Here is a 69,441-nt window from a genome sequence, read left to right as displayed (position 1 = left end):
ACAAGCCAGTGCTGCAAACACCCAGTGTTCTTGTATTTACCTCCATTGATGGGGCCACCCCGCATCTCCAACTTCCGCGCAAGTTCTTCTTTGAAGGCCTGATTCCTAAAGCGCCGCCCTGGTGTTAAGCCACACAGAGGTCTATCAACAGGCCTTGCCACTTCCACTTCCTGGGTCATTTCGGCAAAACGCATGACTTGCTGCAAAAGAACAGAAGCAAACTCAGCAATTAAACTACAGCAGTCCAAATTAAATTTGAAAGTGACATTTTAGATCAATAAAAGTTCTAGCAAAGACATTAACAAGCTATAATCTCAACTATTTGGCAAGATACCTGGCTGGGAATCTAAAGCTGAATGTCTAAAAATCTTACCAGTAAGATCTTCCCTACTTCAGCCTCCAAGGAATCACAAACCTGACTGTGCACGTATCTTAACTTCCAGAAAGTACTGTCATAGTGGGGATAAAACACCTAGATATGACTATTTAGACAGCTATAAATAAGAGAAGCTTCCTACCTATATTACACACAAGTCGTAGTTGTACTTTAAGTGGACAAGTAAGATTTAGAGGACACATTTGCCCTAGAGTATTATACCTGATTACCTGAAGTGTCTAAGCAACAAAAAGTTACCACTCCTGCCACCTACTAAACAAGTGCAGTAATTCAGTCATGAACATGAGACATGAGTAGGTGAGGATGAGATAAGAACTGCAAGAAAGTTACCAAGCTTTCTTCGTAGTCCTCAGCTTTAGGATTAACGCATACAATCATACGCACTTTTCCTTCACCATCAAAATAGTTCTTGAAGAGGTGAGTCAGCTTGGAATCTCTGTACGGAACCATCTGAAAGTAAAGTAGAAGAAAGCTCTGGTAAGGTTATGTTACACCAGCTTTTTGACAGATCAAAAGATAATTAGATGATGGGTTGCATACCTTATTTGTTCCATACATCTGGTTTTCCCGTAGAACTTCAATGCATGTTCTTAATGTCATTAGTGACTGATTAATATTACCTTAAAATAACAAAGAAAAAAAAGCTCTGTAAGCAGCTATTTGGATCACATTCTTAAATTATTTGGCAGTCTACTTAAAGATAAACCACCTGGACCCTTAAGTCATATTTGTTTAATAATCATTCCAAATAATCTGAAGCATTCATGAATTTAATAACTTCTATGAAGAAGCTTCTAGTTTCCAAACTGGAGGATTAAGACTGTCAAGCCAAATCACTGATCATAACAGAATACTCATTGTTCCTAATGTTTCTTTACATTAGTGTTGTCTCCTAGTAAACCTATTCTAGCATATAAACTATCAGGTTTTCTAAACATGGCACATACCTGCTTCTCGCAACCTGTTCCCTTCAGCTTTTGTTCTATTAGTCCTTTCACTTCCAGCAAGATCAACTAAGGACAGCTGGCTTAAAGTGATCTGTTCTTTCTCCTGTTACAGACAAAACATAAGGCAAATTGTTAGCGTTCTACTCCCTGCACTTTAAAGTGCACTGGAAGAAAACATACACACCTCACAATCCAACTATGCACCACTTTGTGTGAATAAGTTTTATCGAATCCTTTCTGTCTTAGGCCACCAGATAGATTGTAACAAGTGCATTCACTCAAAGCCTCTAAGTCTTTGATTCTTACATTCTTTGTTAAAGAATGAGACTAACTTTGTTAAAGACTTCAGAGATGTCATAGTTTTGATTTACTTCAAAATGAAACTTCTAACGATCAAGATGCATATTTCTGAGACAAGGTAAACTGTTTCAGAAGGCCATATTACAAGATTCTCTTTTTCTAACTTACATACACATACATTCACACACACAGCTCTTCTTTAATAGCCTGCCCCAGAATTCACCTGCAGCACATTATCTCCATCTGCATCCAGGGGTGCCTGAGCCAACTTTATAATAAACACACTGTGAGATCGGCTAGATTCTCGATTCAGCTGAGTGTTTGCAATACGCCTCTTCTTTTGACCTGTTAAAAAGAAAAAAACATACCCTCCAGAAGTCTGCTTCATTTAACAGACTTGCCACATAGCAAAGCCAGTTCTGTTTTCAGTGTGGCAGCGTAGAAGACTACATGTCTGTACTAAATATGATCAGTTACTTTTCAAGATCATTTACCTCTCCAAAACACTTCAAAAGCTTCTTCTGTAGATTTCACCTCTACTTCTGTGCATCCTGTGACATACATATTGTGATTCTGGTCCTCACGAAGTATTTTGGATTGTGGAGGTCTTAAGGGCGAAGGAGAGAGAACAATAAAACTGAGTGCAGGTGTATACACAGCAGCACTACATGTCAAGCAAGTTTTCTTTTAAGTACAAAATTCAGACTGAACACGTCAGTTATCCACACAGCAGATGTGAGAGGAAGTACAAGTACAGGGACACACATTCAGCAAGGATTAGTTACACTTCAGCTACTGCTTTAATTTAGAAGCCACGTTTAATTGCAATTCTTACTAGAAATCATTGGTTTGAACGGCAGCTATTGCTTTTCTACATGCACACGCTCATACAGAAGCAAGATGGCCTCAAGAGCAGTCTAAATTTGCTAGTTAAGCAAGAAGAGAGGGAGTCAGTCTATTTTCTGCTTCTACTGAAAGTAAATTTCACTTTTCAATAGTGGAAATATGCTTATGCACATACATAAAGTCACCATTTCGCACAGGAGTGTTGCAACTGTTCCACCTACCAAAAAAACAGGGTTAAAAATATTAAGTCATTCAGCTTGCCTGAAATCATTTCATATTTAATGCACTGCAGCTTCCATAAGTGGAAATAATGCAAGATTTTTCCTAGGCTGATTTCTGGACAAAAGCAAGACACTAAACCCAATTTCAATTCTTCTTTAAAAAGCATTCAGACATTCAAACTCATTTCAAAGCAGTACCCCAGAGACTGCTCTCGGTGTTTTGGTGCAATAGCTTGTTTTGCTCTAGTTGGTCCTTATAGATCAGCCAACTCTTTAATTAACACATGTACTGTAGATATGCATGTTTTCTTTAATGGATTTAGAATTAAAAAATACGTTCAACTAAGTTTGACTTGCAAACTCTTTTCCCAAAAGTCACAAGACTCACTGATTTTAGGCAGCAGCTAAGTACACACCTTCCCCCCCAAAAAAACAGAAATTTGCTTATGAGACTATTCATTTCTGTTTCTACAGAAATGACTGGCATTGAGCGAAGAGATACACAAGCTTACATCAACTGTAAAGCAACAATAGCAACTTCTGCCCAATAGAGTTATCCAGAGAAAAATGTCAGCTATGGAATGGCTTACTCTTCAAGCTGCACTCACCAGCTAGGAATAGTACGAACAGACTTAGAACCTCAGCAGGATACAACGCTGCCTAACAAATATTTACTTGCCTTCCATTATACTAAGAAAGGGAGCACTAAGTCTTAGCATCAACAGAACAACCACCAGTACTTGGCATGCTTAAATGCTGTTGTCTGAACTCCTTACTCATCACCTTTTTCCATGTGATTTTTTTTTGAAGCAATTCACATGAATGAATTGAGCCAACTTGACAAGACAACAGCCACAAAGACAACATAGCTCTCACAAAAGTATCACAAAGCTTACAAATATCATTATTCCTACTGACTTTGGTTTTATCTCTCAAAGGGAGCTTCCTCCAGGAGGTCATATATGTATTGTTGTGGTATGAATGAAAAAAATGTAGAAATTATCTTATAATTAGGATTCTATTTGGCGCCTGCTGATAACATACAAGTGATTACAAGGAGCATCCACAGACAGATGTCATGTCAAACAGTGACTACAGTCAAAAAGCAAGTCTACTGACAGGTGGCACGAGCCAAGTACAGAAAAGCTCACACTAGAAACACTAAATACAACACATTACTTTGGAGTCCCATCAGATTAAAAAATTTAAAAGATAAATTTCCATCCAGCAGTGCTGTTCTTGGTTGCAGTAAGAATTTTGCCTTGCAAAATTCCTGGATAGTTAGCATTTGGATCACCCACCATTCAGCAATATCACTTTTTTTTTGCAAAACACCCTTAAGGTTAAGCTCATGGTATCACTACTTTGTCAAATCACAGCATTTTACTTACAAGAAAATGTGTACAAAAAATAGCCTTATGCTGCCTGATTTTAAGTCTGAGAATTTAAATACTTAATTATGCAATTGCTCAAACCACATGAAAAGAGTTTTCATTAATATACTTCCCTTTTTTCAAGGGAAGGATAAGGACACCAAGGTAATTTAAAATCACAACTCCAAAATAACATTTACATGAAGTAATTTGTTCTGCACATTACAATAGTTACTCACTTGCCAGATGGAGTCTTTGGAACAGGCATGGCATCTCTTTTCTGTCGCTCTAATAGAGCATCTACTTCGCACTGAACATCCACACCATTCTTGTCATCAAGCTTAAAAACCTGAAGAGGGAACATGTTCAGACAATGCAATGATAAACACTAGAGAACATGAGGTGTTGGCCAGCAGAAGACAAGCTATTTGATCAGGCTGTCTGGCAACCAGCAAATACCACACCTTGGCCAGCAGAAGACAAGCTATTTGATCAGGCTGTCTGGCAACCAGCAAATACCACACCCCCTCACTAACACCTGAAGTGCTGGCTAATTCCACGTACACCTAACAGTCGTTTCCAAAATACAAAGTTTTCATAGAAGCTTCCAAGCTTGATTACTACAAAAGGAAAACACTTTCAAGTATTGTTTCAAATATATTTAGGTAGCAAAAAAAAAAAATAATAATCAGAGATGCTTTACCACAAGAAAAACTTAACAGCACCTCCTCAATTATTTTAGACGAGGAATGAAATCTAGTCACAAGATACAAAAGCCACAGGAAACCAAGTAATTAAAGAATATGTGACAATGACAAGGACAACCAGACCACAGACCTTCTTGGAATGTCTGTTCTAGATACCAGGCCTGCCTCTTCAAATCTCATGGTTTGTTTTTTTAAGTCAGGAGTTCAACACTTTAATCTTTTTCAAATGCAAAACTACTCACAAATCTCTTGGCCTGGAACGGTCCTATGCTGTTGAAGATCATATCCAAACACCGGGGGAGAAGTCCTCCGTCCCCAGGAGACCCTGTCATGGTGTGTGTTTTCCCACTGCCTGTCACCCCATAGGTAAAGAGGAGACCTAGGAGAGGCAGAAGAGTCCTGCAGTCACGCTCAGTCTCAGAAAAGCTGGATTATATTCACACTCCATCTGTCTTGGGTAAAATACACTTGGGAAAAAACAATGACTCCTTTGGAGCAGCTAACAGTAGATATCCCAGCCCACCAGCAGCCATTCCTAGTCAATACCAACTCATCGAGACACACTTCAACTACAAGTCACAGTACTTCTCCTGTATTTGGAAGTGAGAATAGAAGGAAGCCACTAAGCCCCACGTGCAGAGACCTGATTTATTTTGGATATTACTGAGGAGATTGATGTTAGCCAGATACCTCAAGGACCAACACTGAGACATCAAACTGTAACCGGGACAGATTGATTTGTTTCTGCAGTCAGTCTTTAAGTGAATAAATCATCCCTTTCTGCAGAAAAAATGCTTCTTCTGTTAACAGTGTACAAGATTACTCCTTGACGCACATAACACACACTCCATAACACAGGTAAATAAGTTTATAGGTACTGAAAAACAAGAGCAGCTCCCAGGGCAGTTGTACAGGGGAGCTGAACCACAACTGTTCCATTGCAAACAAGGCATATAGATTTTTACCTAGACAAGCTAAGAAACCTGAAAACATGCAAAATGACAGCAATAACAAAAAAGGGAAAGGCAGACACACCAAAGTGGTAGAGAACAAGTAATTCCTTACCATTTTTCCCACGAATGAGATCTTCCACCAGAGGTTTAGCCACCACATCAAAAACATCCTTCTGAACAACGAGGGTGCCAAACACTTCTTTAAACGAATACTGCGTCTGAAGCAAAGAAAATACAGTGCCCTAAACCTCCCATTTCCCTGTCCAGAAGCCATTGCTTCAAAATGCTTCACTCTTTAGAGCAGCTTTCCATCAGCTTAACAGAATGACAAAATCTACTTCAGGATCACACCAGTGTTTGAACACGCAGCTGCTCCACTACGACTAGTCTAGGAATAAGATTTGCAAAACAAAGAACAGCAACCGTCGAGTTTTTATAGAACTTTAGTCCCCAATAACTGGAATGATCACACAGCCTGACCTCCCATGCCCACAGTTTTCAGTTTCAAGTTCCTGTTTGAGCTGAAATCATCATCTATGCAGGCACTGGGCAAAGCAACACCCACAATGCCCAAATCCAGATTGTTCCAGGTTTTAATCATCTTCTTTTAAGTTCATGTCTTTTTCCAGCCTAGCCTCAGTTTCCAGGCAGGTCCAGGATGGGTTTTCAATACATTTTGATCAATCTGGCCACTTTTCATCAAAACACTAATTCAAATAAATAGTTGAGCTAAGAGTTTTTGAGTAAAGGTTTGTTTACAAAACTTTAAAATCTTTGCCGATTTTATTTAGGACTTTGAAGAAAACTTTATAAACTTCAAGGTTCTTCCATACTGAAATCAGAAACAAAGTATTCAGCATCCCAGCTAGCATTCACTGCATTTTATCCACAGAAAGCCAAAGACAGCCTCATTGCGAGCTACATCCCCATGCTAGGAACCTGTAATTAACTGTTTCACAACCAAATGGCATTCATCACTACAGCACTTCAGCTCCTCATTCTATGCATGCAGCCTAAGCCCTTCTTTCCTAGGAAACATGATATTGGTCAAGTACCAGCACAAACTTGGAATAAGTGACCCGCTTCCTACTTCCCACTTCGCGCCATTTCACTACTTTAGAGTTGAATAGTTCAGCTGAAAGGGACCTGCAAAGATTAGATCCAACTGCCTGACCCATGACCACTTCAGGACTAACCAGAAGTTAGAGCACATTACTGAGGGCATTGTCCAAACATCTCTTGAGCACTGGCAGGTACGGGGGCATCAACCACCTCTTCGGGAAGCCTGTTGCACAGTTCAATCACCCTCATAGTAAAGAATTTTTTCCTAATGTCCAGTTTAAGTCTCTCCTGGTGTGACTTTTGTTCCTGGTGTCCCCTCATCATTCTGAATTTGGAAACTGGCTCCCAGAGCACACCAACCATACAGGCACTGCCCCACAGGCTGTGGTGGACCCCACGAGCCCGAGGGGAACCCCGGCAGGGGGGAAGGGGCTGCTGCCCACCCCCGGCAGCCCTAGGCCCTTACCTCTCGGTACTCCCCATTGCGGAATACCCTGTACCCATCGGGCGGGTGGATCTGCACCGTGGTCTCGCTGATCACCTCGATGCAGCACTCCTGGTCCTGGCGGCTGAGCGGCCTCACCCTGCAGTACACCTGGGGGGAGACGGGTCAGAAAAAAAGGGGGTGGGGGGGGGACAGGGACCGGTGGGGAGCTCAGAAAGGGATTGGGAACAGGGAGGGGATGGAGATCGGGGGATGGATGGACCAGGAACCGGGAGAAGGGGCACGGGAGGGTGTGAGGGGGGGGAACTGGGGCCAAGGGGGGGATGTGGGGGGGAACCGGGGGATGCCTGGGGGGGTTTCAGGGCACCCAGCCCCGCTCCGAGAAGCCTCCCCCCGCCCTCCCCTCTCACCCACGCCCCCCCCTCAACTCACCCCCACGGGATCCTTGGGCCCGGGGGCTGGCGGCTTCTTCAGCGCCGGCCTCCGCGGCGTCTTGGCCCTACTGGGAGAAGGAGCGAGGCGTCAGGGGAGGCCCGGGGGGGGGCCGAACCACACCGAACCGGGCCGGGACGAGGGGCTGAGGGGTCAGGGGCCGACTTACGCCGCCTTCATGGCGCCGGGGGGGGGGGGGGGACGGGGACGGGGCCGGGACAAGGCCGAGGCCGGGCCGGGGGTCGCGGTGTGAGGGGGGGGGGGGCGGGGGGCGGGGGTCAAAGCCGGGGCCTCCCCGGAGCCGCTCTGGGCGCTGCCTCCGGCCGCGCGCCCGTTCGGATTCAAATGCAGCCAATCAGCGCGCGCGGCGCCGCGTAGCGTCGTTGCGTCACGGGGTGGGAGGGGCCGGGCGTTGCCATGGTAACGCGCCCCCCCCCTAGGCCGCGGCCTACAGCGCGGGCGCCCCCCGCTGGGCCTTCGAGGCCTGCGCGGATGCGGCTGTGAGGGGCGAAGGGTTGGAAAGTCGCACAAACACAACATGGCTCCAGCCTGCAGCCCCCTGTCCAAGCCCTGAGTGCACCCCAAAGTCAGCCCCGGTGTCTGAGAGCGTTGCCCAAGCACGTCCCGAGCCGCCAGCCCTCCCCGCAGCCTCCCCCTGGTGCCTCAAAGATGGGGGCACCCGGCACGGGGTGGGAGGTGGTCCCTACGCACCTCGCCTTACGCCCCAAGGGGCTCTTCAGCAGCCAACAAACATTTCCTTGAGCACAGGTTAAAAAAAAAAAACATCGCTGCAGCTCAGGGCCTGGGCTCCCACGTGCACGGGAACCTGTCCCGTGGGTTGTTCTTACCTTGTGTTTGTTCATGTGCTTAGTTCAAATAAAGGTTTGGGATCAGGAACACGGGGCTAATCCAGCTAAAAGGTTTGGGATCAGGAACACGGGGCTAATCCAGCAAAGTTCTCCATGCCAAGGTCTCTCCATACCCGGTGGCTGAGCAGCTACCTGCCTGCAGGTAGCTCAGTTAATTCCTAGCCCTTAGGAAATGCTTAATGGTGGAAAAGGAGAAAAGGGTAAAGAACCCGGCCAAATGAACCCATTGAAAGACTAATTTCCTGAGAAGGAAATGCACTTCCAAGTCAACTGGGGAACTGGGGCAAAGGATGAAGTAGCTTGGATTTTAACCCTGGTTTGCAGCTCAGAAAGCCTCCAGTGGACTGAATTCAGTCTCACTTAAACCCCTGACTCCAGCCAAGTTCTTCGTTTTAGTGTAAATTAACTAAATAACATCAGCTTGTCCTTTTTAAGAGAAAAAAAATATCAAAAGAAATCATAACAATAAGCTGTTTGGTGTCCTGGGTAACCTTCAGTTCTTAAACAGTGTTTTACAATATATCAAAACAGACAAATTTTTTAATGTTCCCATAAAACATATCAACAATACAAGCAGTTAAAATTAAGCTGTGTACAGAGTGCTGCAATGTCAGATGCCAGGGCGATAAAGACGTGCAAGACAGAAGGTCTGCAACCGAGTGTGTGTTTGTTTTCAGATGTGCACAAGTTCCTCTGTCTCTGTAGGTGGAAAAAAAAGGCTAAAATAGCTCTGTGCTGGTTACCCGATCAAGTGGCAGGAGCCAGAAGTCTAATCAGCCTTAGAGATCACAAACCTCAGCGAGCGGAGGTAGCGATGCAGCCTCAGTCACTAGGGAGGGAATAACTTCCCTGCTTCCAGCCAGGCACCAGCACGCAGTCTCCTGCTCACTGACCTTCATCCAGCCTCCATCCTCACCTCACTGATGGCTGCTTCACCCAGGGAGGACTTCCAGAAGATAGCCCCACACCTCCTGCTGCAGACACTTTCACCTTTATTCCAACTTACTTAAATCCATGTTGTGTGTTGTACTGTTACAGGAGAAAATGTGTGCCTGTTGGATTAAGCATTTTTCAGAAATAGTCAGAATCACATTTTACATTAACCCAAAGGAATTTGATAGACCTAAAATCCAGCCAACTGCCCTGCTGAATAGGCAAGTTGCAGTTTTCTGTGACTTCTACCTAAAGTGTAAAAGATCAGCAGACTGTGAATGTGGTGAAGCACATTTTGAATACCATTGAATTATCGTGGTTGGTATTGTTGTATAGAGTTCAACATAAATTGAGACTAAATTGAAGAGGTCACACAGCAAACAGGCTCAAGTTGGGCATGGAGTTCAGAGGTGAGAACCAAAGAGGGATTCCAGCCAAAAATCGCCCTGAAAACCTTTTCCAGGGAAAGTCATATCATGTACATCGTGTACCTATTGAGTCTGACCCTCCTTCATATCTGCAACATCTGCACTGTTCATCAGAGCAGTAAAACCTCAGCTGAAGAGCAGGGTAGTGATGCTCTCTTAGCTTTGTTCCTAGTGGTAACAGTGGTGTTTGTGGCTTCAGGCCGGCGTGCAGCTGGTGCAAGGCCCCGGTAGAGCGGGGTTTGCACAATGTTCAGGGAGTGCAGCCGCAACAGAACAGCATGTTCCAACAGATAAATGTCCTGTATTGTTTACAACTTGACACAAAGCTTTTATTTCTTGATGTGAATAAAATGAAGTACATTGAACAGCTTTTTGAAGGCCTGTCGCCAACTGAATAAGAAATCTGGCTTGGCTACGCTGCTCCAAGATCAAACCACACTCGCTCATTTGTTGTTTAAGGTGTGCACTGGGCAGAGGGTCCGTGCAAAGGGCTGCAGGATCCGGAGGGATTATGGCAGTATAAAATGTAGTGCTATATTTTCAGTGTAGTTTTCCTGCAAGTAAGTTCACCTCAAGAGCACCAGAGAGCTTCCCAAATTCAGAAGTTAAACAAACAACTAAGAAAAAAATTAGAATAATTCATGTAAAGTTTACAGAGCTTAAATCACGTCTTGCAGATAGAGCCAGATTCCTTTCCAGTTACACATATACACAAGGTAAATAAGCTTTGCAATTATTAGCAATTATCTCTGAAGTGATTATTTTCACAGACAGAAACGGAACTACCCAAATCAGGTCAGAATACATCAGTGCCATAGTTATATTAGTTTCCTCTTTTAATGAAATAAAACTGTTGAATAAACAATTACGTTCCAGTGCTTATAAATATTAATATAAATCTTGGTCAGCTTTCAAAAGAAAGTTTGCTTTCAAAAGACTTAGTTGTCCCATAATATCTTTAACGAGCCATTGTGTTGTCACTCAAAAGTGCATCTAGTATACCTTGAGAGAGGTAATTATAGGCGAAACACGTTACACACCCGTATGATTATCAAGGAGCTCGATAACATTCCGTAGCAGTCATCTGCATCACATGCACCTCCTGTAAGGTACCAGGTAAAACCAACGTGACAGCCTCCTCGGAAGCGTCCCCAAAGCCCTCAGGACCTCTCTTGGAGGAGAAGTGATCCCCTTCGGTGGGCTGCTTGTACCATGGAGCCCAGCCCTGGTGAGAGCTGAGCTCTTGCATGGAGATTCACTCCCCCAGGACTCATCTATATGAGCTGGACAAAAAGAGCAATTCTCTGGAGAGATCCCTTGGAGCAACACTTTCCGGATAATTATCAAAAATAGCTATTTCAGTAAAATACAAAGTGTAGGCACGCCCTGGTCTCCCTCAGTCCCACATGGGGTAGGCACTTGGGTTTAGTGCAAGGACTCGGATGGCTGAGTTTTAGCCTCCTGGATGACAGCACCTGCAGGGCAAGGGCCCTGGGCTCAGCACTCGGGACGCGGCGCACAGCGCGCTCCCTCCCCTGCCATCGGGGTCTGCTTCAGGACCGAGCCAGCGGCAGGGACACTCGTACCCCCCTGGCCGTGCCTCCCCGCGTCCTCCATAAGGCAGAACCGATGAATGCCTATTGCTTTGGAAAGTATTAGCACTTATCTCCCTTCTGCAGGAAACGTTAAGATTATTTTAAATATTTCTGGTGGTGAAAGACCAACTTGATTAAAAGCGCTGCGTAATCTGTTCCCAGCTTTAAAGCTATATGTACAAAAAAACAGTGCAATATGTTTCGCTCGCGAGAAACCGTAAATAAATATTTTCTCGTGGAGCGAATGCAGATAAACCCCTCGTTCATCCCATCCACCTGCTGTTTAGGCTCTGGCCTGCGGAGCAGCACAGAGGCCACCTAGACCCAAAGCCTAGTGGCCGTGTGGCTTGTCTTTGTGCCCAGGCTCGGGCATGAAGCGGAGGGACGCGGAGCAGAGCCCGATGACGGCCAGGCCGATGGCCATGCAGGTGCCCATGGGCGCCAGGGTCTGCAGGGCGGAGGGCAGCAGCGAGGTGGCCAGCAGCCGCTCGTGGCGCTCGCTCATGTCCAGCATGATGGCTTCCATCTGGAAGTGCGTGCCCAAGATCCCGCACACGTGGAAAACCTGGTGGCTGTGCCCTGCAAGGAAGCCAGAAAACCCTCGAGAAACTCCCCCAGGTTTCACTCAAACACAGCCAGGGGCTCGGCGGCCCTCCTGCATGGGAGGCGCTGCCTCCTGGCGTCACGTTTCTAAATATTTATTCTGTTTAACGAGCAAGCAGCGCCCGCTCGGCCTGGCGGCACTCACCTATGTAGTCAAAGTGTCCTGGCGCGAGCCTCTCCGGCAGGTGAGTGGCGAAGATGAAGCAGGTGAGGAAGGCGAAGGTGGTGTGCTTGTAGTGCAGCGCGACCGCGGGCTCGGTGCAGCCCCGCAGGGCGCACAGGTAGAACTGAGCAGGAGGGCGGCAGCGGGGGAAAAAAGGAGAGCAAAATGTTCCCAAACATCCCATCAGCCGCCCCCTGCCCCGTGCCTCCTGTCCCCCCCACCCCGTGCTGCTGACCCGGTGACTCGCAGCCTTCAAAGAATGCCGCACTTTGAGCGGCGCAGGAAAAAATAACCAAATCTCTTTTCCTGCAGGAGTTTGTTTTCCCTTTTTTTTTTTTTTTTTAATAAATAAAGGTTGAGCTATTTTCCCGAGCGTTCTCAGAGCGAGATGAAGCGGCTGATCTTTCCAACCCTGCAGCAAGGAGAGGTGCGGGTGCCGGGAACGCCGCCCGCAGGAGCGCTCTACCTACCCTGTAGAAGAGGGGAATGCTGTCGAAGAGGTAGGGGTACGCGAAGGCCAGGGTGCGGGACACCTTGCTGAGCCGCGGCCGCTCCACCTCCAGGAACCTGCAGGAGAGCAGAGCGGGCATCTCACACCACACAGCAGGGCAGAGCCGGCACTATTTGTCCCTGTTCCCCTTCCCAACCTGATTTACAGCGGGGCGCACGGTGCCCTGACCATTTTATTAAAAAATCACCAACCAGAGGGAAGCGACCGCCCTGCCTGCCTGCCTCCACCTGGAGATATGGTTTAGGATGCGCCACGAAGCAGCTTGGAAAAAACATCATTTTTGCACCATCTTTTCCTGCCTGATTTTGCTGCTTTTAGCACCGCTCGTTTCCCTGTTGCCCACCAGGAGCTGGGAACAGGGCTTGGTGTTAAACGCCTCCTGCCCCTGCACTTTCCAACTGAGTTCTTACTCTCAGTTTTTAATCCAAGCTGTCAGGGGGCAACGATCTTGCTTTGCAAGCGTCGTTTCAGAGAATGCACGGAGAAAGTTACTGAAACCAGAAAGTAAATTAATTTGCAGTCGCATTTTTATGAAATCCTGCTTATAATGGAGAAAGAAGCCTGTTGGTTATATTCATGGCATGTATGAGGAGGAATGCATACGTCTGGATGGGGAATAATATTCTGCATTGTGTGCCACAGGAAATTAATGCTGCTGAAATGTTGGAATAGCTGAAATCACAAAATAACTGAAGACCTAGATCCCCCACAAAAAAACATTATTAAAACCAGAGGAAGGGCAGCGGAGTCGCAAGCCAGGTGCCGAGTCCCCAGCCTGCTCTTGCCACCTGAGGAGCACAACTTGGATGCAACAAGGACACCAGATCCTATCAGTATGACCCCAAAAACATGTGGGAAACCCAGCAAAGACAATCAATGCTCATCAGCTGCCAGCTTTTATCCCGTTCCTCTCCCTCTTGGCCTTCTGCCACGGCTGGTGGCTCAGAGGGAGACACCCCACCGGTGCCGAGATGCCTCCTGCTCAATTTCCACCTATTTCTGCTTTACCCCCACCACATTTTCCTGCTGTGGTTTCCCTGCCTGGCACTGCTCTTCTCTTGCCCGTTTCCATGCCCTCTCCTTCGGCCAGGTCCAGGTCCGAGGGGGCTGCGGGTGCCAGCGGAGCCCCCGGGCGCAGGGCCAGGCACCGGGGGGGACACTGCCCCATTGAGCCAGCACGGGGCGGCTCAGGCGGGCTCTGTTCTCCCCATGAAAAGCCCATACAGGTTTTTCTGCTTCCCTGCACGAGTCGGCGGGGAAATGCCAAGCCCACAGGCATGAAAGGGACCTTTTGTGGGGCTGCTCATCCTGCAGGGCGGGGGACGCGGGCGGGCGTTCGTCTTGCAAAGGGCAGGCACCCTCATCTCGCTGCATCTGCGTGGGTTTCCCCGCTCGGGGACTCCGTGTTCCTAGGACAGAGCTTAGGGGCTCTATTTCGGGTCTGTTCCCTGCTGACACCCTGCTTCAGGGTACCCCAGCACTGCCCCAGCAGCCTTTTGCTGATTTTAGAGCTAATATTTTAACAGATTTTCTATAATAAAAATTACCCGGTCCCTACGAGCTGCAATTCTGTCACGTACCAATAACTGTGTGGTTTCGACAGAACCGTACTTAAAGTTTTGGAGCTGGAAGATGCTGACAATTACATTTGCGGGTGAAGAATTAAAATAAATCCTGGTTAATCTGGAGCTGATCTCAGGTTGCTGATATTTCCTGGTGGTAAGCACCAGGGTTAGCACATGGTCAGCGGGCTTCCTTTGCTAAGCCCCTCTAATGAGACCATTAAGAGAGGCGCAAAAATAAAGAGGGAGGAAAGAGAAGGAGAAAGAAACGAGGACAAAGCACCCAGCCTCAGCTGGCACGATCCACAACGCCACCCAGGAGCCTCCCTTGGTTTTGGAGTGTTGCTCAGTACTAGCCCCAAGCGTAACCCGCAGCCCAAAGGTGAGCAAATCCTCCTGCTCCCAGCACAACAGCAGCCAAAATCGCAGGACCCCCAGGGAACACCAGCAGGCACAAGGGCTTTGCACGCCCAGCCTGCAAGGAGGTGCCGACCGTGAAGGATCCGGAACCAAAGTGCAGCCGGGGACCTAGCACAGCCGGCACAGCTGGAAACCATCGGAGCACTTTAAATATTTTTTAAGAGTTATTCAAAACAAATTGTCCAAGGAGGCTCAGGAGCAAAATGCCACCCACGTAAAGCTGCCCGGGCTTCAAAATTAACTCAGCTGGCTGCGGGAGGTTGAGGTCCCTCCTCTGCAGGTCGGTGACACGTGGAGATCATCCTCAAAATTCAGCCCGTGCTCAGAGCCCACCTGCGTGCAGGTGATGGCAGAGAACAAACGATGGCAGCCCAAGCACGGCTGGAGCTGCGCCTCCTCCTGCCAGCCCGTGAAAACACCTTTGGAACTTCCCAAAATTAAAGCTGCTCCGGTTGTTTTCATTCCTGTTTGCCAACAACACGGAGCCAAACTCCTCTTCTTCCCCTTCCTGAGCGCAAGGCTTGAGTGGTTAAAATAGAGCCAGCACTTCATTAACAGCACTAATTAATGATTCTGCTGTAGCTTTGGCGGCAGGTGAAGCAGGAGGCACCGTACCTGGAGTAGCAGGACAGGCTGGTGCTCACCACGGTGTTGAACACGGCGATGGGGACGTAGCAGTGGTGGAAGGTGCTGCTGACCCACTCGTCCGGGAAAACGTACGCTGAATACGCCAGCGCAGAGCCTGGAAAGGGAAAACGTGCCCAGCGGGGTGCTGCTGCTGCTCGCCCTGCTCCCACAGGTTACCGGCTTCCCTGTCATCATTTATCTTTTATATCGTTTATTTTTTCCCTTATTCTATCTGCCTGGAGCACCACAGAGAGCCACACCATCAGGCTTCACCTGGCACCAAGCCCCAAACCCCATTTCTTTGGCTTTCGGGCCAGAAGCGCTCTCCAAAACCACCCTCTCCACGCCGAAATCCTCCCGGGCTCGCTGCCCCGGGGCGTCACCAGCCGCCCTTACCCAAGCTGTACATGCTGAGCGCCGCGTAATCGAAGAAGTAGCAGATGTGCCTGGCACGGGTGGACATGGGGCTGAAGGTGTGGGCGCAGCTGGAGGCCAGGGGGTAGATGCAGCAGGTCAGCAGGTAGGCGAGGAGAGGCCACGAGTGGGGGTCCTCGGGGCCCCCCGGCCCCCGCAGCCTTCCCACCAGGGTCCACACGAAGTACCTGGGGGTGGAGGCGGTGAGCATCGTGCCCGGCGCGTCCCCTCCCCGACCTCCCCTGTCGGCACCTACCAGGCGGGCACGAAATGGGTCCAGATGTTGAGCGTTTCGTTGGTCATTTGGAAGACGCTGAGGAGGCAGGCGGCCGCCGAGCTCCGCGGAGGGCGGTACCCGCAGAGGATGCCCTGCTCCTGGTAGCCCTGCGGGGCGAGGAGAGGTGTTGAATCCTCCCCAAGGAGCAGAACGGGCAGCCGAGGCGCCACGGCTCAGGATCCGGGACCTGCAGCCACCCTGGCAGGCTGCTGCCACTTGTCAGCTCCCCAAATCCCACCCAGCCACGGGGTTTAAGGGTGAGGGGCTCCGCTCTGACCTTAGGCACTTGGTTGATGCTGAGCAGCCGGGGTAACTTGAGGCTCAGCATTGTGTGGTGGGGACGGTGGATCCGAGGGATGACGGCGGCTCGGTGTCCTTGGGGACGAGCCCCGGCGGTGCCTCACACCCTGCCTGGACACATCGCTGCCCGGCCAGGCACCACGTGGCACTGGGGAGGAAAAAGGATGGGGATGTGGCTGCCCCGTGAGGGCCAAGGTGATGTCCCTGTGCTCTGGACGGGTGGCCTGGGGGACACAAGCGTTCATGGGGATGTGGTCCCAAAGGGGACAGGGCAGGGACAGGTCACCACGGGGATGTGGAGGGATGTGGGGCCACAGGCAGTGCCCAGGCTGATCCCCCCAGCTGCTCCCCACTGAACACCCCAGGGGCACGAAGCAACACCAGGACGTCTCCAGCACTTACCCACTGATGGCCCCGGCAGCTCCGCCGCTCCCTTCTCCGCCTCCACCCCTGGGCTGTGAAATGAAGGTGAAAAAAGGTCCATTTTGGGCAAAGAGCAGCACCGAGCCTGCAAGCAGCACCTCTGGTGTTTGCCCCGCTTGCGCCCGTGCCTCTGCTCCCTCCACATAACTTCAGCTTCACCAAACGGAGCCGGTGGCAGCTCCGGCACAGAGCCGCTGTGGGGTCCTGGCCCAAGCCCCTTGCTGCCCTTCCCCACCCCTGGCACTGCCCTTCCCCAGCCCTTCCGCTTCCCCAGCCCGCACCCTGCCTCCGTGTGTCCCATGGGCACGGGGGGAACACCGTGGGCCACGTTCAGGCGGTGCCCAGGGAGGGCAGCGGCTGGGAGGCGGTTAACAGAAGGGAAAAAATTAACGAGGCAAGAGAGCAATAAACCTGCCACAGAATAAAGTTGGAAATGCCTTTGGTTAAAGATTAGACTTCGATCAGGACCTTCTCCTCGGCTGCTGCAGTGCCAGCAGTGTCCCAAAGCAGCCCACCTGTCCCCCGGTGTCCCCAGCAGCTCCTCGCCCCGCGCAGCCCCCAGGAAACCCCCCAGGGGCTCGGTGAGTCCGGGCTCTCGCTGCTTATTTGCATTCCCCACCAGTAAAGGCCGGTCTGGCACAGAGCTCTGCCTGTTCCTGTCCCCGTGGCACGTCTGATATAAACACAAATGAGGGCGACAAAGGGACGGAACAAAAATACTTTCTCTTATCTGGGCGAAGGCGCGGGAGCCGTGCGAGCTATGCGGCGAGGTCGGCGCCCAGGCACGCCGCAGCTCTGAGGACCAGCGGGGTGCAAACTGGGGGACAAGGACAGGGAAAGGGACAGGAAAAGGGACAGGGACAGGGGTACCCAAAGCGTCTGCACCCCAAATGGAAGGAGAAGCCCAGTGGCGGCACACCAGAGGTCGGGAGATGAGCGCAAGGTGCCCGAGAGCCTTCCCCTCAGCGCACGGGGCAGCAGCCACCACACTCACAAGTTCTCCAAGCTGGGAGCAGCACGGGGTGCTGCAGACAGGCCTGCGGGGTGACGGTGACCTTGGCAAACCGAGGAAGTGATGGAGGAACACAGGACCCCGGGATGGGGACTTGGCCTCTGGCAGCCGGGCTGCTCCCCGCTGTCCCCACGGGGGCCCTCGCCCTCCGCCCGCGGCTCCCGTGCCAGCCCCAGCCACGAGCCTGTGTTTTTAAGAGCAAAATGAGTCACCCGAACGCAGGCTGCATGAGCAGCCCGGGCACACCCTGCAGTCCCATTTCTTCCTGCTGCCTGGGCTGGCGGTTTTCGACGTGGGCAGCATCGCCCCTGCGCTGTGGGCAGGGGCACGGCAGCGGCTGGCGGGACGGCCGCGACCTCTGCGAGTGGCGGCTTTCCAAGCAGCGGGTTACAAACCCTGGAGGCTCACCCAGCTCGCTGCAAACACACCCTCCTCCTCCTCCTCCTCCTCCTCCTCCTCCTCCTCCTCCTCCTCCTCCTTCTCCTCCTCCTCCTTCTCCTCCTTCTTGTCTTCCTCCTGCTCCTCCTCCTCGTCCCGAAGGCCACGCACGAGCCCCGTACCCGTCCCTGTCACCGCATCCGCTCCGCACGCGCGTGAGCCCAGAGCCCCGCAGGATGCAGCCGTGTATTTCAGTGGAGGGAAAAATATTTTAGCTGTTAATTATTAACTTTTACAGCTTTCTTATGGCCGCACAGGAGAGGGACCGGTTGAGCTGTAAAACAAGTGCCAGGGCTCCTTGGGGTGCTGCTCCCCGAGGTGAGCATCGCAGGACTTGCTGCTGCTGGTGTTGGCTGCTCCGGCACGGAGACAAGTGAACAAGTTCAAGTACACACACAAGCTCAGGGCTGCCCCAAATTGCCAAGACTCAGGCACGTGCGTGAGCTCCTTGCAGCCCTGGCACTCCCATCCCTCCTCGTCCTGCTCGTAAAACATTTTGGGATGCAACTTGCAGGAACAGCAGCCACGAGCAGCAGCAACCAGGCGCCTCCCCGGCGGCACCACCGCTCGCCGCTCCTTCCCACCTCCAGCCGCCTGCGGCACGCGTGGGACACTCCCGGCCGCCCCACGCACCCCACATCGCACCAACCCCGGCTTCCCCAGGCTGGAAACCCCCCACGGCCTGAGCGCAGGAGCACAGAGGACAGCGAGGAGCTGCCAAAAGCTGCTGGAGGCAGGGAAAGAGGAGCGAGCGTGCCCGTACTTACGGCGCTGCTGCCGGCAGCGGGCTGGGCGCTGTGCGAGCGCCGGAGCTGTTACTCATCTGTGTACAAACACAGCCCGCATGGCTGGGCCGGGGCCGGGCAGGCTCGCAGCGAGGGAGGCGAGGCAGGAAGGGCCGGGGAGCTCTGCCAAGAGCCGGGCTCGCAGCAGGCACCGGCGGGACGGGGATGGGGCCGGGAGGGTCCCACCCGGGGATGGTCCCCGCTGGGCGCAGGGAAGGACGTGCGGAGGTCAGCCCGGCCGGCTGCGCGCCGCGATTAGGAGCAAATTAATTCTGGCTCGTGTCTTGGTGGAACAGGAAAAAAGAAAAAAAAAAAAAAAAAAAGAAACAACAAAACAAAACCGGAAATTGCTGCGGCCAAACTCTGTCGGATTGCGCCCTGGATCGGCTTCAGTGAGGCAGTGAGGAAGCAGAATAAGGGCAGGAAAAAATATTAACTCACAGGCTCCTCCGTGCATCTTCGGCTCCCAGGGCCTTTTAGCACCGGAAAACACCAGAAACTTGCTTAACTGTCTCCAGGGAGACTGCAAAAGTTGAAACCGTCACGGGGATGGGGAGGGAGGTGCTACCAAGGAGAGGATCCTCGGCCCACGCCACAGCGTCGCTGCCCTGACGGCTCCGTCCCCGCGCTGCACGGGGCTGCTCCCACAGCCACACACAAAACCTGGCGCATTTCCCCTTCCCCTCCACAAAACCTTTTTTTTCTTTTTTTTGCTGCGTCCCGGGCAGCCATGAGCGATGTTTTAGTGGCTGAGGTGGGTTGAGGGCTGTGAATCGGTGCCGAGCGCTGCGTGGCCATTACTGGAAGCAGCCGGCAGAGCCGCATCCAGGCGGAGCGCATCCGTCTGAGAGCCCGGGGAGAAGGGCTAATGGGGGGTCAAATCGGGTCGTCGGGCACCAGCCCTGCCCAACCTGGGCAAGGAATTCCTCCCATGGAGGTGAGGCTGTGCCGGCAGAAACCGGCGCTGGGGAGCTGGACCCACACGGCTCTGGGTTTCGGAGCCCCCTTTCACTCGGATTAGCAACATGACGCCGTCCCCAAACAGCGCAGGGAAGGTTTCATCCCAGCGCAGCGCTTAGGAGAGGCTGGAGTGGGGACAGCAAAGCCCACGCGATGTTTTTCCACCCTTGCTGGCGAAGCAGCACAACGTTTGGATTTGCTTTGGGAGCACGGGGAGGATGTGGCCGTGGCCGGGCTGGGCGCAGGCACGTCTGCCTCCAGCTGTGGAGCCCACGAGGGACACCGGGGCCACTGTCCCCAAGGGGCCCAGCACAGCCCCGTGTCCTCCTCCCACTTTTGGCATTTAGCGTGCGTTTTAAACCATTTCCTGTGCTTCTGCCTCTTTTCTCCTCCAAACCATTTCCTGGATGTTTCTCCGAGGCATCCCCAGCCCCCTGGGACCCCGTGCCCACGCCACCTTCAGAGGCAGCCCGTGGGGCACGCAGGGGTCGGGACACCTCAGGGCTAGATGCCCTCACCTCGCAGTGCCCCCATACTCCCCAGGTGCCCCAAAACAGCTTCTCCTGGGTGGCACCGTGCTGCCCAGCAAGGACCGAGGTGAAGATTTCCTCTACTCACCCCCTGCCTGCCCGGGGCTGAGCCGCAGCCGCTCAAATCAGCCGGAAAGGATGAAGTCCGCTGCTGCGCTGTGAGAAACCCGGGGAAAAACCTGAAAACGACTCCTGGCTGTTCTCATACAGTCGCCGACACGAACCTATTAAGCCGTCCAGTCCGGTGCTCTGCTCATTAATGCTGGCAGCAAGGAGCTGCTCGCTGCCAGCCCCTCCACCTCGCTCTGCCAGGGAAGGTTTCGGTCGGGAACTTTGACCCCGCGCCGGGCAGCGCGCACCCGCACGGCGATGGCACCGGCCCTGCCAGCTCCCTGCTTCCCAGCCCCACAGGATTTCGGTCCCAGCCCAGCCTCGTGGTCCCAAATCCGGTGGGTTTAGCCCCGCCGTGCTCAGCAGGGCTGTGGCAACACGGCGAAGCCTTGCGGCAACTGGTGCGGCCAGTTGGAAACCAGTGGAAACTTCCCAGCTGTAAAAGGTGTTTTACGAGTTTCGGGCAGAACCAGGCTGTAATTTTTTTTTTTTTTTTTTGCAGCTAGATAGGAACGGAGCTGGAACACAACTGAGCTAGCAGGGCAACAGGAAAAGGCATTTGCAGGGGGAAAGTTGCAGGATTCACATCGTGGAGGCCACAGAGATGGGATGGGGATGGGATGGGATGGGGATGGATGCGGTGTGGGTGTCCCACCGGGGTTGCAGCAGGCACGTGGGGTGCGTCCAAGCTGAGCAGGGCAGTGCTCAGGTTCCCATCAGCTCCCAGCTGTGAGGTGGAGGCAGGCGGCAGCAGTGCAGAGGTGACTTTTAGCAGCCCGTGGGACCGCGGGGACACGCCGTGTGTTCGCAGAGCTGCGGTCACACATCCGCTGCCCAGCCGTGACTCAGCCAGGAGCTGGGGGTCACATTCGGCCCCGTGTCACATTTTTTTTTCCCCCTATTATTTTATTTAAATTAATTGGAGGGATTGGACGCGGCCTTTTTCCAAATTTCAGTTGATGGGGCAAAGACCGAGCGTGGGAAGGGGTCTCCCCAGTGCTCACAGCTCCCCAAAACCTCCAAGAGAGAGAAAAATGGTCTCAGGGGAGGGCCGAGCATCACTCGCCTGCTCCAAATCACTGCGGCACGGCCGCCGAGCCACTCAGGGAGTGCAAAGGGAGAGCTGGTTAATATTTAATGTAGCCCCGAGCCTGCATGTTTAATTACGCACGTTTAATTCTTCTCCACATCACTCGTGGCCTGCCTCAAGCTCCACGTCGGGGCTGGATCCTGCCACAGAGGGGTCTGATCCCAAAGGGCATCCCATCGCAGGCAGCCGAGCAGGATCCTGCCTCACCTCGCTCTGTGCTGGGTGGGGAAAGCTGGGGATAAGAAAAAGGAGAGGACAGCAGGATAAAAAGTGGAGGATTTGGTGGGAAAGCGCTTTGAGAAATCATCCCAAACCTGCCCAGGGCCAGGGTGGACAGGGATCGTGGGGGTCCTTGTGCCCCGGAGCCTGGCCCATGCCTTAAATAAGAAATAGGGGACATCGTGGGGACCTGGTGGCCCTGTGGGGCTGAAGGGACCCATATGGAAAGCCCCGACCCCCCCCAGGCACATCCCTCGACCCAGCACGCAGCTGGACCCGGCTGCTGGCACCACGCAGCGCCTGCGATGGATTTCTGGCTCCGGCCTGTCTTAATTAATATTTTTAATTACAGAATGGATGCGCTGACAGGTTCTGCTCGCAGGGCATGGCAGGGGGAGGACGGTGCCAGCGCGGGCGCTGCGGGATGAGGCTGGGGTGGGGGGGGGGCTGGCAGCCAGCCGGGAACAGGCGCTGCCCGCGGGGAGCGGGTGCCGAGGAGGAGCCAAACCCTTGCGGAAACCCAGAGCAAAAACCCTGCGGAGCCAAGGGATGCAAGGCTGCGATGGAAAAGGCCTCTTTACACCTTCCTCATCCTCGTTTTCTTGTAAATGCTGTGTGCCTGTGGCACCAAAAGGGGCACAGGTGGTTCTGCCCCGCCACCCCGCGCGCATTGGCACCACGTCAGTGCCCTCGGCTGAGCGCACAGCAGGCACCCTGAGGTCCCCGGACAGAGGGAAATGGCAGCTCCCTTCCCACCAGCTGCTTCTGCTGACATTCGGTTGTTCAAACAAGGGGAAAACAAAAAGAGAGCGGCACAGCATCCATGAAAGCACGCCAAGCCCTGCCAGCACTTGGGATAGAGAAGGGATTTCGGTAAGAAGAGCTCTTTATGATCAAGTTAATGGGGTAGAATTCCCCACCCAGGCAATGCCATTTGGATTTGGTGGTTTTTTTTTCCCTGGTAATGGGCTTTGCACCAGCAAATCCATTTCGATGCTTCCTGCACACAAGGGGCCACGCGTGCCTGCTCGGTGCCGGAGTTCCCTAAACCCCCAGCGACTTGGAGGTGATCCTGGCCGGGAGGGGAGCTGAGCAGCCCTGCGGGACAGCACGGCTGGAGAAGCCCCAGCTCGGGTACCTGCAGCCCCTGAGCTCATCCCCTTGGGGCTGCCTTGCCCCCGTGGCACAGCCAAATCCCCTCCAGCCAAACGCGTGCTCCTTGCTGGCGAAGGAAACCTCGCCGTGCCTCCCCGGGGGCGCAGGAGGAGGTGAAGGAAGAGCTGCCTCCTCCTGCCTCCCTCACCAGAGGTTAAGTGCACGTGCAGCCCGTTATTGCCCAGCACCAGGTGCCGCAGGCAGTTCGAGGAAGAGCTGTTCATCCTCACGTCAAGCAGCCCAGAGCTATTCAGCAAGTTGCTCGGAGATACAAATCCAACAAGCTGAGCTATTAAAATGTTCGCCGTCCTGAAGACAGCGAGTGCCAGGACGTCTTTCAACGTTTGCACTTCACCATAGCAAGACTCAGCCCTGTTGAATACGCTAAATGCTGAGTGCTCGACACTTAAATAGCTCCTTCCATTTTGGGAAGAGATTAGTAAAGTATAGCAGCAGCTATTTAACATGCAGGAAGTGCAATGCATACAGGGGAGTTATCAATCACCCCCGGCAGATGGTAAATGTATCTCCTTTCACCACAAACTGAGCAGCAAACATTCAAATTCATCACCAAGACAACATATTTAAACCCCCTTCTATTTTCAATTCATACGTTTTTCAACTGCTAAGTAATGAAAATCAATATTTTCGCCCACGCCGCTGGGAGAGAGCCTGGGAAGCTCTGCCCGGCCGGGGAGGCTGCGCTCGGCGTGTTTCAGCCACCCAAAATTATCCACGAGCAAGTCAGATGTCCCGCGGGCAGGTCGGGTCTGCGGCTACGGCAGCGCCAACTGGCCACAGCCCAGCGAGCTCCGGTGGAACAGCAATTTAACAGCAATTTAGCAGCACTTTTAGGAGCACTTTTAGCAGCACTTACACATCCAGGGAGGAGGCAGCGTGTCCGGCACAGGGTGGTGGAGATGGGCTCAGCTGACCTCAGCTCCCCTTTGTGGGGGAATTTTGATAAAAGTAGGACTTGCACGCTTTTAGCTGAAAATAGGAGACTGGTGCTCCTCTTGCACAGGTCATTACTCAATCTCAGCTTCGTGTGGGCGTTTCTTCAGTGATCAGTTATTTAAAACTCACCTCACAAAAATGAGATGAACTCCAAATGAGACGCATTTAGCATAAGTAACTCACATCTGTGTGCGCTTTACTTGAGCAGACAGAATACGCACCTCTGGTCCTTATCCCAAATCAGAAACTCCTACCTGCTGAAGTAAAAACATTTTTCATCCTATTTCGAGTCAAAAACCTGCCAGAATTCCCTAAAAGAAGACATCTCAAAAGACACCAAGACGATTGCTAACCAGCACTCACCTGTGATCACACGAAGGGAGAAGGTAAACACCGAAATAACGAAAGGGCCCCGTGTTTGTCTTAAGATAAAAAATTTATTTTACAATCTTATAAAGCAGCTTTACATTAAGCACAAACGTTGATCCATTTACTTTGTATATAAACATAGTAGAACCTTTCCTTCTGCAAAAAGTCATGTCTTGCCGTATATAAAACTAACATGTGCACATTGTGCTTAAACTGCAAAGTCTGTACAGCTTTACAAAGGACTACCCTTTACAAGAGCATCCTGTAAACAATTTATTGCATATTTAACACATGGTGTATATCCCACATGTAAAAATGTAGAAAAAATAAAGTACAATTACAAGGTGAATGAAAATAGCAGCTTTCAGTGAATGTCTTGCACAATGGCTGAGAAAAACAGCACTGCCACACTTGTACAGTTGTGCTTGTGTCACTGGTTTGCATATACCCATGCGTACGATGTTTCCAATGAAGTCTATGTACAGTAAGCCTCATGGAAAGGTTAAACAGATCTTAGTCTCTAAGACCTTTGTCAGTTTGTAGACTGAAAAAGCACAGGAATAAAAATTTAAGTGAATTCAATGACATTATGGGCACCGATGTCCAAAAATCCTCTCCCACTGCATAACTCTATTCAAAAAAAACCAAAACCAAAACCAAAAACAACCAAGCAAACATAAAGGAGAAGCCCCCACACTAATTCTCTTCACTTCTACAACCTCTGGTGGTGGTGGTTCAGTTTGTACATGTGCAAAGGCCAACAGAAATGCAGTGGAGATGTTCAGGATAAGGTGGTCTGACACGACCGACCGCGCTGGCATTGCCAGCTATCGCTTCTGAGCTCCTCTACCTGCTGGGCTGATTCCAATGAAGCATCACTGCACTTTTAAACTGGCATTAAAAAGGGGAAAGAAAAACAAAAAAAAAATAATAAAAGAGGAAACTGTGGCCTCAGTAAGGCACCGGTACTCTCTCTTGAGCAGTACCCAAATAGTCTCTCTAAATTCCCCAAATCCAAAATGGGCAAAAGATGGAGGAAACACGCAGGAGAAAGATGTTTCTGTTTGTAGTGAGGACCAGTCATTTGGAAAGGAAGCACATTTTTCTGGGTTGTTTTCTGTGTGTGTGCACACATGTAAGTAAAAACAACAACAACAAAAAAAACAAACACAAAAATTCACCTCTGCTAACTTTGGTATTGAAATTTCTCCTGTGACATCCACTTTTCACATTAATTGATATGATCATATAGCATGCGTTTGCAGAGATCAAGTAATTATAAAGTTGCTTCAAATATCTGCAAGAAATAGAAAAAAAAAGCATTATAAAAGAAAGAAAACAAACCAAAAATCAAGATGCACATTGTCCTTGTGCCCAGCGCTTCTGTGATTTGAATCAGCTTTGTTCTCCATACCAACACCGCAAGCTCAGCCCCCGCCTACACATACAACATGTAATAGGATCAGTGGAAAAACCCCAAAGCTAGTACATGTCCTTACCACGCTGGTGCATGTCGGGAGCTTTCGAGCCCGGGACTCGGAAAGCAAACACCAGCATGCCTTAACAGAGCTGATGACCTGATATTTGCTACGCTACCAAACTAAACAATACCGATCTAGTGATGCAATCGGTTGGTTTTACTCTTCTGCATCAACCAGGAACCTCCACGCTGAGAAGGCAGACCCGCGGTGGGCGTAAAGGAGTTATAAATACGAGAAAGAAACCGCCTGGTTTCTCCTGCATTACGACAGGAAAGTAAAAGCGTTTGGGTTCTGACGCGTTTGGTTATTGCACAGGTCCCCTTGCTCGCTCGGCAGAGCCACGACGACAAAGCACAGCGAGTAAACCAGGGCCGGGGACGGAACGACCCCTGACGATACGAGCGAGACGGCCGGCAGAGGCAAAACTTGATGTTAAAGCACAGAGGGAGCTGGAAAGCCCTTTGGGTAATTTACATTTTTAAAGTGCTGGATATATACTTAAGCAGGTTAAAAATGAAAATCGCCATAGGACATTACCTAGCTCAAACTAAATTTCCTGTGCGCTACTCAAGGCGAGCTCCACGTCACACTCAGGAATTTACTACAGGTCTCCCAGTGAATGAAGTTGCCAATGTTGACGGAAACCTCTCGGATGGAATTAAAAAATACAGTACAAAACATTGGGCTCCACGACACGAGATTCCAGCTACCAGGGAGGACGTGACACCAGCAAACCTCGTAAATTTGGCTTCGTAAAAAAGGGGTGCCATGGTCGCAGGCTTTCCGCAGCCCACGTGCCCCACCGAATTGTGCTTAACGTGACGTGACTTTGAAGCCTGAACGCCGTCTGTGGGTTTTCTGCCCACTCATCTTTAGAGAAACCATACAGATAAAGGATCTCCGTACAGAGAATTAAAAAAAACTGGGTGTTTTTCACCCCCAAGAAAAGAATCCATATAAAAAGAAACACCTTGGAAAAGCTACACTGTCCACTACCCAGGCTACAAGGAAATACACACCGACTGCATTACACCACGATCCGTTACGCGGTTCCCACATATACACACAGAACTCCATTTTTAAGGAGGCCACATACTAACTTCTCAGGCAAGTGCTGGACTTTAGAGACCTGTATGGCTTCTGTAAATATTTTCCTGCAAAACGGAAAAAAAACCAAGACGTCCCCCAGCTCAGGAGCACGAAGGGGTTTTGCGTCGCGCGGCTAACTTCACGGTGGAGCACTAAGGACAGGCGAGCGAGCTGAAGTTCCCGAATCCTACCCATCAGACCCAAATATTTTCACACTGGAATGCAATAATTAGAGGAGATCAGTTCTAAGGATCACTTCTTTGAAACGGTCTGTAAAAATTGAGTATGCAACCTTTTTGAAATGCACCTCCGCCGGGCTCCGAGGAGCCAACCCTTCCCGCCGACAGCAGGCACGGGGGCTTTGGTTGTCAGCTCTAGTTGTGCTTTGCCCTGCCGCCCCGTAGGTAGCTCTTCCACCGCTTGACGAACTCTTTGAAAATCGGGGCCTCGTCGATGGTGCTGAGCAGCTGGAGCTGGTTGATGTGGGTGGTGTGATAGTCCCAGCGGGCCAGGTTGGGAGCGGTGCCGAGCATGAAGTGCCGGAGGTCGTAGATGGTCCCTGAGCCAGTGTCGTAGAGGGGCAGCATGGCCTTCAGGGACTCCATGCCCCGCTCGTAGAGCACCCGTGCCTCCTTCCCCAGCTTCTCCCCGGCCGTTTCCTTCAAGTCATAGAGCCCGATCAGCGAGTACATGAAGCCATTGAGCACGAAGGAGCTGGGCGAGGTGGGGTACTCCTCGTACCAGTCGTGCCTGTTCATGAACACGGCTTTCACCCCGTGCTGCTCCGACGGCAGCTTGTAAGGCGCCGTGGCCCTCAGGGCCGAGCTGAGGAACGTGTGGTCCTTCGTCAGCAGGTAGGCCCTGACCAGCGTGGAGATGGCCTGGCCCTGGGCCATGGCCGAGTACCAGCCTGGGTCCAAGGATTTGAAGCCTTCCCCCAGCTTCCTCGTCACCATGATGGGCCAGCCGCCCCGCTCGTCCTGGTTCCTCACCAGCCAGCTGCTGGCAGCGAAAAAAGCCGCCATGTGAGCCGTGGCCGATATGGTGACGTTGTCGAGGAAGCCCCTTCCCTTTGCTACCAGCCTGACCACCTTCTTAGGCATGATTTTGGTCTGCTTCACGGCCTTCGTGTTGGAGAGGCCCACGCCTTTCCGCAGGTCGGTCACCAGGTCCCTGGTGACGGTGCTCCAGCTGGTGCGGGGCCCGATGCCGTAGTAGATGTCCCGGTCCTTGAAAGCGATGAGCTGGGTGTTGGAGACGTAGTGCACGGTGAAGAGCTGGTTCTTCTCCGTTGTCTCCAGGACCACGGAAATGCTCCCGTTCGTTACGAATTTGAGATCAAAAGAGATAATGAAATCTCGGCTGTTCCCAAGCTGCAGAGACACCCCCTCGGTATTTTCTGCAAAACAAACAAACAAAAACCTGTCAGCCGTAAAGCCCTCGTTTTTTCAAAACTCTTTAAGATAGCAAGTGAGAGTGCAACTTCCAGAGGCAACCAGTTAGCAGACAAAATCCAAAAGCTTTTAGGGTAGCTGATCAATAATTCACGCGGCCTCTTCTTTCCGTACATGTATTATTTAATTAAGCATAAATGTCAATCCGTGCGCGGCAGCAGGGAGCATCCCACGGTAACGCGCTGCCGCACCGAGCAGGAGCACCGGGGGCTCCACAAATTGCTTGGTCCAACACTTTGAGAAGTGGAAGATGTAGGGGTGCAGCAGGGACTGGCACAATTTGGGGCGTAGGAAAGCTAAGGAAAGGCGAGTAACGGGGGGATCTTACTCAGTTGGTGCCAGGAGGACACAGAGCTGGACTCCTGCAGCACACAGGGACAGGATGAGGTGCAGCAGCCACGTTGCAAGAATAAAAACCCCAAGCAGGCATTAGGGTGACAAGAGAAAGACCAGGGGAGAATAAATTCCCCTCTCTGAGCGTGCAGGACACCTGAAGTTGGTGTCTCGCTGCCTCCTCTTCAGTAGCTCAAAACACAAGCCAACAAGCACCCTTTTGTTCCAAACTGGAAATTTAACTTGGCAGAAAGCAAAACAAAACCGGGGCGTCGCTGGTAGAGCCGCATTTCTGAATAAAGCTCTGCTTTCAGCAAACAAGCTGGGAGTGCTGAGAAGCAAGTATTTAGGATCCCGCTGGGACTAACATTTACATCTGTGATTTTTTTCTTTCCCAACATGTTCCAAAGCCCAGCGCTCTGCTTATTTTAACAGAAGGAAAAAGAAAATAATATAGAAAGGCTAACGTGTTAAAATTATTTATTAACCTCTCCATTGGCAAAACTCAGTTTAATTAAAATATATCTATGTATATTAAATAAAGCTCCTAGGCAATACCACATAATGAAACCCGGTGTTCTCTCTCAGGCTAGATTTTAAAATGTAAAATCAACTCCTCCCCAAAAAACCTCCACCAGAAGATCAAAGGGCTAATTAGTTTGTAAGGCTGTGCGCAAATCCTATAGCTTTGAAGGCACAGAGGGATGATAAACACTTACAGACAGTCATTTTGAATTAACGGCTTTTCACGGAATAAAACTCTCCTGTGTGAGGCAATTGTTTTCTTTTTTTTTTGCTACTTCTTGATGTGTGAAATATCCCATAAATATTTCCGTGCGCAGAAAGTGGGTTATGGTCAGCCTTCCCTGAATAACAGAGGCTTCTCCCTATCTCCCCAGCTAATCTATTGCATTTTGCATCGCGACCGTTTCCACATCTCGCACTGTAGGCTGCTATTGTGGCGTACCTATTATTTTGACTGAATGTCATGTTTTCAAGTCTTTGAAAGTAAAAGCTTCCCTCCTTTGAGGTTGGGAGATCAGCATCTGCCTTTGGAAAAAAAAAAAAAAAAAAAAAAAAAAGGCAGAGCGCTTTGCCACGCAACATTTTGCTCCGATGAAGAACCTAATTAAAAAAATCGCGCTCGCAATTCCTGTCAGCCACGTTTTATGGCTCCTTGTAAATAAACGCTCGTGTGATAACAAAGTGAATTATAATAGAGGAAAAGTTTTCAGAAGCGAAGGAAAACCAAAGGCTGCCTGTTCTCTGCACAGCCTTAAGCACCCATAAATCCATTACTTAAGGCCATCCAAGATGAGTGGATGCATACTGTGGCCTTCAAGCCCCGCAGATTACTCTGCCATCAATAAAGGATGAGGAGAGAATACATAACAGATCTCTTAGCCTTTCCTCTCCCTGTATTTATCTACTACAAAGACACGAGAGTGTTCGACATTTTTTCCCTAGAGACCCAGGCCTAAGGTGCCAACTGAAAATTACTTCATTGTCTTTTTAAGTAATGGACTCATTAATTCTAATGGGTATTGATTGAAGAAAAATACATTACGTCCTTATTAATGAGCCTGTCCTAGCACAAAGGAAACCCTTGCATGAAATAATGAATTTCTCAAAATAAACCTCTGCTAAGTACAAAACAGAATATTTTAAAAGTCAAGAGGCAGCAACAAAATGCACCTCGTGCCCCTATGGGTGACGAGAGCCTGTGTGCAGCCCCAGACCTCCAGGATCAGCCGGGACGTGGTGGGGGCAGCTTTGAGCAGCACCTCGAGTCGCAGGAGCTGCTACAGGGGAGTGGGGCCTCACGCCGGTGAGCAAAGTCCCTCCAACATCACGTCTGTGTTGGCCAGGAGTCACTGGAGGAGCTTTTGGTGCCCGTCTATCCATAGGGTTTGCTCTCCTCCCTTAAAGAGCGGTGTAAAAACCCTCAGAAAAACATTTGTTGCCTACGCACAATCGCTCCAACATAGAAGCTGATCTAATTAGCGAGACAGATCCTTCCTGAAGCAGCAGCTCAGGGCAGAAAGCACAAAAAAAAACCATCCCCTGCCCTCTGAAAATACCAACACTGCACGTGTGCACTTGTGCCCTGTTTAAGGCAACCTGGGTTAACCAGAACTGAGGGCTGCACGGTGCTCCAATTTTGCAAAAATAATTGCATCCCAAAGAAGAGAGGCACAGGGTCCAGCCGGCCCGTCACACATGCTCCATTTGCTCAAGGCTGAAAATAGCCTTTATCTGTCATCTCTCAGCAGAGGCTTACCACACGTCAGCACCACTTCCCAGCCTTCACAACTGGTTAAATATTTTTGCTTCTATTTTGGAACAGAAGCTAAAAGGCTCAGGAAATGCGAGCCGAGCTTCTCTGTCAAGCTGCATTGCCCTCCATGTGTACATCCACACGTTTTTTCATTAAAATAACGGTACTGCAAAAAGCAGCGCTGGAGAGACAACAGAAGAAAAAGAAAAACTCCAGAGGTAGAGGAACAAAACGGCATTTTCAGGAGAGGTTATTAAGGATGGAAAGTCACTTAGGATGTCCAAAACCACATTAAATCGTGGAAAGTTAAAGCTCCCTCGGTACCATCTGAGCAAATGAACAAACGTGGCTGAGCTGCTAGATATTTACGATAACCCACCTGGAGCAACAAACTGTTTAACACTTGTGAACTTGGCTTTGTCGGGCACTGTGGAAAGCGAACAGCCCTTGGGGACCGTCCACTCCGCGGACCTGCCGGCTTTGTCCTTGTCTTCGGCCGTTTCGTACACCTCGATGTGAGGTGGCTTCTCCGTCAGGTTCTTGCTGTAGTGACTTAACCCATACTGTGCAATCTGGATGGGATAGAAATAGCCTTGAGGTCCCCACTGCGTGGATAACGGTACACCTGCGAGAGAGGGAGAAAATGAGTGTTTTAACAGCACATCCTCAAAAAAAAAACAGCGTTTGCAGCCCCTCACACTCCTCCTCCTCCATTCCCCATCACTGCTTTACTTCTGGCGGATGATATTTGTAGGCGTCACTGTGATTTAGGCTCACGGAAAGTCCATCTCCAGGAACGAATTACTCCCATTTACACTGGCATCCGTGACCAGCCAGAACTGAGCAGAGGGGAAGGGCAGAGAAGTCCTTATCGTGGCCTTCCATGCATTCTCATTTAATTGTTTACTGAAGCATCATACTTATTTTAAAATACATTTTAAAAGCCCTAATAGATTTTTTCCCCCTACCCTGGGGACCACTAAATCTCCAGATGACGGTACGTACAGCACAATCCCTTTAACGCCGCATCAATCTTCTCAAATTAAGTGTGTGAGCTCTGCCTACATTTCGGATAGAGCTGCTTGATGCTCAGAGAGCAGCGTAGCAGCACCCACAAACTGCTCCAATTACCTGTTCCCTAGGTCTCTCCCGAAGTCTTGAGTTTTTTTGGGAACAAATACCCAACCTCAGCATATCAACCCAAAGTGGGAATCCATCACCGTGACCCTCTTGCAGGAAACCCAGCACATTTAGCACTGTAAGCCTTTGCAGGCACAAAAGGAAGATGAAAACAAGCAAGTTGGCATTTGCACCATTTTCCCCTTTGGCAATGTCAAGCTCAGAAACTAATTTTGCCTGAAACCTGGTGCAACGAAAATACTTCTTAAACTCAATGGAAAAAGATAGGTTTTTCATACATATTTCTGTGCTTCGCGTTCCTAATAAATATTACTGATGGAGATGTGATGGCTGAGTGCTGCCTGAAGAGAAAACCATCACGGGAAACATTTAAATATCGTGTATTATCTCAACTCCTGAAAGCCAGCTCGCTCATTAACGTTAAGCATTTTCAGTTAAAGAGTGCATTCATTGAGACTGAAAGATGCAAAAAAAGAAATCTGCCGTAAGAGCTTTACTTGAAATTTATACAAGATGACAAGATTAAATTCTCCAGGTCATAGGACATAACAACACATTAACCTTGCAAAAAGAGAGAAGGTGAAAACATAACACGAGGCTTTTATCACGCCACAATATGAGGATTTCTGGGGCTGGAACGATGCAAGGCAAGAGCCTAAAACTACCTGCGAAAATGTTTTAATATTAAATCTCCTTCTCTACAACACACAACTATTTCTCCAACCTATTTGCTGGATGCCAATAACTCTCCTGCCTTCACAAAAGCCAGGCTCTGGCACCACATTTCACGGGGACAGCTCTTAAATCACATGCTACAAAAATGCGAGGTTTACAAATGACTAAGCAAATTGGCCAGCGTTAGCCCCGCTTGTTTCTCGAGGCTTAAGCAAAGAGAGCAGCAAAGCGCTGAGCCTCGCGGTCCCCGGCGTGCACATTTGGCCAGGCAAGAGGCTGCAGGATCCGCTGCCTCGGAATTAGTTCTTACCGGATTTAGGTTTTTCACTGAAGCACTGCATTTCGTACAAAAACCGGTGGTGCTTCCAGACCTACGTCCTACCCTCCAACAACAAAACAAACACCCGTAGCTACTATTTATATCCCCAAGGTGTATTTAGCCAGCAATTACCCCCACAATAAGCAAGGCAAACCCCTCTCAGCCTCTCGCAGGCCAAACCTGAGCAGAACAACACTCACACCAGGGATTTGTAGCTACCAGGGTGAGTTTGCACCTTTGGTAACAAAGTATGGGGAAGTCCCTGCTCAGAGCAGGCTCGTCCTGCTCTCACAGTGCCCTCATCACCTTCCTTTCCCTCTTTTGTATGACCACTTTCAGAGCAATTCCTTCAAACCCTGCCTTTATTACAGGAACATGAGAAAAGAGCCGTGATGGTGTTCTCCCTCTCTGCTGACACTGAAGTAGTAACAACAGAAATGCTGAAAAACACTGTGGTGAGGCTCTTTAAAACAAGTGTAGGTAAGATTCAGAGTTCAGACTAAGAAATCATCCCTTTTAATAGCCTAATTTAATTGTCACATTACATAACATCTACCGAAAAGTTTGCGAGCTTCCTTTCTCCAAAATGGATTTGAAATTCAGATAAAGAATGCTGAATGAGAAACACGCGTTTGGGTGATGCCCAAGCTAAGAAAACAAAGAAACCTTAAAAAAGACTGGCATGCCCCATGCGTTTGTTTGCGTGAACTCCTCACAGACAAATTAATTGCTCGACATAGCAGCTCTCTGCAGTGACCATACCAGGGGAAGAGCTCACATCAACACAGCAGAGCAACACCAATCACTGCGATGTGTGAAAATTAATGTGTTTTAGTCCTTAAGCGAAACCTGGTCTTCAATTTACAAGGGGTCACAGTATCACATTCTATAATAGTTTTTTTTTAAGTCATTAATTTTTTAATTTGAAACCCAACAAGCATTTCCTGCGATTAAATCTTTGCCAAGACACGGGGAGACCTTGCCTACTAATTACCGATGGCGCAGTTTAGCAAAAGCACGAACTGGAGAGGTGCTTTAATTTGATGTGAGGACTTAGAAGAGGAGGCTCTAAGAGCCTTTCAAGCCCACGGGCAGTTCTTCGAAACCTCCTGGCATCGCTTAGGGTAGCTCAGCCTTTCCCAGCGCCCATACCCTGATTACTCAGAGCTTGCACAAGGCCAGGCTTTGACAGAGCTAATCCCACGCTGAGCAAAACATCGGTGGCTTTTCTGGAGCAGCCCACAGCGGGCGGATGGTCTGACCGGTATAATTGGAGCACCGCCCTGGCCACACAGGGAGTGTGGATGTTGTTAAAGCACCGTGAGCACAAAGACAAAAGCTGAATGTGGCACAGCCGGGCGGTGTCACAGCTGCCGCTGGTGCCGTTTGGCTCAGTGAGCATCAGCCCTGCTGCTGCACCCGTGTCCGCAGGGAAGGGGGAGTCTCCGCAGAAAGCAGGGCCAGGCCTGTGGGTTTTTTTGGTTTTGTTTGCTTGTCTGAAAAATACTTTTGGCTCCCTGACAGATGCTGCAAGTGTCGATGACCATGCCAACACCTGACAGCAGCGCTGCAAGAGAAGTGTCCTGGCCCTCAGGAGATGGCTGCGGTAACACCTGTGAGGCAGGAAGGAAGCTGGTGAAATCCCAAAACTCGGTACGATGAGTTCCACAAGACTTCTCTGAGTAAAGGGATTTTTATCTGGACCACCATGACAAAATTACGATCCCTGTGCATCTCAAATAACAACAGTAAATTTAAGAAGCATTTCAACTATAAAAAAAAATGCTGAACACAAACCTTCAACACCACTTATGCACTTCACTCTGTCTCGAACCTCTACGTTGTAGCCCTCGAAGGACATAAAGACCCCGTCCGGGTGGTAAGGTGCTCTTTGTGTGTATACTTTGGAGTAGCTATGAGAGAATTCAAACCTGTCATAACCATCGTACTGAGCAATTTTCCCATAAACCTCAAAGTATTTCTCTACCCAGCTGAACGGCAGGAAGACCTCGCTGCCTTCCCTCCTCCCTTTGATGGTGTGCTCGTCGTTGATCAGACAGTCAATCTCCTCATACTTCGGCCCCGGGGCTTTGTTGAAGCCTCCCACGACGGGGGGAGCCTTCTGCTGCTCCTGGGGCGAAGCCTCCTCGCTCTGCCGGCCCCCGTCGCGTGCGGGCCCCTTGCTGCTGGCGGCGGCCCCGCGGCGCTCGAGGCTGCCGGGGCTGCGGGGGAAAGGGCCAGCCCGGTCCGAGGAGCATCGGTTCCACAGCAGCACCGTCACCAGCGTGAAGAGGGCGCAGATGATGATCAGAGTCTTGTAGTTGACCCGAGCTGCCAGGCAACGCATATTCACACCATACCTGAAAAATAAATGGAAAACGGGGTTAGGAAACGGTGCTCAGCAGGCCTGACAGCAGAACCGTTCACAGAATCACTGAGGATGGCAAAGAGCTGCAAGGTCATCATGGCCAACTATCAACATGACCTACAGAAGAACCCCATCATTAAACCATTTCCCTTTGTAGCTACCTCTATGAAGAGGTATGTGGTTGTGGAGCCATCTTATGTGGCTCCACAACCACATATCTCTTCAATACCTCCAGGGACGGGGACGCCACCACCTCCACACCATCCCCTCGGGTCCTGGCGCTGTCCCCAGAGAGCAGAGCTCAGTGCCTGCCCCTCTGCTCCCCCTGAGGGAGCTGCAGGCCGCCATGAGGCCTCCCCTCGGCCTGCTCTGAGCAGAGCAAACCACAACATGGAGCCACCTCTGGCTTGGTCCTCAGACGCTCCTCATACACCTCACCCTCTGACTTTTCACCATCTGTTGCCCTCCTCTGGACCTACTCTTTCTACATCCCCTGGCACTGTGATCCAGCCTTTGTTCCTGCTAAGTTTCACACAGCTGGTGATTGCCCCGTGGTCTGAGCCATCGCCATCTCCCTGTAGGGCCTCTCTACCCTCAAGGGAATCAACAGCTCCTCCTAATTTAGCATCGAATAAAGCACCAGCAGAGCCTTGCTTCGGTGTAAGGTGCTGCCAGGTGCACCCCGTGACAGTATTTTGTGAGAAGGGGACAGGTAGGGACACCTAGGAGAGCATTCGTATTTTTTTTCCAGCTCTCCCCTTCATTCTTTCTCCAGACAATTGTACCGAGCAACGATTCACCCTGATCTGTGATAACACAGCAGCATGGCACGCTGTGAGAGGCTGAGAAATCCCCTGGGGATCAGTGAGCAGATCTTCTCCAGCACAGGAGGAGGACAGGCCCTCAGCAGAAAGCCACCACCTCCAGCACAGCGAGAGGGCTGCCAGCAGAGCAGCCCTACGAGCACAACCTAAATCAAAACCAGCCGCAATCGCTGATGTGAAAAGGGATGTGTGTTTTCCCTCTTTATTATTTCTTAAAAGCACACCAGCAAGCTATAAACAGCTTCGGAGATGAGACTCAGTGCCGGATCGATACGCACCTCAGATGCGCTTCCAAAACAGCACGGTGCGTGGTGAGGAGCACGGTGCTGGCACCCGGCATCTACGGTGCTCTCGGCTCCTGCAGTCCCTGCAGAGGCTGAGGACAGCCCGAGGCTGTCCCACGGACAGACAGACTTCCTCAGACGTGCTGGGGACTCACCATGCTTGCTCCTCGAGCAGAAGGCAGAAGCCACAAAAAGTCTCTGTGGTTTATTTTTCCCTGCGAGATGGATCTTCTGCTGCATGCAGTGTGCCCCAACACTGCTGTCACACCCCAGCAAGGAGCAAGGCCGAGCAGCACAAAGACAAAACCCAGAAGTTTGAGTGATTTTTGTATCGGAGCCCTGAGCTTTTATCAGCACCAAAGCCTATCTTAAGATGCATTTGGGCTTCCCATATCAGAGCCAGAACTGAAGAGGGGAACCAAAACCCACCGAGCTCCTGCAGCACAAGTGCCCCTGGAGCCGTCCACTTAATCGAGGAGCTCCAGAACCCGTCCCAGTCCAGCTGACAGACACCCACACAAGTTCACCACACACGAGGAAGAGCAGTTTCACCTCAAATTGCCCCCCCACCTTTTTTATTTGTAACTGGAAACAATTATCTCGCACCAGTTTTATGCTTCCACACCGTAAGCACCATCTGGTCATTTAAAACTGGACTTTAAAAGATAAGTGTCTTATTTTCTGAAAGCCCAGTTTACTGCAAGCTTTTAGAGAACGTAAATTTATATCTAATTGTATTTTTATGGAAATGCTAGCATAAGAATAAATCCAATTTTCTGCATCAGCAGATAATTTTTAGTGATGATGCTTTCAGGATGACCCCAACAAATATGCTCTGCTCTTTTTGCACACGGGGATAATTCACTTTTAAACAGGGAATAACATTTCTGACACACTTTACCCCTACCTATAAAACTCCAAATTAATTAAACCATCTGCATCACCGGGGGACAGTGAGAGGGAAGGGGGAACACCACTACCACAATTTTGATGCTCCCATTACCCCGTGTTTTTAAAGCCGTGCCTGGGTGCGCCGTTACGATCAGCTCTGATTTCATTTGGGTTGTGCTTGGAAAGCAGAGATGCAATTTCCCACCCTAAAAAGAGCAGGAGGGATGGAGGCACCCTTCCTACCCCTACTGATGGGGTGCCACAGCCTGGCCCCAGGGCAGGAGCCCAGCCACATCCGGGGCTCTGTGGTGAGGCTGCTGAAATATTTGGCTTTTATCAACTAAAAACAAACTAAAGAGGGCTCGGAAAGCAAAGTGGAGTATTTGCAGACACCCATCGCGTTAAATCTCACCAGTCACCGAAAAATCTAGAACTATCAGTGCAGGAGGGAGGTTTATTGCATGTTAAATGGGTAGATGGATTTTTTTATTCAACGGGAGAAGAAAGAATTCAGGATTTCCACAGCAGAAAGAGGTAATTTAAACCTGCAAAGGGACTCTGTTAAATTGCTTTATTCCCTCGCTACTCTCATGAAAAAGTATTTCATCACGTAATACTTAAAAGATTTAAGGAATGAGAGATGGAAAAGTATTTCAAGGTATGAAATAACAAATCCATGAGACCCAGGTTTGTTTTCTCGCCTTTTTGCTGGGCCACGTAAGGGCTGAGGCTGCGCCCCCTAACACCCCTGGCCCGAACCTCGAGGCATGGGCTGTTCACCAGTCGGTCCCTATCCCCCAGAAACGCTGGGACCACGACTTTTGAAGTGCAAATGCTTCAGTCCAGGCAAAAATTCCTCCAATTCCTCTGCTGAATTACGACTGGGGGCAACAGGAGCTGCCGGCAGGACCCCGTGGGTTGCTGTAAGGCGCAGCCGCAGGGCTCACGCTCCTCCTGGAAGAAGCACCCAAGCAATCTACAAATTACTGCTGGCTTTGTTTTCCTCTGCTTCTGCACTTGCTCTACATGCCATCATTAAACTAATTAAAATGCAGGAAAATAACATTTCTTACAGAGCGAACGGGTTTGCGGCCCCCAAAAGGGATGCATTTAGAGACGCTTATTTTTGCCAGCTCCAGTGAGGTGTCAAGGCCTCAGAAACATCATTTTTAGCATAAAGAACAACAGAGCTACATAAAAATAAAGCCTTGCCACCGCTGCTTTCTTACTCATGCCTGGAAAAAGGACAAACCTTGGTGCTCCACGCTGTGAGGCAGGAACCAGCAGTCCCTGCTGCGTATCAGAGTGACAGCTTCAGCTCCGGAACGCGTTTCTTAAAGAAAAGCAACTTATTTGCTGCAATATTTATTAAGAAGCCTCTTTGTACGACGGCTTTTTGAACTGCAGAACTGTGTTGAATATATTCAAAGTAGGAATTTCTCTGAAGCTCAAATCATTGTCAGATTTCCGTGTGTTCAAGGGGAAATGAATGTATATACACACACATTTATTTAGATATTTGTAGCCAATGTATAAATGCATACAGAATTGCCAGACTTCCCGGGAAGTGGGGACACATCTGGGGACACCTCCGTGACAGCCGTTGGCCGTGTGCACACTCATTCCTTGATGGCTAACACTAGTTTTTGCACTTACTCTTTTCCCTGAGTGCTGACGTGACCATTTCCCTTTGATCACCACCCGCAGCAGCTGAGGAGCCTCCTGCTGCACTTCTGCACTTCGCTCCCGGGTCCGGGAACCAGCTGGAGAGCTCCCGTGACACTTAGCATTTCTTTGGTTTTCCAGGAACCATTAAAAGAAAACTATTTCAATAAACCGGTCCAGTGTTGTTTTTTTTTTTTAAGCTCAGTGGGAGTTACACAGGAGTGTTAATCCGAAAACAGAGTTACAGCAGATGCCACATCACATCCTCCCCCGAAGTTTTCCATCGCAGCCCGTTCAGGGATTGATGCGATGTTTCCCAAACGCTCCCCACTTTTCCATAGTGCTATTTCTACGCACGCAGTGCCTGCACCTATCAAAAATCTTCAGCCAAAACTAATTCTAACTGAACGTCAGAGCCTCTCGTGAACTTAGCTATTCACTGGCATTTCATTCCTTCCTCGAGGGTTTGTGGTTTTTTTTTTGGAAGTCTGTACTATCAACACCAAATTGTCCTTTAAACAAAAGGCAGGATCTTTTAATGCAAACGTAACAACTATTGCATTTACTGTCAAAACCGGTAAGAGGACTCTTTCTGTTTGAAAATCCCAAGATGACAGCAAAAAAATTCCAGCCCAGGAACTCAGCTGCCTTTCCTCCCCCGTCACCGCGCTCTCTACAAAGCACCCGGTGAACAGGACAAGCCTTTGTATCGGTGTGAGCATCCCTCGAAGAAGGGAGGCAAACAGAAAAATGAATCTGGAACCAGAAAAAGAAAACTGGCACTAAAATGAGAAAATGAGTTTCTGCAAGAACTCCCAGTTTCCTTCAAGGGATCGTTCTGGTTAATCCCTCTTATGAGTTCGGAACGGCGCTGGGCACCGTGGGCTGGTGACAACTGCTCCCTGCAGCCCTGTGGAGCAAAGCCACGGCCCCCTGGAAAGTAAAAACACCAACCCCACTGCCAGGTAAGTCGTGCCCATTGAAGGACCAGCCCTTCCCAACGCCTTTAAGAGGTTCCTTCTCTTGTTCTGTGCTCCCACCCCACGCAGCTCCCTTTGCAGCGAGCCGTGCTCAGCGGGACGCAGCGCCCGTGCCAATTCCCATATCGCACTTTCGAAACAAGAGATAAAATAATTGACTTATTATTATTATTAAAGCTTGCCTTTCCACTGCCCTGATGCAAGAATAAAATGCAAAATCCCTTTTCCTGCAGGGAGGCAGGGCCAGCTGCGGGCAGGCTGGGTGCCCGGGCAGGATGGTGCCGCACATGCTCCGATGCCAACCCATGTGAGCCTGGCACCCATCTGGGTGCAATCCCAGCACCACCAGCCCTCAAAACAACAAGTACCTTCCTGAACAAGTGACCCAAAATAAAAAAAAAACACCCCCAAAAGCACCCTTCCTTACCTTCCCACCTTACCTTCGGTGCGCTTCACCAGTAACCGGCACGCAGCCGCCCGCTGAGACCCGGGAGGTCTCGGAGCAGCCGAGCGCACGGGCTCTGTGTTTGCTCGGCAGGAATGCGGACAGTATTTTTACTTAAGACCAGGGATTTCTGCTGAATAGCGATAAGCTACCTATTTACTTTGAAGCCTCTACGCCGGGCTAAGCCATTTAGCGCAGGGAGAAAAAAAACCCGAGCGGCGACTGCCAATCTGAGATAGGTTTAACCCAATATTTAAAGAAGAGACACTGGAACGTCAGTAATAGCCTGATCTTAAAGTTATCCTCGGCTACACGCAAACCTCAGGCAGAATTTTTCCCCCATTTCCCATTCATTACACGCAGCAAAACGCTATTCGGTCCAGTCATTAGACTAGCCCAATGTTTTGTAACGGAAAGGATAAAAAAAAAAGAACTCAGGGCTTGTTTTTAATAACTGCGGAAAATTAAATCTTTTGGATAATTTAATATCAAAACTTCTCATCCTTTGCCAAAGCTTACTTATGCCTTAAAATGAGACATTTACGGATTATTGAAGCTTCCTGACAGCTCCGTGCTTCCCAAATGCGTTTCGCCTGTGTCCGAAACCTGCCCGTGCTGGCTCCTCGATGCCCTGCCTAAAACCCATACCTGTTGCCCCACGCTGGGGCATTTTGCACAATGCCACACACCGGGAACAACCACTGGAAATATTCTGACAACACAAGAATTTATCAGGACCTGGCCAACTGGTCTGAACAGCCAAGCCTTGTTTCTAACCTTTTGTGTGTGCTTGATTTGTACAGAGCCCGCATTCAGCCGGTATTTTAATACAGGGTGTGCTGTCAGGGTGGCTTCTTTCTTCCTTAAGCACGAGGAAATTGCAGCAGTGTACAAACAAATGAACGGATCTGCCATAATTGAGCACAGATTACCAGCCTCTGCCGCGGCTCTTTAGTGCAGATTTACTGCCTAATCCTCGCTGCTTCCAGCTCTCCATCTGTGGGTTGCTGGACAGAAAGGATCTAAAATACAGGGAAGAAACTTCATCCAGAAATTTATTTGCAGTTTCCCCTCCTGCCATGTATAACAGCTAACTGCAGGAAAATCCCAAAGCGACAAAAATCTATTTATGTTTCTTGTCCTATAGAGCGAGCATCGGTCTTCCTTCTTACGCCCGGAATATACTGCATGCTTTCTAAAGTATTTATCAGGCTGCACTAATTAAAAAGAAAATCTACTACGGCTCGGAGCGTAATTGCAATCTCAGCTACTCATAAAATAAATAAATAAGTGCCAACGACGCTGGGCAGAAAGCCACTTGGCTCAGTGCAGGGCAGGAGCTTATCGGGGTTCCTGTGCACACCCGCTCGGTCTGTGTGCCCCGGTCCCATTGCTCAGGAAGGACCAACAAGGTGTTGGTTTTTTTCTCTGATTTCAGAAAATTTCATACTGGGTACCGCTACAGAACTTTGATGAAGTTACTTGTGCTTCCCATACTTCTCTGCCTTACCCGGACGACCAGTTCGTAGGACTGCTGCTGTAATTACGAGCCCGTTCATTGTACAGTCCAATAAATCTCCTCGCTTTGCAGATGGATTAAGCTATTAAACCCCTCACTAACGGCACAAACAATAACTCTGAAATCTAGCTGCTGCTCACAGAGGCGTTACGATGCCTCCTTCCAAGCTATCAGGTATTACAGTGTTACTACACAGATTAACGAAGCAGAAGACAAAACCATTCCATCAGTCTCCTTACATTTAGGCTCTGGAAGCAACGCAGCAATGCCCTAACGAGTCTCGAGGCAGCAGCACCAAGGGATGGGGCTCTCGGAGGAGCTGCTGGTGCCGTGGCAGGGAGCTGGGCTCCCTCCTTGCCACAAGTGAGCCCCTTACGTGGCTGTGCCTGCTGCAGACACTTGTCCTGGATGCTGCTGCTACCAAACCCAGCTCAAAGCACTTCCCAAAAAGTCCCAGCATGTGTCCGCCCCGTTAGCTGTGCCCTCCTGGAAGCCGATCGTAGCACCAAGGGAATGCTGGCGGGGAGGAAGAAGCTCTCAGCACGCTTATTTTGGGGATGGAGCCGGTGCCTGGGGAGCTCCCACCAACAGCCCCAGTGACTTTTAAGCAGTATCCGAGCTGTTTGCTCTGCAAAGAGCCTGCGACCTGCAAGGAAAGGTGCTACGACTGCTGTGCTGAATTCACAGGAGCTAACAGGGGTATGTGTGCCGACCGCACTGTGGGCACAGGGGTTTGCAGCTGCTCTTTTCTGCCCTCCCCAGCACATCCCTGGCTTCTCCCTTCCACATAAAATGCATCATTCCGCCCACAGGGGTGATGCTGCAGCCCCCGGCCACGCAGCAGCACCCCGCTCGCACCCCACGCCTGCAGCCTGCTTCAACCCACAGCTGCAAGCACCCCAAGAGTAGCACAGAGGGCTCACAGGGGTGTAATTCCACCAGTTATTTACATCGATAAGCTACATGTTTTTACCTGAGCACAAAGCCTGGCTTGATTAGCACAGGTTTCGTCCCCGAGCCCAGCCTCCGCGGTATCTCTGCCACCGGCTTCTCCAGCGCAGCCATCGCTCCCGTCCCGCCGCCTCAACACCGGTCACATTTAATCACCAGCGCTGGCAACCCTCACATTACCCTGTCAGCTCCTATTTGTTACCGCCTTCGTGTGACAGAGACACGTTGCATCCTGAAGACGTAGAGCAACAAAATTTTAAATGCCCTTAAAACCCCGTCCGGCTCCCGCAGCGCTTCTCACGTCCGTGCCATGGAAGTGCTGGTGGCTGCTGTCACCGAGCAGCAGCGCGGCGCTCACTGCAACTGTTTGCCTTTCCCAAAATAAAAGCATCTGAGCACAAAAGTGATTTTTGTCCAGAAGTTATTTTAAGCGCTGCTTGGAAGCGGCGTGGCACAGAACGTTTAACAGCTGCCATCCTCACAGCACATCACCCATGTGCAAGCTCTCTGTTAGGCAGCATTATTATGAAAAAGTGTGAATGTATAAAGAGGTTTTTTTTAGTGTTTTGTAGCCACAGTGTCTAACATCTGAGCATCACCACCGCCCCACAGCCACCCAGTGCAAGGGGAAGCTCGTGGCTGAGATCCCAGCTCTGCTGGAGGGCAGAACCCCGTAACCTCATTTCCCAACAGCGAGGATGTCAGGCCAAATTCCTTTAATGCAAGGACCGATCCAGTACCCCAGCAGTAATTTAAATTTTGATCGTGCTGCTGGAGAGGGGATAAACCGCTAAGTCAAGGTCTATTTAGCTCTAAGAAGTCAGAACACAGCTACTCCAGAAATCCTCCCTGCAGCTCAGCACTCCGCACGTACGTCTTTAAGGCTGCTAAGACAAAAGGGCCCAGGTTCCTGCTCCTGCTCCCCTTCTGATGGCACGATAGCAAACCACACGCACCTGGAGAAAGCAGGGAGGGAGGCCAGAAAGGGAATTTATTACAAAAATAAGGATCACTGAACATCAGCAGGGTCGAGACTACCGTTTTTATAGCCATTTTTATTATCTGCAGTAAGAGCTAATCTGAAACACAACGTTTAAACCAACTTCCCCTAAGGTCTACCACTGAAAAGTGACTTTAATGTGGGTTATGAACAGGCAGAAAACTTACCATTACTATCCTTGAAATTACTGGTCTTTGAGAGGAAAAAAGCTTGCATTTCAAGCCACAAATACAGGACTTCCAACATAATTCTAGGCCAGATTCGGGAACTGTACTGAAAAATCGTATTTAAGGTGTGCAGAATACAACACGGGAGAAAGCTCCCGGCCACGCATCACCAGGTTATACCTCTTAGCATGTCGAGAGCTTAGAGCAATACTCAGAAATACAGCAATGCTTAAAAAATAGCAAAACCCCTTGCTTAGTGATGCAGCTTTACCAAAACACAAAAGCCACGGCTCCCTTGGGCCTGGCATCGCCTGCTTCAGGACAAGCTCTGCACGTCACGCGTGGCTGCCCCGGTGTGGCTGGGGAAGCCATCCACATCTCTCGCTTGTTTACCTGTCTCTACTGAAAACACTCACTGAGCAAACTAAAACACGAGCCTGAAGCTTTGTTTTCCTTATTTTTGAGGAGTGAGGGCAACGCTCCTCATCAGAAATGTCGCTCTCTGACAGATCCAAAGAGCCGCCAGGCTGCTGCTGGAGAGCATCGCCGCTGCTGCTTCCATCAGCAGATGTGTTTCCCTTGTACGTTAATGGAAAAATACATAACTTCGGACCAAAATGAGATTTTTCACTACCACTTCACATTTTCCTGGCTTATCAGAGACGTTTGGGGCTGTCTCACGCAGTTCCACACGTGTTAGCAGCCACGGCGAGCCGCTCGGTTCCTTCGCCCCATTGCACGACGCAGCCCCCGGCACGGAGCCCAGCCAGGCTCCCTCCTCCTGCGCCTTCCTAGGAGCTGGGAAATCATGGCCCTAAGCTCCGAGCAACCACAGCAGCCCAGATTTCCTCCTTCTCTGCAGAAAACTGCGCTCACACGTTCTGTTCTGACAGACCTTGAACACCAACAGGCAAGGAAAGCCTGCCGCTCCTGTGCCAAGCTCCTGCCAGAGCCCTGGGGACCCTTCTTGCCACCAGGAAGCCCCAAGTTGCTTCGTGCTTTCCACTCCTTCCTACCAGGATCCCCTTATAGCTTCGGCTAGAAAACCCCGATGATTCAATACATGATAGCTTTCTCCCAGCCATTCCAAGCCCGACAGACAGCGGGGTTCAGCAGGAACTACGGCCCCGTGTTTTCCTTCCCCACGGCGCTCCACCGACAACAAGAGAGCCACAGAGCAGCGATGCCGGCGTTCCTGCTGCCAACTCATGACAATGCCTACAAGAATCCCATACAAAGCGCGCTCCAAAGTACAGCTCAGACATCTGGCATGTATTTGGCAAGCCTGCTTGCATGCAGCCTTCAAGTAAAAATAGAAGAGCCTTTCTAGCTCGAACACTGCCACCATTTAAAAAGGAGCGAGCGCGATGCTTCAGAGGATGCACAGCTGACCCTAAAAATCACACAAGGTTCATATCAAGCTGATGAACCTTGAAGGCTCCGTCCAACACCCACAGCAGAGCACAGTTTTGCTTGGTAATCACCAGCAAGCCTCGTGCAGCTTCTGCAGGGGATCTCACCTCCCAGCGAGCACAGCCATGCCGGGTCTGCAAAGCACAGCATGGCCAGAACCTGTTTCAGGGAGCAAAGGTGCTGGCAGCCCCCTTGTGCCACCCCAAAGTGCATTCCTGGAGACTTCAACACCTGCCAAGCCCAAAACTCTGCTGCTTCACTGAGTTTGTGGCTCGTTATCGGCACAAACCACTCAGTCGTGTTCTTATATATTATGCAGGCAGATTGCCTCTTCCTTCTTTCACTACGCAAAAAGCAGAGGTTAAGGAAGCAACAGAGCTTACAGCAGATAAATAAAATTCGCTCTAAGTCAGAGAAACTGCCTAGAAGTGCCTCATTTTTATTGCTCAGCAAACCCTGATGCTGTGTGCAGATGGTTCTTCAGGAAGGAGTCGCTGCCTGGTGGCAGTCACCCAATTGCTGAATTAAAGGTTTCGGCAAAATTTTGCTGCTTCACCAAGTACTTCCAGAGCAAACGAACTGCACAACAACAAGCAATGCCACAGACAAACTTCATTAAAGAGATTTTCCCGGGAAGCCTTAGAAGCTGGGATTACAATCACTTTCACTGCTACTTTCCCAGTTTTCACATAAAAACGAGCCAGCCACACAACCCAGCACGAGCAGGCACAGGCACCCGATAGGAGCCAAAGCAATGCAGCACAAGCAGGTCCCTGTTCCCAAAATCCCACTTTCAAAAGACAAAGCACACGTACCACACGCTGGGGACCCCAGGCAGCACTTTCGGGAAGAAGTTCTGGGCTTCTTCCAGCCCACCCCTCCCACCCAGCACTGCTCCCAAAAACAACCTGTCCCGGCAGAGTTTATGTTTAGACTCTGGCATTAACCCTGGCAAATGTGTTTGGAAACCTTCCGTTTCTACATTTTTTCATATTTGGCAAGCCAGAGATTAGGAGGAGGCAGCGGGGCTGAATACTAGGGAGACCAAGATAACGCACAAATCCTATTTTTATTGAAGCCCACAACAAAGGCAGAGCTGGTTTTTACAGCAACTTGAATTCCAGTTTTTAGAACAGAGCCCACAGCTGCATACAGGCAGGTAATAAGGCATATGACGGAGATAGCCTTTTACTTATTTATTTTTAATCCTTTCTACTCCAGCTCCTTAGAAGAGATGATGAAAAAGCAGGGCGGAATAAAATCAGAAACGATATAAAAGCACACCAAAAGCTACCCGACAGCAAACTGCTCCGGCTGCGAATCATCCTGTATAGCCACGACAGTGAACTGCTTATTTCTGTTTTTAATACAGAAGGTGATTACTGTTAAACATCCAACACACACACACATTTCTGGGATTCCTCCCATCGGTGCCTCCAGCAGGGCTGGGGCGCACACCTACAATTATTAGGGCACACTTCCACACGCAACCCAGAACATAATGCGGGCTTGGCAGGATTTATAGCTTTCAAATTCCACGTGGGTTGCTAGAATATTAAGTCTACCCATCAAGAAGGCTTTTCTTTGTGAGATAAAACCGTAAAACCTCAGGGTTTGTGTTTGGGGATCGCAGACCCGGCCTGGGGCTGCTCCCAGCTGGGGCCGGAAGGCCTCGCCTCGCTTTAAAGGGTTTTCGCCAACTGGAGCAATCAAACGGCCCCGTTTTTGTACAGACAGCAGGAAATATCAACGTTAGAATTCTTCTGCGGTTTCAAATTCCTCATTTTTGTGACCTTTGTACACTCATCCCTGCTGGAAAAATAACTACGCGTTTTGTAGGCGTTCTGCCCTGATCTTCTCAGAGCTTCCCATACCCACAGATATTTCATCCACGACCTGAAGGCCTGTAACTGGGTACAAAGGAGCCCAGGGGTCACACAGCATTGCAAAATTAAACTTCAGCAGGCTGATTTTTGGCAAAATGGGCAAGGGGCTTCAGGCACAGAGCAGGCCCGGCACTGGGGCGAGGGAAGGCAGGGCTGTGCTGGGAGCTTCCCCAGAGAACAGGGCTGCTCAGCCACCAAATACTTGCTGGGAATGGAAATTTTGGGGCAGAAGAGGGGCAAGAGTCCTTTCATGGGGCAAGTTTGAATACTAGGGCACAAGTAAGGGGGCAGAAGTGGGTCCAAGCTGTCTGCGAGAGCCCCTTCGAGGCCAGGTCTCCTCCACCCGATGTCTCTGCAAGCCCTCTCTGCTTCTCTGCGTGGAGATCAAAACCAGTTGTTACAGTGGACGGCTTTTTTTTTTTTTTTTTTAATGGAACGTTTGTCTCATTTCCTGGAGCAGTTGATTTAATTTCATCCCCATCTAATGGGACTTCAGCAAGTGTAAGTGGTTTGTCCTTAGGAGAGGCGGCATAGCAGCGTGTCCATGCCTCCCCTACAGAAACTCCCTTTTCCCAGTGTCATTCCCTAATAAAGTGGTAATAATTGGACTGAAGTAAGAAAAAAAATATTAATATTTCACCATGCCCTACAACATTTAGAAACATTTAGCTAATGGAGGGTAGATGTTACACTAATGGCTCTATTCAGTTTGTCTAACAGCTTCAAATAGGAGCTTGTAAAGTTGCTTTTTGTACTCTGGCAAAAAAAAAAAAAAAAAAAAAAAGAAAGAAAAAAAAGTAAAATCAGCAGCAGAAGCGTGCCCTAAAGCACTTCACAGATGGGATGCTCCCACCCAGAAGGAAATCGGCTCACGGAGCCAACAGGGAAGACTCACAAGCAGAAAGGTAAAAGGGCAGCCTGAGCAATCTGTTCCCAAGTGCCACCATGTCCCTAGAGCAACTCTCTGCACCTCGCCAACAGGTTTTAGCTCAATCCTGAAAACAGTGCAAGTCTTAGCCTCCCAAAAAGAGAAAATTGACTTCACCCGGATGCCCTGGCACACCAAAAATATCCACCAAAGGACCTCCATGAGGGGTCCTCCACACGCTGAAGGATTTCTCGCAGGCTGGTAAAGTCACTCCAAGCCATCACCACTGCCACCAGAGGACACAGTTGCACAATTCTCACGTGGAAGGAGAAGGCTTTTGACAGTGACCTGAAAGAGCAGCTCCCAGCCTGCACGCACGGCCCCGGCCTGCCCTTTGGGATCGGGAGCATCCCCACCGTCCCTCCCTTGCCCCACTGCTCTCCATACTGCGTGCTGGACCAGCTGAGTCATCCCAATAAAAACTGCTCTTAAACCTCAGAAATTATAAACTTACATAGGTATCCTGGCTGTACACAGCAGCTCTGTTTACAAGGCTTGTTATCCATCAGCCTCCATGACCAAGGTTCCTCCCTGCTTCCACCTCAATAATCAGGGGACCAAAGGCACCCCGACTGCAATTTCTTATATTCAGGAGAGGAGAGGGTTTACAAAGAGACTATGCTCAGCTCCAAATTTGTATTTATGGTCAATGCTAATCCAGAGGGAGCCTCCAAAGACCTTTGGCTCCACTTCTCAAAATAGATTTTAGCTGCTCTTCCTGTTGTGATACACCAAGTTAAAATCTCGTAACAAGACACTCGGTATTTAAGAGGTTGCACTCAAGTTTCTTTGAACTCTAGTGAGCAAGCACCCTGCACAACAGGGTGCAGCCCAAACCTACTGCTCTTGACAACAAAATCTTCACGATTTTCTGCTTGGGATCAGTCCCATGAAAAAACCCTGGAGGTGACCCTCGTGTCTAGCTGCATCATTAAGCAAGAGACACTGGCAACAGGGACTTCATGCGTCTCAAGGGAAATTATTGGAAAGGGAATAACCTTGACCCTAACGAGCACAGACTGATTTCTGTCTGAGGCTACACGAGATGGTTTCCATTTCCTCTCCGGGCTCGTAGTCTGATGGGATTAACTTGAGCTGCAGGCCCTCTGGTGATGCTCCCGGCCGGATTTTCACACAGAGGAGTGGGACGGGGCTGTCGGAGCCATGGTGTTGTTCCATACCTGCAGCACTGACTGTGTGGTTTTGAACTATTTTAGCACACGAGCAGCTGCTGTCAGCAAATTCTCTTAACACTCCTCCCGAAAAACTTGAGTGTCCCAGACCAGCTGAACCCACGACCTGGCTGTCAGACCCACTTGCACGTAATGCTTCTGCGTTATGATTGTGCTCATCCAAACCCTTGCAGCCACACCGCTATTAGCACCTGGCACAAAAGTCACTGCAGGCCTTGGAACCTGGCATCGATCTCCTCTGCTTTTTAGAATCCATTATTTTTAAAAGGTGGAGTAGAAGAGAAAATGACCAGCTCTGCCAGCCAAGAACACCACTTCCCTGGGAGCAGCTCGGCCCCGCGCGACGCACTCTCCTTTCTCCCAGGCAAGCAGGCAGCTAAGTTTAAGAGCTGTGTTACAGAACAAACCCTCAAGGAAATCAGCATGCATTTTTTTTTTTAAACCTCTGACTCTTCAGCTCCATTTACCATGGATTCCATGCTGGCCTGCAACTTGCTGTTCGAGTGAATCCAAATTCAGTGGGATGCCAGCGAGACGCGGAGATGGGAGCAGAGCACCCCAGGCTGCCAGCATGCACATCTTCAGCCTCGCACAGGCAGTTCCTGACTTCTCACTGCACCTCCTCCCCACCCCACTTTTCTTTTTCCCCTCCTACTCTCTTCTCGTGTCTTATTTTACACAAATTAACCCATGGGAGTTTTGCTACAGATACCAGGAGCAATGCAGTTTCACTGCTGGATTGCACATGCTTACAAGCCTGTAGCACAGTCACATTTTACGGTATTTCATTCAAGAAAAAATAATTATTAACATGACAAGCCAGAAAAAGGCACTTCTCATATTCAGCTGTTCTCCAAAAAGGCCCCAATTCCATCTGCCTCCCCAGTGCCTCGGGTGAAAGGTAAGGCTTGCAGTAGATGCGTGCTGTTTGATCATGACTCAGACTGAGCCTCGCGGACCATGCACCAGCTACGTGTCAATAAATGATGTATGAATGCGCATTTGTATAAACACACAGTGCGTTTGGACAATGAGTCACAACTGGTAGAGAAGTATTCTCTCTTCCAAAACAGGTTAAGTCATCACCACTCTGTGCGTTTGTTCCTGTTGCTAGAAGAAATTGTTTTGTGGTTTACCTGGTTTTTGTTTTTTCCAAAGCAACTTCAGCTCTGCAGACGTGGGAGGTGATTTTTTTCTATTTCAAATAAACTGCTGTGAAACATCAACAAGAGCAATTCTTCCTCTCCCCCGCAAAGGTAGGCAGCATTGCTACCGCAGCTTTAACAGCGAGGAAGGTTTCAAAGAAAGAAGGAATAAACAGGAAGGATGCAATCAGGTTTGCTATTTTGGGGAGAAGCAAAGCAAGCTTAAAGAAGCTTTAAGAAAAAGCTTAGAAATTAAGAAAGTCCAATGTAATTCAGAATTCCTTCAGTTCAAAGTGTCTCCAAAGCAATCAGCATATGCAAAAATATACACGCAAGAAACCACAAATCCTGAAGCCTTTCTCGGTCATTCTGAAAATGAACCCAGTCCCAAGGACACTCACGTGCTTAGCTACAGACTAGCACACTTGACCTTTCAAGTACAACTTGCAGCAAATTAGATACGACTACAGCAATGCTTTCTTTTTCCAAAAACCACACATTTTCCAATGGCAAGAAGTGCTGTCCAGGACCCTGGGGCAGAAACTAAAACCCACGCAGAGGATATTCTCTGCAGCCTCCCAGTGACTCTCTCATTCACTCCCACAGCAAAACCACAAGTTAAAACAAGTGCTTAAGCTGAGCAGAACATACCCGAAACAAAGGCACAAGCAATGGGTCACGCCATGAGCTCTTTCCTCACCTTTTCTCCTCTCTACCCAGTCTGCTCTACACCACGAAAAACGCAAGGTCATGAGGGAGGAAGCAGGGAGGAAGAGACAATGACAGAAATTAAAGCTTAATCTGAATTAAGCCTTCTGATCTGAAATACTTTGATTTTAGACTCCACAGAAGACCTCTTATTGTTGGAGCAGGGAGCACATTTTGCAGCAGGAATTCCTGAACTGCACATCTAAACACAAACCCCACCCTTATTACCAATTCTTATTTTAGCACAAATATGTTTTCGCTGCACGGATTTGAGGAAAGATGTCAACCCTTGAACCACACAGCAACAACTAGCACTGTTAGCTGCCTCCTGGAACACCACAAGTTACAGAAACACAGCCTGCAAGTCCTATTCTGCAGGTAGTTAGCAGACAGATTGCAAGTGTTTGGAGATTGGAACAGCTCTGCCTCTTTGGATGAAGAACGATTACCAAAATAAAAGTATCCTTAACAAAAATACAAGTATAACTGCTTACTTTAGGTAAACCTGCATTCAGGAAGCTTCAGGAAATCTCCATTTAATGGAAATTCACTCAACAGGTTCTCTCCTAGAGCTTTTATGAATGTCTTTGTGGTTCAGACGTTGAACTGAGCTCCAAAATGAGGAGAACCAGAGGAGAGTATTTGGAAACAGCCCGAGCTGGCCTCAAAGCCTTGCTCTTACCAAAAAACAGAAGACATCGGTGCTTGGGAAGATGGACACAGTGGAAGCCAGCACACCTAACACCAGTTTATCCCAGTTCCCTGCTAGCCAAGGTGCGAGGTGGTAACGCTGGACACGTGGAGCTGCAAGGAGAACGGCCACAGAGGGAGGGGAGCTTTATCCATCTGTACGCAAATACAATGATTGCTTTATAGACAAGTTATGCCTATCCCACGACGAGGCCATTAATCCAATGAAAATAAATTAAGAAAAATGTGCTGAGACTGACAACGATGCTACACCTCATCGTTAATCCTGACCATATAACATTGCTGCAGGCAAGAGAGCCGTGGAGATGAAGGCTGTTAAATCACCCCACGAACACAGCCCAGCACACCACTGTAAAAATGGTTTATTAGCAGAGCACTTCACAGCATTGTCTGAAACTTTACAACACTTACTTAGTATGTATTTGCTATTTGTCGGGGATTTATTGTCGCATGGGTTATTTTTAAAAGTTTGTACTATTAATGCTAGATTGCCATTGACAAATGTAGCACCGCCAGCACAATCTTCGCACAAGTGTTCTCTTAATGAGCAACTGGCGACGGCGTTGCCAAAAAAATCTGCAAACGTGCAACGATCCAGCTCGCAATTAGACCTGAACAATAGTTCCGCTGATTATACTTTTTATGCTGAACGCATTCAGCGATATGCACTGCGGGAACAGGCTGCATACAGACGAGCTGAAGCCATTCAGCGCGTTTGCGTGCGAGCGGCTTTACTAAAAATTTCAATAAAAGGAATTCTCAAAGTAAACATTTTAAGCAAAACAATAAGCTCTCACTAATCCGCGCATACAGACGTGCATGGGAGTGTTATAAGTATTTACTAGGAATGGAAGGAGCAGGTTTGAGTTGACCCTTTCCTAGGACCAGGGATGATTTTTGGAAAGGTCAGAGCCTGGAAGACTTTGAGCAAGGCACAAAAGCTGCCACCGCTGCTCACCCTGCGGCATCGTGGGCACGGCACGAGGCAGAGGGCACATTGGCTGTGCAAAACACGGGAATCCAGACCAAATCTGTTAATACGGAGACGTGTCGTGGGGCTGCCCACATAAAAACCAAGCAGCAGAGCCACAGACCAATGGGTTTGAGCCGAAATCACTTCAGTTTTGGCTGGAGCTAGTGCTGTGTTACAGGAAACCTGCTCAAGGCCTAATGTTGTTAGATGGAAACAAAGACAAGGTGTTTGCTCTCAAGATGTACCGAATGCCATCAGCAAAGCTGCCAGCACGCTGATGCCATGTCCCTGACTTGAGGCAGTCGGCGGTGGCCGCGTCTTCCTGCTGGAGCTGCTGCTAGCTCCAGACGGGCACTGGCAGAAAGGGGAAACCCAATTACAGACAACAGCAGTATCTTCGTCAAAAACCAGCGAGCAATTAAACGTCTCCTACACACGGAAACATGTATCGAAGCTAATTACTGTACATCGGTCAATGTAATTGCGACTCCAACCCAACGCGGCCCGTGTAATTAGCTGGCACTAATGGAAACCTCCGAACGCAACGAATTGCTGAGATACCCTCCGTCAAGAGGATTTCCTCGGAGTGCCAGGAAGCCAGGCCGCCGCTCCTGTCGACTTTAATGTGCACTTGGCCAGCAGACAGATGGAGGAGCTCCCTCCTTCCCCGTTACCAGCACCCGGGGGGACGTGCCAAGGTCCTCACAGCCAGGCGAAGGCGCCCAAAAGTCCCAGGCACAAAAGCACTGCTCGCTCACCCTTGGGTGCTGCCGGAGGGGAGCAGCAGGGAATCAGCCCCGATAGGATGGTCACTGCACACAAATGAAACTTATTTTCCCCTTTTGCTATTCCACATAGCTCCTTTTGTTCCATGACACCTAACCCTTGCCACAGAAATGCTGCTCACGGAGCTCCGAGATGCCTCAGAGGCGCCCACGGGCTGATGAACCCGGAGCACCAGGCAGCCCAAAGGTTTTATTGCAGGTTTCACAGCGGCAGCAATTAGTGGCACTGAGCTACTGAGGGGTTTTACCTCTTCTGCCAGCTGCATTTCTCCAAAAAGAAATTTAAAAAAATCAACTTTACTCTTGGCAGTGTTGATTGCAGTGGCAGAACTTTTTCTGATGGCCAGGTATAAAGAATACTCGAGGTGCAGCGTGTAACCGTGCCCACCTGGGCAGGGAAAGGCCAGCGAGTGCCTGACATCACGCCACTGTCCATCAGGTGTGTATTATCCTATGGGCCAAGCTGGCAAGATAAAAGCACAATAGAGAATTCGTAAGAGAAATACTGAGTTTACAAGAAAATCCTTCCTGGGGCAGGAATTAACACAAGGCAGAAGTAATAAACGAAAGCCAAAATCTCCTCCATAACCTAAAGGCCATCGCTGTCTCACTGAGCTGGTTTTAAGCTTCAGCAGGTGTGCTACAGACATACAGGTATTTAAAATGTGTGATAAATCAAACAAACCTGGAGGACTTCATCCTGATTTCTACAGCCAAGCAGTTGCCACCAAAGCGCAAGCAGAGCACGAGACCATCACAGAGCTACTACAGAAAAAAACAATCTAACAGCTAGCTCTGGAAACATTAACTGAGGCCATCAAGAAGAAAAGACTTCAGTGAAGGGCATCTGCCTGCAGAAGTCATCTAGGAAGTCCTTGCTGCATTTGGAAGGACACGTTTTACCTGGAGCTGCTCCGAGGCAGGAAAGGTTTGCACCCAGAGCCACAGCACCGAGCTGCTGGAGCTCAGGGAGCATTTGCACAACGCTCTCAGACACACGGTCTCATTTTTGGGTGGTCTGGTGCGGAGCCAGGAGTTGGACTCGGTGATCCTGGTGGGTCCCTTCCAGCTCTGTGCTTCTCTGATTCCTGCCCCAGGTGCCTCTGGTAGAGGAGGAGAGGAGCAAAGGTGCAGGCAGAACCTGCACTTCCACCAGCATTGTAAAAAGTTTCCTTTCCAAGTTGTGCCCACGTGCATCCACGCGCCTGACTGCCAGGAACAGAATTTCCTCCCGGTGCTGCTGTCCAACAGCTGCTCGATACTGGAACATAATTAATAGGTCTACAATACCGAGCTATTTTCTTCTGGATGCTACGGACTCTTTTTTCATCCAGAAATTCAATGCATTCACTCTTTATTCACTTACAACCCCACTGAGAGCCTATAAATTATTACTTTCTATTGCTGTGCATCCAGAGGCTCCAGCCAGGGTCACGGCACCGTGCCGGAGCGGAGCCGCCGGCTCCACGAAGCTGCTCCGGCCGGGTCGATCAAAATATCCTTTTAGTGGATGCTAAAATGCTCCTTGTTTGTATAAAATAAACTGTTCAGTCTATGTCAACAGCTTCTCTTCTGCTGTTCCCCCTGGCAGATTAATTATCAGTCCGCCCAGATCTTCTCCTCCATCGTATTAACTGATTCAATGTCATTTAAAACATATTAAATACAGCACTACAGCAGACTTGAAACACTAAATAATTCATGACAGCAAAATAAGGTCTACATGGGGCTAGGAGATCTTACAAACATCATTCCTGTATCCCCCGCCCTCCCCAGTATTTTTCTAAAAATAAAAGACGAACTTGGGGGCAATTAATATGCGATACGGTTCCAGCAGCAGCAAAATAATTTTTAGCATCTCCTTCAAAACACTGTTTCATAGCATCCATCACTTACAGGAAAACATGATCAAGACGGGAGGCTCTGAATACCTCGGTGTTTTCTCCAGGATTCAATCTAGCCTGCTTCTAAATATGTATAATGCCGAGGCTGCATTAACACATTAAAGCTTTGTAGATTGCCATCACTGCTTCTGCTGCTTAATTTCATCTATCCCTCGCAATTCAGATCCTCGACTACTTTCATCCTAAAAAAAAAAGGCACATCTCAAATATAAAGACTCATGATGCTCACATAAGCAGATTGCCAAGCAAGTTTAAGAGAACATATATTTAAAACCTGGCAGCAAAACTTCACTCCCCAACTCAATGGGAGTACTCGCTCAGCTTCTATTGCCTGGATGTTAATAAAAAGCATACTCTACGATCAGTTAAGCCTGACAAAGTCTGGGCAGGATGATGAGTTTGACAAGTCAAACAATTCAGGAGCACACTTGCAGAATTCACGAGCTGACGGAAGGGGGGGAAGGCTCTGAGCAACCGATAAAGCCTCCGCAAGGGACTCGGCGCGTTTGTTTTCCACTCCAGCTGCACAGAGACAGAAGCACAGCACAGTAACACAAAATGGATGCTTTTTTTTTTTTTTTTTTCTCCAAACACTGCCTTAATTTCCACACAAGCCTGTCTGCCCGGCTGAAATTCATTTGCTGCTTCAGACTATTTGCATTGCTAAACGCTCCTTTCCGCTCGTTTAGGAGCAAGCGGAGAATTTAAAGCACTCCGGGCTCGAGACCGTCCTGCTGCACCACGCACCCCAAAGGACAGATGATCCCATACACCAGCACGTGCTGGGTGCCCCCACCCCGGGCTCAAACCCCAGCAGGATCCCGGGGAGCACAGCCCAGGCTGAACCCAGCTGCAAGGCTCGGAAAAGCAGAACTCACCCAGCGCCGGTTAAGCTCGCGAGAGCAGCATGTATTAATTAGCAGGCAGAAGTTTAAAGTTTCCTTTAATCATCTTGAAATGCTTTGAAACCCCCTTTTCTGGTGTAGCAGCTCCGAGAGGGCTTTTATCTTTCAGCTGTGACACAGGAGGCATGCTGGAAGCCCTGGGAAGCTTTTTGAGCCTCCTCCAGTTTGGGCTCCTCTCTTTGGCAATCAGATTTCCCAAACCCGCGCGCAGCCACGGCTAGCAGAGAAACTGTCGAAGACCAAGGAGAAATAAATCACTGCATTTACCACGAGGAGGAAAACTTTTGCTTCTGGAAAATCAGAGCGTCGGGGAGAGCCACGCTCCAGTTTAACGCCGGTGTTTTATCCGGCATCCTAAATCCTCCCCACACGTGGCACAACAGGATAAACCCCTGCCTCCCCCGCGCCACAGACCCGGTGATCACGGCGCAGCTAATTGCACGGCACCCTAATTAACAATTACCAGCTTTCTCACGCAAAACCGAGCAGCCAGGCTAACGGCACGCAGACCTGCTCTCACGCACTGCCTCCTCCAGAAGAAATCTTCCCCTGGAAGGATCTCCTGGCGCTACCTGCACACGCTGGCACGTCCCCTGGCAACAAAACCACAGCTCCCCACGGTCCCCCGAGCCAGGCATCTTTCACCCCAAGCTCACTTACCGGCCACGAGGGGCTGATAAAAGCCCCCGCAGAGGAGATTTTCCAGCTGGCACCTCCTGGAAACGCAGCTGGCAGCTGGACGAGCGTTATTTGGGCAGCTCCAGCCCTTCACAGCCCCCCCAAATTCAGCCCCAGTTCGGTGATCGAGGCAGGGGATCTGCTCCGTGCTTACCTTAAGCAAAGGGAGGTCTCCGAATTCTAACGGGGCTCGGGGGTTTCAGCTTCAGAAATGCATCGGCGGGCGACCCAGCGAGATTTCCCTCTCCGATTTCCTACAGGGGAGATGTGGAGAGGAAAAAATAATAAAAAAAAATAATAATTGGAGTACTTCAGGATCCGCAGCAGCCACCGGAGTTGGCTTCCTTCCCCTCTATCTGTAGAAATCCTCTTACTCAGTCCTGTCTGCTCGTAAGACAGCACTGCTGACGAATTTCAAGGCTCAGCTCTTGACATGCAGAATCACTGAAGGATCAAGAGCATAAATGTCACTTCCTCCAGGCAGCACATCAGCGGCGAAGGAGCCTAATCTGCTCTCCCCACCACAATCCCACCAATTGACGAGCAAATCCCGGCATCTGCCTCATGCAGAGCTCGCAGCAGAGACGCTCCCGAAGAATCCCAATGCAGCGCCCGCGTTTCGAGGAGCTCCCTTTTAGCTGCCCCATTATGTAGTTCCACTTGAGGAGCTGCACGAGTGGAAGAACATAAACTGGAAAGCTAATAAAGCACCAAGGCAGAGCCTAACCTTGAAACAAATTACAGCCGGCGACGTCGGAGCGGTAGCAGAGGCTCAGGAATTATTCAGCGAGCTCCAGACGAGGTTTAACTAACCAAATTCCAGCTTTATTTATGGCACGCGTGCCGGCCCCAAAACCTTCGCCTGGCTTTTTCCACCTCCCTTATTGCTTTTGCACATTTCCTGATCAAAGCCGAGGGAGGCTGGCAGCTTTCTGAGGGCGTTTCGGACCCCGAAGTTTCTTGAGATAGGATTTAGGCGCACGGAGGCACCGTCCTCCGCACCCCCGATACCCGTGGATTAACCACAACTCGGGCCGCCAGCAGCAACTTGACCCACCGTGTAATTAACTCCTGAAATGGCATTTTAATGGTCTCTGCCCTTCCTCAACTTGGCAGCAGCACGTATAATGACGCTCTTATTAGCCCTCCTGCCTCCTTCCCTTGCATTCCCAATTTCAAATTAAACAAAACCTCTTCTGTTGGAGCTCGCCTTGAAGTAGTCTTGTCTTAAAAGGATTACCCTCCGCTAAAAGCCCACTGGATTCCACAAAAGGAGGCTTATTCCTGCATTTCAAGTCCCTTTTTTTCTTTTTCTAGGTACCTAATGCACACCTGGATTATTTTCCCTAAAATCTCTTTGAATTTTCTCACCGAATTAGCTCAACAAGGTAAATTTTATCACCCATTAAAATTTATGCCAACGCAACTCGAGCCGGCTCGGTATTTCTCCCTATAATCCCCTCGCTGGAGGCTCAATTTAATAAACAAAGGCAGCTCTAATAATTCAAATCTTACTCTCAAAGATGCGATGTGCCTGTCAGAAGCTTTCTGCAACACAGTCAGTACATTTCTCCAGCCCCTCTCCAAGGCTTTGCATACATTTCAGCCTGCATCTTGCCTTTTGAATGCTGATAACTGCTGTTTCTTTTCTCTCCTTTAAAGGATTAAAGGCAGCCACACAGACATTTTTATTAGTGCATCACGCACCATTAAATTGTCAGCTTGTCTGCCGCGATTCTCCTTAGGAAAAAAAAAATAAAAAATACATACGTGGCCTTGAAAACATCTTTCCCACCAAATCCTCATTTTCCTGGCACTTATTTACAAATTGCAGCAAACAAAGGCAAAGCACCACGTGCGTTTTCCCTGCAGCCAGGTTACAGCAGGCGAGCAGCACTCCGCGCCCAGCATCTATTTTTAAGCAGCACCCAGCACTTCCACGCCAGAAAACCTCCCCTCGGCCTCCCCAGGAGCTTTATTTTTTATTATTTCATCGCTCGCCGCAGCGCCTTCGAGAAGCGAGGCGAGACCTCCCAGGCTGTGCATCCTCCTAACACGGGAAAAACTCCCAGAGGAGGAAAAAAAATAAAGTTTTTTACCAGGAGCAAGCAGCGACAGGGCTGGCCAGGAGACTCCGCGCTGAGGCTGGGGCAGGCAGATGCCACCTCTCCAAGGGGACAGGACCCAGCACTCCCCAAAATCCTTTCCTAATGGGGCTGGTTCTTCCCTGCATCCCTCATTTTTTGCCCGTTTTTGCCCGTTTCTCGCAGTTCTCTTGCACAGATTCCTTTTCTTTGACCCAAACCACACGGGAGCTGCCCAGCTTTGCTCAAGCAGAACCATGCCACGGCACAAAGCGAGCCAGGTGGGAGCAAGGAGGGCTGCAGCATGGTGAGTTACCTTTCTACCCATATCATACCCGTTTGGAAGGTTCTGCCCCTACAAACCCATCGCCCTGTGTCCCACCACAACATTTAAGGAGCAATCGGCACAGCTGAGACGTTTAACTGAAGGCCCAAGATCTGCACCAAAGGGGCCATTTGCGCACTCCTGGCTCTCTACACATAACGGAGCTATCCCCGAGCCCACCCAGAGCCACAAACCCCTCTCTAAAACACCACTAAATACCACTAAAATCCCAGTCCCACACCAACCCAGCACTGGGTGCTGGCACAGGCACTGCCCCGCTCCTCGACCGGCTCGGGGCAGGAGGGAGAGAGGAGCACGGCCCGTCCTTCACGAATTGCTTTTCAATTTAAATCAGGTGGGTGCAGTGACAGCACCTAATTAGCTGCTTGGCCTGAGGATGGGGTTAATATTGAGGAAATATTCAGGGCAGACACAGAATTCCTGAGCACGCGACCCATCAAGGCGCTCACTGCGGGGTGCTGGTGTCCGGCCCCAGCACTTAGTCCCCATCCGATGCAGCACAAGAAGGAGATTTAGAGCAAAAACAGGGCACCCGTTTTGGGGTGCTCCTGTCCAACAGGGCAGGCACTCGACAGAGTCACAGGCACTCGATAGGGTCACAAGAAATGGGGTCAAACTAAGCGATTTTGGAGACAGGTCCCCACTAAGCCAGCGAAACGAGCTCGGTTTGGCAAGCAGAGGGCACCTTTGGGGCTCAAAGCCAGGCAGGTTTCGTGGCATCCCTCCCCCGTACCCCACAGGCTCACCACCATGCCTGGGGCTCCGTACAGCCCCTCGTCGTCCACCCAGGCAAACACCAGGCCTGCAGCATTAAATCCTGAACAGCAGGACGAGACGTTTTACAGCGAGCCCCAGGAGAAACCATCACCACCAGCAGGAGCCTGCCGGTCTCCTAACCCGCACTCGGCCCCCCAGGGCTATTTTATGACACGCACAAATTGCACCAAACCTCACCAGATCCCCTGCAGCCCGGGGACAAACCTGGCACTGCAGAGAGGGGAGCGAGCTCCAGCAGAGGGCACTCGGAGGCAGGGAGAGGACCCGGGGGGAGCCGCAGCACCCAGAACGGGAGGACAGCAGTGCCAGAAGTCCCACCAAGTGACATTTTATATCAATAAATTTATATATTTATATATACACACACACACACACTATATATACACACTATATATATAAATATATACTTTTTTTTTTTTAAAACACTGCAACATTTTGCAAAGAAAGCTCACATCTTACAGAGAAGTGGAGAGCAAGCACAGCCCCAAAACCCCAGGCTCCCCGGCAGGCAGGCAGGACTCGGTACCAGCCCCATGTATTAAAACACCACCCATCACCCCTCAGCAGGATAACCTCCTCCATCTACACTCATGGAAAACAAATAAAAATAAATAAATAAATAAAAAATAAAAAAATAAAAATAAAAAAAAAAGGACCGAAACCAGCAGGAGCAGCTTCAATCGTAGCTGCTTGGAGAAACAGAAGTTTCACTGGTCAATATTTTTTCTTTCAAAACTTTGTACCGGAGGGTGTTTACCACAGGTGCTCGTTTTAAAGCAGGAGTCCCCACGAGGATCAAGCTCAGCGTTACAGCCTCCAAACAAATTCAGCGAGCTGTGTGCCGGGGATTTCACCCCAAGTATTTTGTACTGTGTGTAAACTGCAAGCCCCGTAACCCGTGTCAGGGAAAACTCAAATATTTACATGTGTAAAAAAAAAAAAAAAAAGGGGGGGGACACTGCTGATAGGATTTCTTTCTTTGACAGAGGTTTAACAACTGTTACGTGGGATTTAAGGCAAGGTCACAGAGCTCGGCTCAGAGTCCATAAGGTCAAGATCCCGGTGTTCAAAGATCCCTGCCATCCCCAGGCCATGCCCCAGCAAACACCCGGAGCAGGGCTCGGACACCTGGGGCTTCCAGGCACTGCTCAGCCCGACGTCTGACCTTTTATAAGCACTCAGGGCAGGAGACGAAGCAATGAAGTGTCAGAGGAGTGCAGCACCACCTCGGGCCTTCTCAAAACCTGCAGCAGCCGTCGGGAAGCGCCGCTGCTGCGAGTGACCTGCGAGCTAACCCCAAACGCTGCTTTCAGCTTGCATTTTCCCAAGCCACCAATACCATAAAAAAGAAGAAAAAAAAAAAAGTATTTAGGTAAGAGATGGAGAATTCTGTTTTTTAAAAGGAGAACCAGCTAAATCTCACTCTTGCAAGAAAGCCAATTTTTGCAAACAGCTACAAACATGTCACAATCCTGCATTACTACGCAGCCCTCAGAGTCGTGGCAGCACATTTGCATATCTATTACTCTATAAATTTTACAGCCCACGTATCCCAAGCACGCTGTTGCCGAACGGTGATGCCAAGAGCTGGCTTTCGAAGAAAACTCGGGGCTCTGCAGAACCCTTTGGCTACCAGACCACGCTCGCTGCTGCTGTTTGGTTCTCGGCTCCGAGCCTCACCTGCCTCAAAAACCTCAGAGCAAACTCACCTCCTGTACCCGTAAGGCTTCCCTATGATACCAGGCACCAAATATTTACTTCTAGACACAGTTTAAAGACGAGTTTAAGAACCAGATGTGCCTTGTGGCCAACGTTCCCCAAGTTACACCAAGAGGAATCCATCCCCTCCTGCCCAGAGCCCTAAAACACCGCAGGCAGCATCCCTCCGTGGGGGCACCTGCTGGAAACAACCCACAGCTAGCGAAGGGAGCATCTGAATTCAGCACAAAATCCTGCTGCTTCTCACCTCCCAGCCAGGCTGCGATCCTGTTCCCAGCACCAAATGTTCCAGCTCTGACACTCGAGGTGGCACACGGGTGCGCGCGGGGCGCTTTGCGCACAACCCAGCGCGACGCTGGGCAAAAGGAGCCCGAGCCTCGCTTTGTTTTCCATGAATTCGTCACTTCGCATGATAAAATATTAAAAACGCCTCTTTTAAAAGCCTCATTCTCAGCAGGCTTTAATATGAACATTCTCCGAGCGCGCTGTTCATGCTTAAAAAACAGGCATTAAACAGCTGAAACGTTTGATGTTTGGAAACACAGCTACCCATCTGCCAAGGCCTTGGGAAGCATTACGTACCCAGCAAGATTTTCTGTTCTAAACCTATTTAAAGAAAAAAAAAAATATATAAAAATCTCCAGACATGCAAAGCTCGGAGCTTAAAAATAATCCTTTCTACTTACTCCCAGATCTTCCCTGCAAAAGGCTTTGTTTACTGCGAAGCTCCAGCGTGCTGCTGCTGGCATGGGGATCTCCCTCGCCTCCTCCACGTAACGGGTTTATAAATTCATTTATAAATTACCTGCAGGGCTTGGAGGTGCCTGACCTGCCCTCCTCGGCCACCCAGGGCTCGCCGCATGCCCTGCTGTGGGTTATGGTGCCCGTGGTCCAGTGGGATGTGCAGGGAGCTCCCTGCCTGCAGAGGGGTCCTGGGCACAACCTAAAAGCCAAAAACTTGCAGGAGATGATGGAGCACAGCCCCAGGAGAATTGGGGTGAGCTCCAGCCGTGGGGCAGCCCCAGCAGCATCCTCGGGGCTGGGGACATTAAGGGGTGCCCCATATACCCACACCACCCCCACGCTGTCCTCTTGGGGTCCCGGTCACGCCAGGCCACGGGGATTACCGCTCTGTAATCCTAAAAGCAGCCTGAAGTTAGCAGCAACATATGGCAGAGCACGACGGAGCTCTTCCTGCCACCCACCCAAAAGCGACGAGCTTCGCTGACAGGTTTTTTGCAGTTTCTCTTCCTCGGAAATTCAAATTTGTCTGGAAGAACAGCGACTGCAGGAAAAGCAGAGCAAGGAGCCCCTAATCCCGGGAGGAACTTGGCTGTCGGGGGGGGGAGCAGGCACGGCTCCGACACCTAAGCTCTGGGGCTGGCGAGCAACCAAGATTTTGTCTAAATTCACCTCCTGTGTGGCTCCATGGGGAAAAAAAAAAATAGAAACACTCAAAACCCATCACAGGAACAGGGTGGAAGAGAGGTGCACAGCTCGACTTCAAAATGGATTAAAAAAACCCACAACCACAGGAATGATGCTGGCCTCCCTTTTCTTCCCCAGACGCCTCGTCCCTCACCACCTTCACCTGCAGAGCCACCAGCCCTGCGGTGTGAAGCACACCACCTGGTTTGGGTCCTCAAAAACACGAAGAAACGGTATAGGAAAAGAAAAAAAAACACAGAATTAGGTCTCCCTTTCTGCAGCAGAAGATGCCCCGAGCTCACTTGTTGACGTTTCTCATTAGGAGACATCCGAGAGCCCCGCGAGGAGAGCAAAGCTTCTTAGGGTTTTTGAAGGAAGCCTTCAACAAACAGCAGGGATGGCAGGAGCCCATCCGTCCTCGAGATTCACACAACAGTTAACACTTTTCTTTTTTTTTTTTTTTTTTTTTTGCAAGAACTTAAAAAAAAAAAAATCCTTTAAGACAACATAACACGCAGCCTTCTGTACGCAGCTTCATCCTCACGCACCTTTTAACGGGACAGCTTGAGCTCTGACTTCAAGCTGGTTTATTTGTCAACTTCCCAAAAAGCAAAGCTGACGTTTTTAACAATGTATGCTAAAGATGTATTTTTTTTTTTTTCTGCCTCCCAAAACGCAGGAATGTAAATCAAATTGACGGAGGCAAAAAAAAAACAAAAAACAACTACAGACCCCTTGGACCCGATGATCTCTGGAGATCCCTTCCAGCCCCTACAATTCTCTGATTCTGTGATTTTTCCATTCAAACCACAAGCTAAAATCCGGGTTTAGCTCAATCCTGCTGTCAGAGCGTTGCTGTGAGAATTGCTCGTTCAGACGTAGACATCTCTGAGGTCGCTGAGTGCTCTGCAATTAGACACGTCCCCGGCAGCTCATTAACCGGGCTCTGCCCGTTGACGGCAACTGGCTCCAAGCGTAACGGAGAAAAAGGAATGCCAAAAGGTAAAAAATCAAATCTCACGTGAAGGTTACATCAAACAGCTCTGCTTCATCTTTAAAAAAGGGAAATCCCAAAAGAATTTGAGAACTGCAGGCAGTGGCCTCGGGGTTGGGCTGGGGAACCTGGCCGGGAGCCTTCGGGTCTGCCCCAACAGGAGCTGGGTGCCAGACCCTGACCTGGGCATTATTGCAGGCTGTGACCTCGTTAGCGTGCTGTTAACGAAGCAGGGCTGAAGGTTTGGCTTACACTTGGCTATTTCGACTGATGGAAACCATCTGATGGGGCTTCTGCTCGCAGCACCCCAGGGCAGGAGGGCTTCGGGGCTCCTCTGAGGATCCCCACCCACCCGGGGGCAGGAGAAGAAGGAAAAGACCAAAACCACGTCTTTGGGAAAAGCACGCCCAGGAAAAACCTAGGAAATGGTTTCCCTTTGAACACAGAAAACTGAGAGGAACGAAGCTGCCTGTGCAGCCTCCCCTCGCTCTTACCAAAGGTGAAGCTGCCCTTCGGTATCTCCAAGGCCATCGAGGAGTGCAAGTCACAACTCCCGGTTTTTCACCTCCAAACGGCTCCAAGAGGTTCTGCTAAATCCATCCTTTTGTTTCGAGGCCTTGTGGAATTTCCTGCGTACCTTAATGCCATTAAGGTGACAAAAAAAACACACAGCAGCCACATTTCCTGCGCTGGAAGGGTTCAGGGACTCTCCCACCAGATCTGCTGATGGGAGAGCTTAGTTGTTTCCCTTGCAGGGTGAAAAAAAAAAAAAGCCACAATCCCCTGTAACAGCCTTTATTTTTTCAAGGCATGAAGCAGGACGGCGAACACCAAGCTTGAGCAAAGCCCCTTCAGGAGCCGACCTCCAGCTCCCATGACACAAGCAACGTAAGCAAGGGAAAAAGAAAAGGTGCCATAACTGAGATAAAACGCTAATTAAAAGCTCGTTTCCTCTGGCCTCAGCAGCGAGCCTTCTTCTGCAGGCTCTCCTTACCGTGCATTTTATCTCCCATGGCTCAGGCTCAATATTTACCATCTAAAACGCAGCCAGGAAGCAATTTTGGGCCGTCCAGAGGAGCTGGTTAAACATCAGCCACCACAGGGCTGGGCTGGGAGGCGAGGAAGGACCCGGACACGTGGCAGGCACCTGGGGGATTCATCAGTCAGCAGGGCTGAGAGCCTCCCAAACGCATTTTGGGTTTTGGTGTTGGAGGAGGAAAGAAAAATAAAAAAAAATCACAAGATCCTAATGTTACAAAAAGGGGAACATCTGCCGGCATTTTGGGTCTGCAGCACAAGAAGCGATGAGTCAACTTGCTGTGGAAAGCAGCAGAAATGAGAGCTCGAAGCTCTGGCTGCTTTGGACATGAAAGGCGGTTCGTTAACACACGGCCAGGCAGCAAAGCGACCAGCCCGAGACACGCCACCAGCAGCTGCCTTTTAATCTTCCAGCTCAATTAAATGTTCAGAGAGAGAGCTACGTAGACCTAACTTCAGTGAAATCCAGCTCGTCGTTATTATTATTATTATTTTTCAGGAGGAGACATCAGAAAACCACCGACGGCCAAAACCACCCCAAAGAGCAGCTCCAGCTCCGAGCAAATCGCTTTGCCCAGCCTCTGCTGACATTACAACGGTACCACCAGCACCCACAGCTGCTCCCGTGGAATATTTACACTAAACGTGGAAAAATTGGGTTCATTTCCCCAAAGTAATCCCCCCAAACCCCTTGTTTACCTCCACACGTGCACGAGCTGGTGCCCGGCTCTCCTCCCGCCGCAGCCTCACGGCCGGGGTGGTGCTGATCAGGAGGCAGCCGGGCCACGAAGGAGCCGAGGACACTTGTCTTACAGAAAATTACTGTCAGACGCTGCCAGGCCCAGCTTTCCCTCTCTCCGGGCCGGCAGCCAGCCGCTAATCAGCTCAGGGCCCTCCTAATTTTCAGCTGGGCAACAAGGCGGCGCGACACAAAGGCGGGCGGCCTCCTCCGGGCACGCTTCCACTGAGAAGGTGGAAAAAGAAAAACCCAAATCGCTGGCAGGCACCGCCGGTATTACCTGCGGGGAGGTTCAGGAACTCCCCCGAGTGCCAAAATTTCCTTTATCCAAGTTTTTTATCTAAAATTTTTATCCAAAATTTCCTGTGCTGTCACAGCACCCCACCGGCTGGGGCGGCCAGCTCTGATGAGGGTGGCAAAATCAGCCCTGTCAATTTAGGATTCGTCCTTCTCACCTGAATATTTTAGTCCAAATGCCTGCCACAAACTCTGCTGCCACAGGATTCGGACAGCTGTGGTGCCGAGACCTCCTCCATGCACCCGAAAAGCAGGGGCACGGAGCAGCTGGGGGAGTCCCGGCTCGTTTTGGGGACAAGGGCTCCACTTCTCATTTTTTAACACCTACAAAGGCTCCGAGCAGGGGCACCATTAGCTATCCGCAAGCCCTGCACCTAAAGGAATGAGCCAAACGCCCCAATTCCTACCAACATCACCCCAAACAATGCTTTTTGGTGTCTGACACCAGCGGGCACCACGAGGATTAGCACACACAGAGGAGAGATTTCCCTCCTGCCCTGCCCGGGCAGCTCCCAGCCATTTGCAACGTTAAAATTGGGCTAAAAGGTGGAATAAATCAGCTAAAAGTTCACATCCCACATCCTCAGAGCCCACAGAAACCAAACGGACCCAGGACACTCGGGTCTGTGCCCGCACACACCCTAAGCACATTTATTGGGGTTTTTGGGACTTCGCCATACAACCAGGTGCCCCAAATCCCCTCCGTTAGGGGGGATCTCGCAGGGCCTCGTGCACGGGGCCTGCAGGAGCCCTGTGGGCACCGTGTCCGAGGGCAGCGCGGGGCAGGAGGGGCTGGCACGGGCGGTCCTGTCACCAGGGTGCTGCCCTGCACCAGGGCCACTGGGGGCACGGGGGCTCAGGACCCTTAGGACCCCAAGAGCCCCAGAAGCCCCCAAAAAGCCCCCAAAAAGCCCCCAAAATCCCCAGAAGCCCCAAAACCCCCAAAAGGCCCCTGAAGCCCCAAAAAAACTCAAAAAGCCCTGCAAAGCCCCCCAAACCCCCAGAAGCCCCCCAAAAGCCCCCCAACGCCCCAAAAAGCCCCAGAAGACCCCAAAACCTCAAAAAGCCCCCAAAAGCCCCCAAAACCCCAAAAAAGCCCCCAAACACCCCCAAAAGCCCCCCAAAGGCCACAAAAAGCCCCAGAAGCCCCCAAAAGCTCCAAAAAGCCCCAGAAGCTCCCAAAAGCCCCCCAACGCCCTAGAAAGCCCCAGAAGCCCCCAAAAATCCCCCAAATCCCCCCCAAAGTCCCCCAAACCCCCCAGATCTCCCCCTCCACCCCCACCCCACGCCCCCCTCCACCTCCCCCAGGCCCCCCACGCCCCCTCCAGCCCCTCCCCGAGCCCGAACACCCCCCGCTGCCCCCCCCCAGCCCCTCCCGGTGCCCTCCCCGTACCCGGGGTCCCCCCGCACCCCCCTTCCGGGGGCAGCCCCAGCCCCGGGCGCCCCCCCCGGTGCTCAGCGGCCACCGGCAGGCGGCCCCCGAGCCTGCGCTGACCCCGCGGGGCCGCCCCGGTTCCGGTTCCGGCCCCGGTTCCGGTCCCGGTTCCGGTTCCCGCCGCTCCCCCCCCCGGAGCCCGGTCCCGGTCCCTACCTGCGGCCGCGGGCCCTGCCGGCGGGCGGAACCCCAGCGCCGGGGCAGGCGGGGCCGCACGGAGGGAGTGGAGCAGCGCCCCGCCTCCTCTCAGCCAATCGGAGCGCAGTGGGCGGGGCGTTGGGAGCCCGCCGGCCAATAGGAGCGCGCGGCCCTTCCGGTCGCGGCGCTACCTGCGCCGGGGCGGGGGTGGGAGGGGGTGTGGGGGGGAGCGGCCCCGCCCACGCTTCCCGCGAGAGCGGTGGGAAAGGGCGGGGCTCACCGCCAGCCAATGGGGGAGCGCGGCGGGGGCCAGGGGAAGGGGGCGGGGTTTGGAGGGGGAAGGGCGCCGCGGATTGGCTGCGCGCGGCCACGCCCCCCGCCCCGCAGCGCGCACGTGGCGGCGCGGGCGCGGGAGAACGAGGGGCGCGGTGGGGTTAACCCCTGCGCTGCCGGAGCGAACCGTGAGGGGACCGGGGGGGCACGGGAGGGGTCCGGGGGGTCCCTGGGGTCCGTGCCCTGCCTCGGCCCGGGCAGGGGGGCGAGGCCCCGGGCTCAGCTCTGCGGGCTGAGCGCATGAACCCCTCCAGCATCATGCCCACAGCCCCATCAGACAGCATTTTGCTGGATTTTGGCTTTTTTTTTAATTTTTATTACACCAATTTGCACCTTTCTGGGGCATTCTGCAAAGCTCTGACCTCTTGCCAAGCCTGCGCCTTGCAAAACCCTCCTTGTGTATTGCCAACTTCCCCCGAAGCACAACCTCAAGCTCCCAATCAAGCACCGCAGGGCTGTGATGCCCCAGGGCTGGAGCCACTGGGAGCACTGGTGTCACTGGGAGCACTGGTGGCACTGGGCGTGCTGGCGGCACGGGGCCACGCACTGGGACCGACCCCACCAGCCCGGCTCATGCACGGTCCCGT

General features: G+C 50.4%; 3 protein-coding genes across 16 annotated transcripts in view; all 3 read right to left on the bottom strand.

Annotated features, from left to right (window-relative positions):
- The window catches only part of KIF23 (kinesin family member 23), a 17,269-nt gene extending 9,386 nt beyond the window's left edge, over window positions 1-7,883 (bottom strand). Inside the window, exons 1-14 of the mRNA XM_082769173.1 lie at window positions 7,853-7,883; window positions 7,684-7,753; window positions 7,273-7,401; window positions 5,857-5,962; window positions 5,034-5,170; window positions 4,324-4,433; window positions 3,726-3,743; window positions 2,666-2,707; window positions 2,139-2,251; window positions 1,868-1,989; window positions 1,345-1,447; window positions 938-1,017; window positions 728-847; window positions 41-200 (exon numbers count right to left, since the gene is read on the bottom strand). Coding sequence (XP_082625299.1) covers window positions 41-200; window positions 728-847; window positions 938-1,017; window positions 1,345-1,447; window positions 1,868-1,989; window positions 2,139-2,251; window positions 2,666-2,707; window positions 3,726-3,743; window positions 4,324-4,433; window positions 5,034-5,170; window positions 5,857-5,962; window positions 7,273-7,401; window positions 7,684-7,753; window positions 7,853-7,863 — 1,321 coding nt within the window. The 5' untranslated portion in view covers window positions 7,864-7,883. The remainder of the gene's footprint in view (window positions 1-40; window positions 201-727; window positions 848-937; window positions 1,018-1,344; window positions 1,448-1,867; window positions 1,990-2,138; window positions 2,252-2,665; window positions 2,708-3,725; window positions 3,744-4,323; window positions 4,434-5,033; window positions 5,171-5,856; window positions 5,963-7,272; window positions 7,402-7,683; window positions 7,754-7,852) is intronic.
- Window positions 7,884-9,156: 1,273 nt separating this feature from the next.
- Window positions 9,157-21,017, bottom strand: PAQR5 (progestin and adipoQ receptor family member 5). 5 transcript variants are annotated; one of them, XM_082769610.1, is made up of 11 exons: window positions 20,622-21,017; window positions 19,485-19,566; window positions 19,026-19,326; window positions 16,788-16,840; window positions 16,363-16,533; window positions 16,065-16,192; window positions 15,791-15,996; window positions 15,383-15,509; window positions 12,745-12,841; window positions 12,257-12,398; window positions 9,157-12,087 (listed from the first exon to the last, which is right to left on the bottom strand). In XM_082769610.1, the coding sequence occupies exons 5-11, from the start codon at window positions 16,411-16,413 to the stop codon at window positions 11,840-11,842; spliced, it is 999 nt and encodes a 332-aa protein (XP_082625736.1). In that variant the 5' UTR covers window positions 16,414-16,533; window positions 16,788-16,840; window positions 19,026-19,326; window positions 19,485-19,566; window positions 20,622-21,017; the 3' UTR covers window positions 9,157-11,839. The 5 variants fall into 5 exon arrangements, with proteins under 5 accessions (XP_082625736.1, XP_082625738.1, XP_082625735.1 ...); XM_082769612.1 differs by lacking the exon at window positions 19,026-19,326; XM_082769609.1 differs by lacking the exons at window positions 19,026-19,326; window positions 19,485-19,566.
- Window positions 21,018-24,488: 3,471 nt separating this feature from the next.
- Window positions 24,489-68,624, bottom strand: GLCE (glucuronic acid epimerase). 10 transcript variants are annotated; one of them, XR_014318272.1, is made up of 5 exons: window positions 43,153-43,339; window positions 35,001-35,563; window positions 31,449-31,694; window positions 26,935-28,403; window positions 24,489-25,731 (listed from the first exon to the last, which is right to left on the bottom strand). XR_014318272.1 is itself a non-coding variant. In XM_082769321.1 (5 exons), the coding sequence occupies exons 3-5, from the start codon at window positions 35,548-35,550 to the stop codon at window positions 27,379-27,381; spliced, it is 1,821 nt and encodes a 606-aa protein (XP_082625447.1). In that variant the 5' UTR covers window positions 35,551-35,563; window positions 57,681-57,780; window positions 68,540-68,624; the 3' UTR covers window positions 26,056-27,378. The 10 variants fall into 10 exon arrangements, 8 of the variants coding, with proteins under 8 accessions (XP_082625447.1, XP_082625449.1, XP_082625450.1 ...); XR_014318273.1 differs by having other exon boundaries at window positions 27,297-28,403; XM_082769321.1 differs by lacking the exons at window positions 24,489-25,731; window positions 43,153-43,339 and adding exons at window positions 57,681-57,780; window positions 68,540-68,624 and having other exon boundaries at window positions 26,056-28,403.
- Between the last annotated feature and the right edge of the window lie 817 nt (window positions 68,625-69,441).

This window comes from Aythya marila (assembly GCF_965140915.1).
Source record: "Aythya marila genome assembly, chromosome: 11".
Taxonomy (NCBI): domain Eukaryota; kingdom Metazoa; phylum Chordata; class Aves; order Anseriformes; family Anatidae; genus Aythya; species Aythya marila.
The sequence above is the reverse complement of the archived record's forward strand: the minus strand, read 5'-3'. Positions and strand labels throughout refer to the sequence as shown.

Coding starts and splice junctions, on each gene's coding strand:
- GLCE (XM_082769319.1), bottom strand. CDS start 43,244: ATGGCTGCGCTGGAGAAGCCGGTGGCAGAGATACCGCGGAGGCTGGGC. Junction 35,564..43,152: donor AAGCCAGGCTTTGTGCTCAG/GTAAAAACATGT, acceptor TTTATTTTTCAG/GTATGGTGTGAATATGCGTT. Junction 31,695..35,000: donor GTGCATAAGTGGTGTTGAAG/GTTTGTGTTCAG, acceptor CCTCTCTCGCAG/GTGTACCGTTATCCACGCAG.
- PAQR5 (XM_082769610.1), bottom strand. CDS start 16,413: ATGCTGAGCCTCAAGTTACCCCGGCTGCTCAGCATCAACCAAGTGCCT. Junction 15,510..15,790: donor GCTCAGCATGTACAGCTTGG/GTAAGGGCGGCT, acceptor TTCCCTTTCCAG/GCTCTGCGCTGGCGTATTCA. Junction 12,088..12,256: donor AGGACACTTTGACTACATAG/GTGAGTGCCGCC, acceptor GCTTCCTTGCAG/GGCACAGCCACCAGGTTTTC.